Source organism: Chrysoperla carnea, chromosome X, assembly GCF_905475395.1.
Source record: "Chrysoperla carnea chromosome X, inChrCarn1.1, whole genome shotgun sequence".
Lineage (NCBI taxonomy): Eukaryota > Metazoa > Arthropoda > Insecta > Neuroptera > Chrysopidae > Chrysoperla > Chrysoperla carnea.
Genome location: NC_058342.1, coordinates 27,669,282 through 27,741,370, shown reverse-complemented (window position 1 = coordinate 27,741,370; position 72,089 = coordinate 27,669,282). Strand labels below are relative to the sequence as shown.

Genomic DNA, 72,089 nt, shown 5'->3' with positions numbered 1-72,089 from the left:
TTAGTCCCAAGTTTGTAATGCTTAAAAATATTGATGCTGCGCAGAAAATTTTGCTATAGGTGTTCATAGAATCACCTAATTAGTTCATTTCCGGTTGCCCGTCCGTCTGTGGACACGATAACTCAAAAACGAAAAAAGATATCGAGCTGAAATTCTTACAGCGTCCTCAGGACGTAGAAAGTGAAGTCGAGTTCGTAAATGAGCATCATAGGTCAATTGGGTCTTGAGCTATGGGTCCGTAGGACCCATCTTGTAAACCGTTAGAGGTAGAACAAAAGTTTAAATGTTCCTTATGATAAAATAAACAACTTTTGTTTGAAACTTTTTTTCGTAAACATCACTGTTTACCCAAATTAGGCGTAAATTGTATAGTATGTATTATATAAATTGTATATGTATGTGCAATGTGATATAGTAATCAACAATTTTTAAGCTATGCATGGTATTTCAATAATTAACTCAATCAATTGTTTGTTTTCACTTGTTTTACTTTAAAATCTTGATTTTTAATTATTAACAAGATGTTTTCCTAAGTAATAGTACCAACATGTAACAGAAAATGATACAAACTTACAGTAGCATATAATGCGTTAACTTAAAATTTCATTCTTATATGCTACTTGCCGATTTTTGAGGAATTTCGCAGTGCGACACCATGGCTTCAAAGATGCTAGAGAAATAATATACAAGTGATGCAAAATATCAACAGTTGACTTTCTTTTTATTGTTTATAGGCATTTTGTTTAGGCAAAATTATATCTTAAAAACCATATCGTACATTTTAAGACACGGTAAATTTTAAGAGCGTGAGGCTATTTTGTGGCATAAGCCAGCATGATAAGCTTTAAAATGATGGGTAAATCATGGAAATTGAAAAAGGAAGAAAAAAGTTCTCGCGAAGATCGCATCCGATTTTAATGGAAAATTTTAAAAACGGTTCCTTTTTAAGTCGAATGAAATAAAATGTAATTTTTTCCAGAATTTTGTTAGAGGAATTTCAAAGACTATGTTGGGATTACGTGGCCTTTTTGGATTTTTTCCACACATTAAATTGTTTATATTTCGGAAATAAACAATTTAATGTGTGGAACAATTTAACGTGAACTTTTCGAAATAATCACAAGAGGTCATTTTGACGTGAAATTACTCAAATAACCTCAAATAGCTTCAAAAAATTAAACTTTGTCAAAAAGATAATTAATTAAAAAATACTCGGACCACATTTAAGGATGTATGAGCATGGTAGTGGGGGCACAAATTTAAAAATAGATATTTTCAATTTTGATGATAAATTTATATTATTACTTGACGATATAAGACGAAAAGTAAGAATAAAATTTTTCGATATCTGGCTTAATTTTCAAAATATCGAAAATTGAAAATTTTGTTTAATTATTTAGCTTTCGATATTTCGAAAACCAAGACACATATCGAAAAATTTTATTCTTATTTTTCGTCTACATTCATGAAGTTATAACAAAATTCATCATCAAAGTTGAAAATAAGATAAAAATAATTTCAACCCTTAATCTACCCTGCTCTTACATCCCTTATATGGATGGTGACACTTAGTTTTTTTCTTTTCTAATTCATTGCCAATATGTTTACTTTCTATTAAAAAGTTTTTTTTAATTTGTTTTCATTCATTCCAAATGAAAATTATCAAAAACTTATCAAAATATGTCGTTTTTTGAGATTCCTCCATAAGAGCCAATGTATTTTATATCGATTTTTAATGACTTTTTTCTTAAAAATTTGCACGGTTACCTAAGCAGAAATTTTAACTACATATTCTTTGAGTAAAAGACTACCTACAAACAAATTTTGAGCCTTTAAATCAAACATTGTTGTCATGCTCATACATCCTTAAGTCTTTAATACTGTCAATTCTTATTAAAGGACGTTTTTCGAAAAGGTTTTTGCATAGAAATTGAATACGAAGTTTTTTCCTGACAAATGCGCCCATATATGCTGAACTAATATGGTTTTTCTGTGCATTTGCATTTTAATTAGTACATAAATTATAATATATTTAATATTTTTGGAGTAATTACACGAGTGCTTTTCTGAACATATAACATAGTTTATTAACGTTGTATTTTGTATATTATAATCAACATAAAATAATATTTTAAAAACGCGCGCGTAAAGCTGCATTCATCAACACTACAAGTTTATTTTTAATAATTATTATTTATAAAGTTGAATATTACAACAACAAAACAAAAAAAAACAAAAAACGAAAATTATCAGATTATTTTCAACAGTAATATAAAATTATTACAACCATATTATTTAAAATAGGTCATTATATAACTCGACTAGCTTATTTCATTAGCAAGGAGTGATTAGGGCGATGCAGGTCTATTTTATTTTATTTTATTACAAGCTGTGAACTACCCGCTTTGCTGGGCAACATCCCCACTTGCACCCCTCCCTCCACATTTCCTTGCGTGGGATAACAGTTTTGTAATGTACACGTCATGCTCTTTTATTTGATACCCCACTTAGGTATATTTGTAAATATTCGATAATTCCTTCCCACTTTCTCGCTACACCTTTCTACCCTCCGAAGGTTAAAAGTAGATAAAAACAATAGATCTTTGAAGCTGGTTGTATATCGTGTCAATATTTTAGCTTAATCGATGCACAACTTTTTTAGTTTTTGAAGCATATGCCTTTCAACCCCTATTTCAACCCCTTACTCTACTATAATATGGATGTATTATACATAAAAACCTTCCTCTTGAATTACTCTATCTATTAAAAAAAATCATCAAAATCCGTTGCGTAGTTTCAAAGATTTAAGCGTACAAAGGGACAGAGGGACATAGGGACAGAAAAAGCGACTTTGTTTTATAATATGTAGTGATTAGCTTGTTTTGGTAATTTTAGTTTTATATTTTTAAGTAATACTACTGAAGAGTGTTGCCAAAGCAATCGAAAACCGGTCTAGACAATTGATAATAATTATCTAGATCGGATAATAATAATTATCTCCCAATGACAATTATTCCTCAAAAATTTTACTTAACGATATAGTCTTGTGAATGCACCCATTTATGAAACGCATTTCCACTGACTAGCCAGATATCCATGCATATATTTTTATACCATGTATATATGAAATGTACATAGTATATTAAGTTTAGTCCCAAATTTGTAACGCCTAGAAATATTCATGCTACGAAAAAAATTTTGGTTAGGTGTTCATAGAATCACCTAATTAGTCCATTTCCGGTTGTCCGTCTGTGGACACGATAACTCAAAAACGAATAGAGATATCAAGATGAAATTTTTATAGCGTACTCAGGCCTTAAAAATTGAGGTCAAGTTCGTAAATGAGTAATATGGGTCAATTGGGTCTTGGGTCCGTAGGACCCATCTTGTAAACCGTTAGAGATAGAACAAAAGTTTAAATGTAAAAAATGTTCCTTATCAAAAATTAAACAACTTTTGTTTGAAACATTTTTTCGTAAACGTCACTGTTTACCCGTGAGGGTGCCAATTAGGCGGAAAGTTTATAATATGTACTATACTTGATTATCAATTATGTATGTGTCACATGTTTGTATGTGTAATGCGATAAAGAAATCAACACTGACTATGCATGGTATTTCAACAATTTACTCAGTCAATTGTTTGTTTTCACTTGTTTATTTTTTATTTAAGGTAGCTTTTAACATCTACCTCATTAGTGACCGCAGATATTTATACATTATTAACATGTTCAGCTAAAAATGAGTTATTATTCATATAATTAAGTTACTGTTTTTAATATATTTGAAGAGGGTTGGGAAATATTTGGAATTATTAAGGATTTCTTTGGCTTCCGAGGTAGTTCATTTTTTTTTCTTTCATGTTGGTATCCTTAACATTATGAAAGTACGTGATTCACCGACATTATTTACTTGAAATGTGTGCATCGGAGACTTGAAAACTGTGCAAATATTTCAGGTGTGTAAAACAATCAACTCGAGTGTTATGGATGTAAGTGTACAAACCGCCTATATCTCCGGAACAAAATATTTTAGAGGGGCGGGGTTCATTTATGTCAAAGACGTTGGCGTGGCGAATTAATTTTGACATGATACTGCGCTGTATGATGTTTTGTAAATCATATCTGTAAATTTTGGCATTTGGCAAATCCTGCCACGTCCATGTTTCAGATCCAATACTGGTAAACATCGTGTTTTCTTTGATTATCAGTATATTTTTGTAGATATCTGAAAAATAATATTGAGATAACGTTTGTTTGAATTTTTCCACTTCAATATATCGACATGATTACTTTGTGATATATAAAACGTTTATATATAGTTGATTTCTTTGCTGAAAATCTGAAAGTTGTGAAAAAATTCAAAAAATCTCATCTTTTCATATTATGACATCCATATATATTTGACCTTACGACTACAATTACAACACAATAGGACTTTGGAATAAAATTTAATGAATTCAGTACAATGACTCAATTGTTCAAACAGATTTAATAAATAACCTCATTTTTAAGTAATAAATTTTAAACGAAAAATGTCTCTAAATATTTGAATCGGGTTAAAAATATTTTAAAAGTAGTGGAGGAAAGTGATGCCGTGAGACGAAAAAAGCATGTCTCTTGTATTGCATTGCCTTTGGGAAGTTTTCTATCGTCTTATTTCTACAGTTGAGAATTTTCTCGGATAATGAAAAAAACCGTTTTTTTATTCTTAGGTTAAAATAATAATAAGTTAGTCAAAATATCGAAAATTGCTTCAGATATCGAAAAATTTTATTAATTTTTGTCTTATATTGTCAAGTTATAATATATTTCACCATCAAAATTGAAAATATATATTTTTTCAAATTTGTGTCCCACTACCGTACTGATACATCCTTAATTAATCGAACACGACGGGTTTTTTTTTTGTTTTAAATAATATATTAAGGTTTTAGCTTTAATTAAAACAGTTTTTTTTTTAATTTCCACAGACTAGTTTTGGGGAAATCTATGAAAAAATATCATCCATCTACCGTTTTCCCATAAGATTAATGTTAAATATGCCTACTTTTGAAGTCATTTATTTATTTAAACAGTTGGACAACCCCCCCCCCCCAATTGTCAGAAAAAAAATCGAGCCTTTGATTCAAAATTGCCCTGGCGCGCGTACATCCTTAACTCTTTACGACTTTTAATTAATAGATATTTTGTATTATGAAATCATAATTGGAGTTCTGTACGAAATTCTCTATATATTATAAATGCGAAAGTAAGCATGTTTGTTTGTTTGTTTGTTTGTGTGTTACGCTTTCACGCTTAAACTAGCGAATAGTTTTTAATGAAACTGTACAGCAATAAAGCTCATACTTCAGAATAACACATGAGATATAATTTATTAAGATATATTTATAAAAAAAATTAAAAATTAATTTAATTTGACATTACCATACAGATTTCTGTAAAAATAGTCAATATAAAATATTTCACGGCCATTTTCATGATATACTTAAGGAATAATTACGACTATTATACATTGAAAAAAATAGAAAACAATACATATATTTTACCTGTGTAAAACAATCCTTACCATTAGTTTGAGTGTTATAGAAAGGGGATAAGCGAGAGCAATATTTATCGATCTTTACTTTTAAACCCAGCAAAGGGGTTGGGTATCACTCTAATCTTAATATAAACTTCTTAAAGAATTCGTTCTAATTTGGTTCTTTCACTCGTCTCTCGCGGCCTCACTACTTTAAACTACTGTAGACGTGAGAGAGGAGAAAGACTCTATATAAAAGTACATATTATTATAACTCGTACCCGTCGCACATAAAATAAATTTTATTAAAACAAACAAAATAATATTAAATAATAGCGAAACTATTTTAATATTTTCTATTCGTTCGTACAAAAATGTTAAAACAACAAATGAAAACAAACAATTGACTGAGTTAATTGTTGAAATACCATGCATAGACAGTATTGATTACTATCACATTACACATACTACATGTCACACATATATAACTGATAATCCAATATTAACACATACTATAAAATTTGCGCTCTCACGGGTAAACAATGATGTTTACGAAAAAATTTTCGAACAAAAGTTTTTTATAAGGAATATTTTTTACATTTAAACTTTTGTTCTATCTCTACAGTTTACAAGATGGATCCTACGGATCCAAGACCATATTGACCTATGTTTTACGAACTCCAACTTACTTTTTACGTCCTGAGTACGCTATAAAAATTTCAGCTTGATATCTTTTTTCGTTCTTGAGTTATCCTGTTGACAGACAGACAGACGGACAGACAACCGGAAAGGGACTAATTAGGTGATTTTATGAACACCTATACGAAAATTTTGTTCATACCATCAATATTCTTAAGCGTTACAAATTTGGGGCTAAACTTAGTATACCTTGATATATTTCATATACATGGTATAAAAAGCAGCAAGGATAAAAAAAACCATAGAACAAAAACATTGTAAAATATTATAAAATATAATACTTGGTAATTCACTGACGTTTAAAATCATTTTTTGTTTGTTTTTTAATGTTTTTGCAGTGTTGCTCTGATTATATTCAATTTAAATCTTTGAGATGATTGTAAGTAATTTGAGTAACAGGCAGTTGTTCTTTTATTTAAAAAAAAATTTTAATAAAATATACTTTTTAAGGGACAAGCTTTTATTGTACTAAAAAGTAGAAAATAATTTTGTCTATGAGTACCTCACACCCGACTATTTGTAAAAGCTTGAGGCCCTTAATTTAAAATATCAAAAATGAATCGAAACGGCTCATCTACTCCACATGCCTAATTATGTTTCGCTTCATTCTTGATATTAAGCACCCCAAGCTTTTACAAATAGTCGGGTATGAGTGACTCATTGATAAAATTATTTTCTACTTTTTATTACAATAAAAGCTTGTCCCTTAAAAAGTTTTTATTTAAGACTAAAAAAAATGTATATATATCAAATATGCTGGAAACGACGGAAAAATCAGGACACCGCAACCTTACCTCGCATTGTCATCCAAACTAAATGTGTATGCAAAATTGCAGCTCAATCGGAAGCCGGGAAGTGGATCAAATTTGACTTGCAAGATTTGATTACAAGCAGACAACGGGGCAGGTGAAACTAAATAAAAGCTTGAAAAAAAGAAATAATCAGCTCAGTAGACGATTTAGATAAGGCGTCCTTACTTGCTGTGACTACTGGCTGGGAGACTACGGGTTCGAATACAGACTGCGGGAAACTGAATAACATATTCAAAAATTTCTATATTTTTTGCAAAACTAATTTGAAATACGTAACCTTCAGGGGAGAAAAATTCAGGGGAGTATTAAGGAAGATGTTGATTCAAGAAGGAATCTCGCAGTCTTGGAAATTGTCAGTTTATCATGTTACAACAAATTAATGAATTAAGAAAACATCTTCGGAAGAAAATTCTCCAAACTTGCCCATGCAGCTGAAAAATAAATATTTTTGCAGACCTGTTTAATCCGCCACTGGTACTAGATCATCATTCCCAACTTCGCGAAAGTATAATAGCCTGTAAATCAACGTTCATGCAGCTCCAAGTCTATTTCATAAAATATACGTTAGATTTTTTATTTTTTTACATTTTTGTTAACAATTCTGTTTTTTTTTTTTCTGTGAAACTGAATGACGTAACGTTTAACATTTTTAATTTCTCTAATTGATATTTACATATTTCTAGAGGTGCAAGCTAAAATACACGTATTAACAACAAGTTGATTGACTTAAAAAGGAAGAAAGGATGCAACCACTAGAGATGGATTTTTATACCATGTATATGAAATATACCAAGGTATATTAAATTTAGTCCCAAGTTTGTAACGCTTGAAAATATTAATGCTATAAACAAAATTTTGGTATAGGTGTTCATAAAATCCCCTAATTAGCCCATTCCCGGTTGTCAGTCTGTCTATAGTCTGTCGTTTGTCTGTCTGTCGTCTGTCGTCTGTCGTCTGTCGTCTCTCATCACGATTACTCAAAAACGGAAAGAGATATCAAGCTGAATTTTTATAGCGTGCTCAGGACGTAAGAAGTGAGATCAAGTTTGTAGATGAGCAACATAAGTCAAGGTCTTGGTTCCGTAGGACTCATCTTGTAAACCGTTAGAGATAGAACAAGAGTTTAAATGTAAAAAATGTTTCTTATAAAAAATTAACAACTTTTGTTTGAAACATTTTTTCGGAAACATGACTGTTTACCCGTGAAAGCGCATATTATGCGCAAATTGTAGTATTATATGGGTAAATCATTTATATGTGTGTGACATGTATGTATGTGTAATGTGACAGAGTAATCAACACTGTCTATACCTGGTATTTCAACAATTAACTCAGTCAATTGTTTGTTTTCCCTTGTTTATATTGCTATGACTAAAAATTCCATGAAATGAAATTCTCCTATCCTTGGTCAATCTTATATATTATTACTCTAGCAAGTTTTTTTCTGTCCTAGCCTTATCTTTCTTATTCTTTAATCAAATTCCATGATGCACCCCTCAATATACTTACTGTGAGGATTTTTATTTATCGTGTTTCAAGCACATGTCAACTTAAAAAAGACATCCTGTGTGATAAATGAAATGAATTGTACAAAATCTTCATATTTTACAAAAGCCACTTTTGTAATCTCGTTTATACGTTCGCATTCCCCAAAATACCAACAACAACAAGAGCAGTAACAGTTAAGAATGTCATTTGTTTCACCTGAATCATATTCAATAACAACAAAACTTGAACAATTAATTAAAAGTTGGAAAATTCTCGGCTTTGTAAATGCGGTTATCTTGCCATGTTGTTTTATACAACAACAAAAAAACTGTGTATTCAGTGTATTCAGGTTGCCTTTGTATTTCAAGAAAAAGAGTTGTATGTTTTTGTACGCGCTATCAAACAAATTGTTACAGACACAAAAGTAAGGCCCATGATTTTAGCACAGTTAAAAAGGTAAGTACCTGGACGAGTGAGCTTTGCTCGGTATTTTTTGAGTTACAAAGACACAAATTTTATCACTTATATAAGAACCATTTAAAATGTCTCCACACAAATATCATTTTGAATGTCCCGCTTATTTACTTAATTTCGTTAACTACGGTAGACACCAAAAGATGTCAGGAAGAGTAGCATTTTGCAGTTTGTTTCGGTTTTTCCTGAAAACGAGGATACAACAAAATTTTCTGAAAACAAAACCTAGCTAAATCGATTTTTCGCCTCAAAAACTCCCTGCATATGAATTTTCATGAAAATCGTTGGAGCCGTTTCCGAGATTGCTGATATATTTTTTTTTAAACTATGGATTAAGGTAGTTTTGATCATGCTGATCAAATGCTCTTCTTGACTCAATCGTCTAAAACTCTTCCTTTCCAAGCTACGGCCCCATGTAACGGCCCTTCAAAAGTTATGCTACGGCATTACTTTTGAAGGGCCGTAGCTCGGAATTGAATGGTTTCTGAGGGTTCAGTCTATAAGAACTTTTGATCAGCATGATCAAAACTACCTTAATCCTCACGTAGGCAAAACCTGTAAAGGGTCGTATATCGGAAGGGAAGGGTTTCAGAGGGTTGAGTCCATGAGAATTTTGATCACCGTGATCAAAAGTACTTTTATTCATAGGTTTTCTAAAAATTTTAATCGAAACCAAAAAGCAACGTATTGTATGTGGAGTCCGTTCTTAATGACCATTGAAAATAAAGTACTTTGTAACTATACAAATAGAAATTGGCTTAAAAAGAAGGGCTAAATGCATAGCGTTGTAAAAAACTAAAAGCGAGCAATGGAAAACATAAACAGTAAACATTAAGTACTACATGCAGGTCAGTTAAAGGTATTACAAACATGATAGTACCATAAACTTTTCTACTTAGAATATCCGTTGATTCTGTATCGTTGCAATGAAAAATATGTTTATTTTCTTTCATATTCTTATTCGCCAATATTAACAGTTTATCCAATGAATATACATTAGTTCTAGAGCCGAAACTTATCATGCACCTTTTTATACAAAACAGAACATTTTTAATCAATTTATTTCAGGTAAAATTTAAGGGAGAATGATCAGGGGTCATCAATGGTTTCTACCAAAAACTATCCAAATATATTCACAACAAATGGCAGCTGTTGGATCATAGAGCTAGTTCTGCACTTTAATAGCTTACTATACAAGGTGTTGTTTAATTGTCTACAGAACTTTCGCTTCCTGAACAGGCTGAGAAAAAAAAAGAAAATGTTTTTTACCAAATTTGTATCTGAAGCCTTGTTTACGAGATAATTAACCTACTCTTATATTAATCAATTAATAAAAAATACATCAAAATAAAATTCATCCAATAAAACACTACTTAAACGAATGTGTTTCAAGTGGTTAAAGAGATGTGTTTCATCATAGTGTGAAGGAGTGACTTAATTGCGAAATTACTACAAAACAAAATCTTATGTATCGTATCAACTTACAACACAATATACATAGTTTGGTTTATCCATGAGTTTACAGTTCATTTCGATCAACCCATACTTAAGATATGTGATATGCGCACGATTGGTTGCAAAACAAACAAACAAATAAAAACCATTAACCTGGTAAATTATAATTTTACCAATAAAAATCTAATTCAGTGCTCTTTTGCGTATCCGAACATAAATTATTAATTTTGGATAATTAATTTCTAAACGTTTTGATTTATAATGAGTCTGTATAAATTGTGTTATATAATACTTATTTTAATTCCATGAATTTCATAGAATTAAAACTGAATTATATTATGTTGTAAACATAACAATAATTGACATTTATTCAATAGTTCAGGGCACGATTATACTTAACCCTTAACTGGTATCGTGGCGTCCATTTGGACCCCAGCGCATATATTTGCTGGTATTATCCTCAAATTGTTTAGCTGCGGTTACGAGCATCTGTATAGTCTCATTACGTCACGTGCTGCTTAGACATTACTAGAAGCGGAGATACAGCTGGATTGGGGTCCAAATTGACCCCCGATACCAAGTATGTATTTTATTTTATTTGAGTGTACAAACTTTCGTTTTCTTTTTCCCAGTAGTTTGAAGCAGAAATACTTCAACTAGCTGAGGATGCCTTACGAGACCTTTTGGAAGATGGCCATGACGCTGAGGTCGATGATCAACCAGGTAAAAATGATTTTTATGAAGATGATGTTACAATTGACAGAGTCCCCCGATCGATGATCGATGAGCATTCTCAGTGCGCGCTTGTTTACCGCGTCGAATTTAAAATTAGAAATTAAACATACTGATGATATTCTGATTTTCGATTGAATTTCGAGTGGGTATTTATACACTCGGAATTTATCGAGTGGGTAGAACTACCCACTATACCTGCCGGGCCTGTGAACGTTGAGGGTTGCACAAAGTTATTCATATCAAAAACAAAATGAATAGTTATAATTAAAACTGTTGTCCAAGAAAAGTCACATGATCGGCTTTGATACAAGGAAAGTTTAAGGTAGTACGAGCAGCAACGCAATTATAGATTTATATTTGTTAAATTTTGAAACAAAAATCATCAGGAATCAGGAAGAAATAAAAGTAATTAGAATACTAGTGAATTTTTGTGATGTTTATAATATGAGATAGCTACAGAACTATATGTATGTATGACCCAAATTCATTGACTTGATAATTTTAAAATGAATTGTGACGAGTTGTTTATTTAACAATTATTACAAAAGGTGTATGTTTTTGTTTTTTACGCTGACGCTATAAACTAAGTACCCTTTTGTTACCCTTTTTTCAGTTTTAATACCTACCATATTATTATGTGCAAACGACTTCGAGGTTATGTTTGTTTAATATATAAAATGTGTTTACACCATAGAGATAATAATATAGAACGTAGAGGTAGAGAGAGACCAGATCTGCGCGTATAGACAATAGGCACGTAAAGCTGTCTTCGATAAGACAGGGATAGAGATAAGACCAGTATAAACAAACATAGAGTAATTATGCATAAGCTCCACCAATTTCCGTTATTAAATAGTCAAAAATGATGCTTTTTCAATTTATTTCTAAATTCGATTTTAACGCTTAGATGTCAACGCCACGAGTAAAAAAAATTTAAACCATACTTTTACCACTCAGCCGATTTCTTCATTGAATAAAAAGACTAAAGATGCCTACTTCATTGATTATTGTCAAATTAATCATTTTCCAAGTTAAAATGTGGAAATTATTTTGTAAAATTGAAAAAGCTTCATTATTGACTACTTTTACAAGCTTTTATTTAGTTTCACCTGTTCCGTTGTTTGTGTGTTATCAAATCTTGCAAGTCAAATTTGATCCACCTCCCAATTTCCGATTGAGCTTAAGCTTTGCCTGCATATTTAATTTGGATGACAATGCATGGTTTTCCCATTGCTTCCACCATATTTGATATATATACATTTTTTTTAGTCTTAAATTAAAAATTTACCTTTGAAGGTACAAGCTTTAACTGTACTAAAAGTAGAAAATAAATTTATCTATTTCATACCCTACTATTTGTAAGAGCTTGAGTCGCTTAATATCAAGAATGATTCGAAAAAAATTATGCATGTGGAGTAGATGAAACGTTCCTATTCATTTTTGATATCTTAAATTGAGTGCATCAAGCTTTTACAAATAGTCGGGTATGAGTGACTCATAGATAAAATTATTTTCTACTTTTTAGTACAATAAAAGCTGCCCCTTAAAAATTATTTTTTACTAAACATTTTTTTAGCCAAAAATTGGTGAAGCTTCATTTCTGCATAGCTACCCCGACATCTTACTTCTGGTTAACTCTGAAAGCTTATAAGCCTAAGCAAAATTTCTCAGAGGTGTCGGTATGAACTCTTCTTAATATTAAACAATGATAATATCTTCTATAAAACTTTGTTTATATAAATGTTTTGTACTTTTTGAAATGATGCCAATCGTGTAAGATAAAATTTGATTTTTAACTTCCGTATAAATAAAATTAGGTTATATCTGTGTCTGGTGTGTGGTTTCCATTCAGCTTATCTCATTAATGGCTTGTGTTTTGAATTTTATATACTTAAATTAATTTTATCTGGACTATTCAAGGTATGTCATAAATAAAATGATATTTCAAGTTTGTTATTCGGGAATAAAAATAAACTTTTCAAATATGAATTGAGATAAAAGAATAATTAATTGGGTGTAAAAAAACCATTCGAAACTGAAAAATATAATTTTATTACAATGGCTAATAACTGTTAAGCTTACTTTAATGTGGCCTATCACATCCAAATTTTATCCAATTTTGATAAACTCAGTATGTAATAATACTAAATTTGGCTCATACTTTTTAAATTTTTGATCAAAATTAACCTAGCTCTAAGAAGTTTCCAAACTGGGGAGTCCTGGTCCCGGAATAAAGTACATTAGTGATTGCTAACGAAAAACTGATATCACACCTGAAAAGAATGACCCAAAATTAGTGGGTTTCAAAAAAAATTCCAATAAGATCGGATCAAATTTGCTTGTGTTATCAAATAAATCAAATTTTTTAACTTTATGACGTCATCAAAATCAAAAAAATTTAATTTTGCTCTATCACATTCAAATTTTCTCCGATTTTGATAAACTTAGTATGGAATCCAACTAAATTTGGGTCATACTTTTCATATTTTTGATCAAAATTAACCTAGCTCTAATAAGTTTCCAAAATGGGGAGTCCTGGTCCCGGAATAAAGTACATTCATGATTGCTAACGAAAAACTGATATCACACATGAAAAGAATGACCCAAAATTAGTGGGTTTCAAAAAAAATTCCAATAAGATCGGATCAAATTTGCCTGAATTATCAAAAAAATCAAATTTTTTAACTTTACGACGTCATCAAAATCAAAAAAATTTAATTTTGCTCTATCACATTCAAATTTTCTCCGATTTTGATAAACTTAGTATGGAATCCAACTAAATTTGGTTCATACTTTTCATATTTTTGATCAAAATAAACCTAGCTCTAATAAGTTTCCAAACTGGGGAGTCCTGGTCCCGGAATAAAGTACATTAGTGATTGCTAACGAAAAACTGACATCACAATTGAAAAGAATGACCCAAAATTAGTGGGTTTCCAAAAAAATTCCAGTAAGATCGGATCAAATTTGCCTGTGTTATCAAAAAAATCAAATTTTTTAACTTTATGACGTCATCAAAATCAAAAAAATTTAATTTTGCTCTATCACATTCAAATTTTATCCGATTTTGATAAACTTAATATGGAATCCAGCTAAATTTGGGTCATACTTTTCATATTTTTGATCAAAATTATCCTATCTCTAATGAGTTTCCAAACTGGGGACTCCTGGTCCCGGAATAAAGTACATAAATGATTGCTAACGAAAAACTGACATCACACCTGAAAAGAATGACCCAAAATTAGTGGGTTTCAAAAAAAATTCCAATAAGATCGGATCAAATTTGCTTGTGTTATCAAATAAATCAAATTTTTTAACTTTATGACGTCATCAAAATCAAAAAAATTTAATTTTGCTCTATCACATTCAAATTTTCTCCGATTTTGATAAACTTAGTATGGAATCCAACTAAATTTGGGTCATACTTTTCATATTTTTGATCAAAATTAACCTAGCTCTAATAAGTTTCCAAAATGGGGAGTCCTGGTCCCGGAATAAAGTACATTCATGATTGCTAACGAAAAACTGATATCACACATGAAAAGAATGACCCAAAATTAGTGGGTTTCAAAAAAAATTCCAATAAGATCGGATCAAATTTGCCTGAATTATCAAAAAAATCAAATTTTTTAACTTTACGACGTCATCAAAATCAAAAAAATTTAATTTTGCTCTATCACATTCAAATTTTCTCCGATTTTGATAAACTTAGTATGGAATCCAACTAAATTTGGTTCATACTTTTCATATTTTTGATCAAAATAAACCTAGCTCTAATAAGTTTCCAAACTGGGGAGTCCTGGTCCCGGAATAAAGTACATTAGTGATTGCTAACGAAAAACTGACATCACAATTGAAAAGAATGACCCAAAATTAGTGGGTTTCCAAAAAAATTCCAGTAAGATCGGATCAAATTTGCCTGTGTTATCAAAAAAATCAAATTTTTTAACTTTATGACGTCATCAAAATCAAAAAAATTTAATTTTGCTCTATCACATTCAAATTTTATCCGATTTTGATAAACTTAATGTGGAATCCAGCTAAATTTGGGTCATACTTTTCATATTTTTGATCAAAATTATCCTATCTCTAATGAGTTTCCAAACTGGGGACTCCTGGTCCCGGAATAAAGTACATAAATGATTGCTAACGAAAAACTGACATCACACCTGAAAAGAATGACCCAAAATTAGTGGGTTTCAAAAAAAATTCCAATAAGATCGGATAAAATTTGCTTGTGTTATCAAAAAAATCAAATTTTTTAACTTTATGACGTCATCAAAATCAAAAAAATTTAATTTTGCTCTATCACATTCAAATTTTATCCAATTTTGACAAACTCTGAGAATGTTATACAAATTTCAGCTGAATATCTCGCTTCGTTTTTAAGTTATCGTGATGACAAATAGACAGACAGCCGAAACTGGACTAATTAGATGATTCTATGCACACCTATACCAAAATTTTGTTCGTAGCAACAATATTTTTAAGAGTTATAAACTTGGGACTAAGCTTAATATACTATGTATATTTCATATATACATGGTATAAAAAAAAGCTATACATATTTATTTTATATGTGATGGCTAAATCATTGAAATAGAGAGATAAATAATGTCCAGACGAATAAACAATTTATCATTTCAAGAGTATTTCCCGAAAAATAATGGATTTTTATCTTGACACGACCAATGTCAATCTTTCTATGCTACAAAACGTACGTAAAGGGTTAACAAATAAAGAGGCAGGTATGATGTGGGTTTAAACTATTCACATTTATCTTTCATATATAAAATACGATGTGTTTATTGGGAAAAACTATCGTTTCAACAAAAAAATACATTCTTTACAAATCTTTTAAGGGAACTTTTTCATTTAAAATATTCAAAAAATTAAACTTTTTACATAAAAATGTTTCTTTGTTTCATAGAAATACTTTCATAAAGCTTTATGAAGAAATTTCAAAATACATGTAGCGCTTTCTATACAAAAAAGCGCTGTGTTATAAACTTTAAACCATGGGCGTCACCAAGGGGAGGGGCATTTGTGTATACTGATTAGGAATATAATAATACATTAACCTAAAAAATTTTAAGTTGACCGTCTCTAACTCGAGTTAAATACCATTAAAGTTCGGATAATTAACATGGAGAGCATAGGAAAGGTTGCGTTTTGTTTGTGTTTTTAACAAGTTTTTTAATTCTAGAAAAAAACTAGATCTAAGACATTTTCAAAAAACTATCTGAACATTCATGAATTTGTGCATGTGAGTTTAAAAAACAAAACCTAAACTATTGACCACTTCATTCTTGAGATATAGTCACTCAAAGTTATTAAAAAATTTTTTATAACAGAACGAATTATATTTACAGTATAAGTAGTGTAAGAGAGATGTCTTTTATATACAGAATTACAGATGATTATTATCATGCTATTATCATACAGAATACGTGATAAATGGACAGTCGAGTTAAAAGCATGTTAAAATTAATACTAATTTGAGTGTGCTAAGCATACCTATATGTACATACCACTGCTGTATGATATAGTACACTATTTTTACAATATTGTACAAAGACAAATACTTTAAACTTTCTAATTAATCGTACTTCTTTTACTACGTCTTTTAATAGTCGTCATTTCTAAACGTTTTTCAGTGATCATACTATATATTATATAATCAAAAATATTGCATTTTCAAAGAGTATTAAATATCAAATAGATAGCTTTTTATTATACGATACACTTGTATGCATTATTCATACGGCTGACCATGTTCTGTGAAATAAATACTTGATAAGCTTTGCAAGAAAAATATTTATAAAAGAAACAGTTGTTTTAACTAACGAAGAAATTAAAAAGAGTTTTTCAATATTTTTAACTTGCTTCTTTTCTAGGCGATTCCAAACCTTTGTCATTAAAATGTTGAGATAATACTATAGATAAAAAATTATTTTCCGAACCAGGTTAGTGGTCGAGCGATCTGAGGCGTTAGTCTTTGACCATTTGGCTACTGTCTGTTTCTAGTCTTAAAAATTTTTATAAAAAATTATCTTTAAGGGGCAAGCTTTTATTGTTTTAAAAAGTAGAAAATAATTTTACCTATGAGCCACTCATACCCGACTATTTGTAAAAGCTTGATTCGCTTAATATCAAGAATGATTCGAAAAAAATTACGCATGTGGAGTAGATGAAGCGCTCCTATTCATTTTTGATATCTTAAATCAAGCTTTTACAAATAGTCGGGTATGAGTGACTCATAGATAGAATTATTTTCTACTTTTGAGTACAATAAAAGCTTCTCCCTTAAAAAGTATTTTTTATTTTGAGTATTGCAGACCCCTAAAAGCGGGAAAAGAGTTGCATAAAGGAGTTTATAAGTAAAAATATCTTAAATTTCCGGTTTCTGTAGCATTTCGACCTTTTGAAAATCTTTTAAAATTTATCTGATTTACTTTGCGATATAAACCTCTTTCAGTCCAATTCAGCGGGGGAGGGGGGGTGGTTTAAATTAAATAAACCAACCAGATTCCTCCAAATATTTCATTATATAATATCCCTTTCCATTTTCTATAACTCGGTTAAAATATAACTTAATATATATTAACAAAACCAGAAAACTACTTGAATACAAAACTCTGAAATGAAAATTTATATGATACTAGAGTGATACCCACCCGCTACGCTGGGTTTAAAAGTAACCTATTGATAAATATTGCTCTCGCTTATCCCCTTTCTATAACACTCGAAATAATGGTAAGGATGTTTTACACAGGTAAAATATATGTATGGTTTTTTATTTATTTAAATGTATAATAGTCGTAATTATTAATTGAGTATATCAGAAAGATAGCTGTGAAATATTTTATATTGACTATTTTTACAGAAATGTGTAATTTATGGTAATGTCAAATTAAATTAATTTTTTAATTTTTTTTATTTTTTAATATATCCTTATAAATTATATCTCATGTGTTATTCTGAAATGTGAGCTATATTGCTGTACAGTTTCATTTAAAACCATTCACTAATTTTAGCGTGAAAGCGTAACAAAACAAACAAACAAACAAACAAACATGCTTACTTTCGCATTTATAATATATAGATAGATTAATGCATGAAATGAAACAAGCCTCTCGCATAATTTAAATTATATTCGCCACAATTAAAATTAATTATGATTAGTTTAACACACCGTAATTATTACAGTACATATACCGTAATACATATTACATAATATACAAATAACATAATATTATTGTACTTCGTAAAGTAATTCTATACATAATAATTCAATAAAATTTATTGTAAAACAAGCAAGCTTCACCTGCGGCTTCGTACACGTGTATTTCCAATGCATAAACATCGTTACATGCCCGCAAGTCTTTTCGATTAATAATAAATACGGTTTTTTTCACTGTGTTTATTATTGTAACTTTGTAATCAAACTAAGATCTTATACTTGTTATTTATTTTTTATAATTTTTTTGTCATTCTTAAGCACCCCATACACATTTAACTCGGCTGACAACATAGTTAACAACCAAGTTGAATTTGTTTGTCACACACGTACCAACCAAGTTGACAATTTTAATATCAACATTAGTTTTTACAAATATTTCGTAATTATAAAAACCTATAGTATCGTACAAAAGTTTTATTTTATTGAACGTGGTACATTCATAAAAAGCAAAAACACGCTTTGTAAACAAAGAATGAGTTATTTTTGGCTTTACAATACATTGTGTGCAAGCATAAATTTAATAACTTATAAATTTGATAACATAGATATCGCTCTTCAATCATCAATACTGTAACTATAGTCGTCTCTCTTCATCAAATGATGGATCTTCGAATTTTAATAATTAAATTAAAATTTTGTTGTTATATCATCGACAACCTTATATAAACTACAAGATTTTTTAAATATTTAGATAGTTTTTTATCACACTCTCTAGATTTTTTGATATAGAAATATCCAATTGAAAAGGTAAACCAAATGATTTATCATTTTTTCAGCAAACTTTGAACGATAAAACAATAACAAAAAGCCCGGTGACCTAGGAATTTGTAAACTTTGTTAATCAAAAAATGTATTTATATAGTTTTATGTAAACCCCTAATATTATCCAATCCTTACATATCTCCTTAATGCCTCATCCAACACTCACAATATTAATTACTTTAATTACTTTATATGTGGAATTTTAATTGTTAAACTTCTATTTTCAAATGTTAAATGTTAGTTCAAAGAATTTTTATTATTATCTTAGATGAACCCTTATGATTTTCAATTCTGACGAATTTTATAATATTTTACAATTATTTTTATACATTTCCATGGAATTTTTTCGAATATTTAGTTTTATAATAATGTGAAAATTGAATAATATTTTATAAAATTCAAAAGCAAAAGTTTCAGATAAGTAGCTGGCAGAATTTTCTGATATAGTTTTCGGATATCAAGGACTTCGACATTCCAGAAAATAACGTACAATGAACCAAATAAAGTCCAAATTTTTTAACCGATAACAAAATTTTTCTAACATAGCAATTTCTTGCGCTATGTGCTTCTTTTGTGCAATTTATATTTCAACAGGTTTACAATATCGTTGTAAATGTAGAGATGAATTTATACAGATAAATATGATGAGATGTATCATCACATAACACTAATATTACGTTATTTCATATTATAATTTTGAGTACAAAAGCCGGTGTTTGAGGTAGAAAATGGAAAACTGAAACCACGTTAACCAATTTCAAGTGCTAGTCCATGTCATTATTCAAAACCGATGCATAAAGTGTATATTTGAATGCTTTTTGGTAGAATGTATTTACCATATGGATATTAAATATTGTATCATATATTTAATACCGGGTGTTTATTTATTTTAACGCAAAGTATTTAACAGTTGTATTCTCCCAATCCTCACATACGGCGCTCAGACCTTATCTTACAATACCTCTGACTTTTAAAAACTTATAACCTGTCAGCGAAGCATGTGCCAAATAAAACTAAGGGACGAAATAAGATCGTTAACTATACGCAGCAAAACCAAACTAAAAGCCGTTACGGTTTGTGTAAACAAACTAAAGTGGAAATGGGCTGGGCATATAGCAAGACAGGTAGACGATCACTGCACGCCATGCAATTGCAAAAGAAGGAAGGGACGCCAGATTAAGTGATGGAGGGATAGTCTTGTGAGCTACTCAGGAAGAATGTGTAAAAGACTCGCCACTGATCGTAACAAGTGGAGAGATTTGGGGGAGACCTTTGCCCTGCAGTGGTCTCAATAGTTAATAGGATAAATGATTACTAATTATTAGTTTATTTATTTACTTAATGATATCGTGACCATCTGCAGGTTTTTGTTCTGCTTTAATAACTTTTTTTTATCGTGTAGTTCACAATCTTGTGAAAACTTGGTTACATTGGCGTACTTTGTCATCGGTCAAGAGCGCCACCTGTGAATCGGAAATGTAATTATTGTCAATATTAGACAGCCAGAAGAAGAAGAAAAGAGGACGGAGTCTCAAGTTTCGTAATATTCCAATGTGATGACGTAACTTTTTTTTACCGATTCACTCTCTGAATTATTTTTTTTAATGGTGCACGTAAAGAAGTTACAATTAGAAGCTATCTAATTACAAGACCTTAATAAAGAAATTAAAAAAATTAAAAACTGTTCCGACAGACTTCATAAAAAGCGTACATACGCGTAAAAGTAATTTCAGGTACAATTTTTTTTATACCATGTATATGAAGTATATACAAGGGATATTAAGTTTTGGTACCAAGGTTGAAACGCATGAAAATATCGACCTAACCAACAAAATTTTGGTAAAGGTGTTCATAAAATCACCTAATGAGTCCGCTTTCGGTTGTCTGTCCGTATGTTTGTCAACATGATAACTCAAAAACCAAAAGACATATCAAGTTGAAATTTTTATAGCGTGCCTAGGACGTAAAGAGTATGGTTGAGTTCCTTGATGAGCAACATAGGTCAATTGAGTCTTGGGTACGTAGAGCTCATCTTGTAAACCGTTAGAGATAGAAGAAAAGTTTAAATGTAAAAAAAGTTTCTTATACAAAAATAAACAACCTTTGGTTGACACATTTTTTGGTAAACATCACTGTTTACCCGCGAGGGCGCAAATTAGATGCAAATTATTTAGTATGTAATATATGGGATTATTAGTTACATGTGTGTGACTATCTAAGAGTGAATATCTTTCTTTATTTACATAATCTAAAAAACAAAGGCTTGCGTCATCAAAACTATCTACACATGGTATTTCAACAATTAACTCAGTTAGTCGAAAAATAAGCATAAAATTTTTCGGTATTCTGGCTTTCGTTTTGGAAATATTTAAGATTGAATCATCTTTTAATCATCTCTAAATTCATCAATTTAATACAAAATTCATCGTCAAATTTTGAAAAATTCATAAAAAAATTGCAACCCTCTTTCGTACACAAACATTATTCGAGGTATGGGCTCTTCAAAAGAATCTTTTGTTCTAATTTAAGTGAGACACAAATAAGACTACTTTCATTTTAGAAGAAAAATTAAAGTTTCGGACCAAAAATTTAAACCCTAACAGTTGTGAACAATAAGTGAGTGCAGAAGAAAGCTATTACGCGGTAATATTTGTTTTTTAAGTTAAAATAACCACGCGAAGCGGGTAGTTAACTGCTAGCTTAAAATCAAAATAATTTTAAATTAGTTCCCAATGAAATCGAATACTACCTCGTTGGTTTTCAGTATTTATATAATTATTTATTATGATAACAACTTATATCAAATTATAATTAAATAAAATGATATTCCCATTTAAATGTTTACATGTATCTATTTCATTTGCTTGTATTTTTATAAATAATAAAATTCGATAAATTTCTTTGATTTCGCAGAATGCGTAATTTTATAAATTAATAGGAAAATGAACATATACACTTAATAAAGCATTTATGATGTTTGAATTGTTAAAATTATTAATCTCTTTAAAAAAAACTTAATAAGGTTTCTAAAAAGATACATTTGATATTTTTATGAAAAAAAGTATCTTTATAAGTCCAAAATTGTAATTGTTCAAGTATTTAAATTTTATATTATTAAAAAAATAGAATTTATTATTAAAAAAATGTCGAAATAAATCTTTCACTTTATCAAGTTTTTATTATTTTAAATGTATAATAGTTGTAATTATTCGTTGAGTATATCAGAAAAGATGGCCGTGAAATATTTCATATTCACTTTTTTTACAGAAATCTGTAATTTATGGTAATGTCAAATTAAATTAATTTTTAAATTTTTATTTTTTTATTAATATATCTTAATAAATTATATCTCATGTGTTATTCTGATATATCAGCTATAATGCTGTACAGTTTCATTAAAAACCATTCGCTAGTTTTAGCGTGAAAGCGTAACAAACAAACAAATAAACAAACAAGCAAACAAACATGCTTACTTTGGCATTTATAATATATAGAGATAGAGATAAATAATATATTTAAATATTTTGCATAAGTAAAAGGTCTATATTGTATAAAGTTTGATAGTTTTCCATTATTTGTTGACATTTCTTTCATAAGCAGTCAAAAATTTGATAATAAATATTATGATAAAACAGAATAATAAATGCGAAAGTGTAAAGGTGTTGGTATATGGTTACACCAGATGACATGACATATGCAAAAAAAATATAGTTTAAGTTGTAATCGGAAAAAATAGATCAAAAACTTTATAGACCCGGGGTATTGTTGTAATTATGAGTTGGTTGTCTTGAACTTGTTGACTATAGAGGAGTTGGTTGGATTCTAAAATTTTTATCCCTTACATTCAAAAATGGGTCACTATTATAAAAACTTTTTGGATCTATTTTTTCCTTAATCGAGTTTAGGTACATGGTGGTAAGTTAGTTTAAACTCCCTGTATATGATAACAAATTCATACTAAACAATTTAATATTAAATGCATATTTATGACATAAAAACATAAGATTATTCACTCGGTAATTTTCCCACTATCCTTATTCAAAAGTAAGAGAATTGTCGTTAATCAAAATTGTTATTATGTATATATATACAAGTTTTTCTTTAACTTCAACGTTTCACCAGAAGTTTATCAACTAATCTGTATGTAAATGGCAAATATTTCGTGGGTTATATCTTATTCTTCGTAGCTTTGCATTGATTTTACTTGCATCTTCTTATATTACAAAACATATTTCAATGTTACTACCGTTTTACTTTCCAATCGAAGTACTCTCAGCATGGGTTCGCCTGGAATCCATATTTTATATATTGAGCCACTAGGGGGCGGGGTGCAGGTAGGGGTAGTTGAATAATCTAAATAATTAAATTAATTCAATTCTATGTTAACGGGACACCAACCGATATGAAGTTGTATCAACTTCATTGCCAGATCATATATGGCGAATGGTGCCACGAATGTGATACAAATACCATAAGGGGTTGAGTGGTGAAGTTGACACAAACGCATGAGTTGTTTGTATGAAAGTAATACTGTCTAACAAATTTAAAATAAAAATATTGTTGTTCTGAATAATATTAATATTATAACAAAATACTTATGTGATTGTCACAACTACACGAGCAGGTGAAAGAAATGAAAGGTTTATACCTGCTAATAGGTTTATTTAAAAATGTGGATTCCTTTTGATTTTAGTGTCCTAAGTCCACAGCTTAACGAATTGCGCTATCGATGCTTGATACATATAAAACAAAAAATATAGTAGATCTTATAAAAATGATCAGTGTTTCAAATTTCAAATTCTCTGTTTACTGGTAATAACAACTTTCATGAAGTTGCCTCAATCACATATGGACTAAACAGGTATTTCTGTGGAGACATTTTAAATGTTTCTTATATTAGTGATAAAATTTGTGCCTTTTTAACTCAAAAAATACCAAGTAAAGCTCAGTCATCCAGGTACTTTATTTTATCTTATATTAAAATTGTTCGTATTGTTGAAATTTCTTGAAATCGAGAGGATTTACTTTTCTAAAGAAAGCCACCTCCTTTAAACCAATCAAAAGTTATTTAATATCAATACAGTGAAAAATATGAGCAGTCCATTAAAGTAGGGCAGGTTTGTGAAACCCGGTATATACTGGTTGTTTAATTTACATCTTGGCATAGTACATCTCTTACGAGTATGAGAGAGTACGTATGTATACATTAAGCAATGCATATAAGAAAGAGGTGTTATAGGCATGTTTTCTTGCTATAGTAAACTCGATAAGCGCCAAGTTGTAAACAGTTCACACAGCAGCAGTTGAATCGTACAACTTAAAGAGAACCGAATCTACAACACTTTCAAGAAACATGTATCACATATAACACCTCTTTCTTAGACGCATTGCTTAACGCATGTACTCTATCATACTCGTGGGAGATGCCTATGCCAAGATGTAAATTAAACACATGGTATATATATATTGTTTTATATGTCTTATTTATATATGGTAATGTTTTTTCCTACAACAGAAGAAGAAAAGCTGTCACATGCATTTCCCAATGGTTTTCTCATTTCTAATGTCTTAGAATGCAAACATTCCTATATATTTTAGTTTGATCAATTCCCACACATACACACAAATATAATATGTGAGTGGTTTCTTTTGTTATGAAACATTATTCCGCCAATATACCAGAATATTTAAAAATTTTATCTTCTGAATGTAGTATCCATATAGCAAGTAAACACATGTGGACAACGCTCATTCATTTGTTATGCTATTATAGGGTTTTGTATTCAATTCGAAAAATTGGTTTATACGTTACATTAGTATTTTATTTATACCAATAAAGTATTATTTAAGGTGATTGTAAACCTACAGTATTGTAAAAAAGTTTTGGTTTATTGCACGGTACATACATAGGTATAAACCAAATACATGCTTTGTAGTCAAGTAATGTCTTATTTTTAACTTTATAATACCACGCAACTACAAAAATATATATTATATTGTGTACAAGTGATGCATATAAATTTGATAATATAGATATCGCTCTTCAATCATAAATATTCTAACTATTGTCGTCTCTGTTCATCAAATGATGGATCTTCGAATTTTAATAATTAAATTAAAATTTTGTTGTTATATCATCGACAACCGTATATAAACTACAAGATTGTTTAAATATTTAGATAGTTTTGTATCACACTATCTAGATTTTTTGATATAGAAATATCCAATTGAAAAGGATAACCTATATAATTCATCATTCTTTCAGCCAACTTTGAACGATAAAAAAATAATAAAAAGCCTGATGACCTAGGAATTTTTTATGGTTTTTGGAAATCAAAAAATGTATTTATAAAGTTTTATTGAAATCTCTAGTATTATCCAATCCTTGCATATCTCCTTAAAAAAAATACAATTCACCTTATGTATTTTGTATTTTAAAAAACTAATTCAAATTTACTTCTAAAATAGTGTAAAGAGTGATGGCGTTCTGAATGACATCATGACTCGCCATACAATCATTTTTTTTATATGCAAGTTTACAGGTGTGACGCAGTCCCTTCAAAGTACATCTGATTGGTGTTTGCTGTCATGTGACCGAATGTATAATTTAAATCCTATATTTAAAATAAAACCATTATTTAAAGAAAAAGATGAGATGAATCTCATTTCAAAATAAATCTGCCCAGCTTCATTCAGAGTTATTTTCATCAGTTCAATTCTCATGTAGGTACTGATTTAGTTGATATATTTCTGACCTCATCTAAATTTATGGATGAATTTCTCAAGAAAATTATTAAAATACATTTTAGAAGGACACACTGTTGTTTTTTCGAGTATTACTTATTTTCTATATGGTGAAAGCCCACACATTTCCTTTATAAATACAAAGAATTTGTGTCAGATGATGTTCGTTAACTTTCCTGCTTTGAGCGTTATGAAAAATGACTAGTTTATGATTTATAATTTAAAATGCTTATTTCTTTTACTCGACTGGTATTCGTAGGGCATCATTTTGTCCAATCAACCAAAGTACATTGTTTCCAACAAAAGCCTTATTGATGTCTACTGGAAATTTGTTTCAAGTTAATAGAAATTGTTTTCTAGAAATTTTTACATTTGACAGATTTAACTGAACAAAGTGTAACATTTTTACCGTAACACAACCTTATTATACCATGTATAAATAAAATATATCAAAGTATACTAAGTTTAGTCCCAAGTTTGTAACACTTAAAAATATTGATTTTAGCAAAAAAATTTTGGTATAGGTATTCCTAAACTCACTTAATTAGTCCATTTCCAGCTGTCCGTCATATCAAGATGAAATATAGCGTATCGAGCTCGTAGATGAGCAACATAGTTCAAGGTCTTGGAGCCGTCGGACTCATCTTGTAAACCGTTAGAGATATAACAAAACTTAAAATGTAAAAAATGTTTCTTATAAGAAAATAAACAACTTTTGTTTGAAACATTTTTTCATAAACATCAGTTTTTACCCGTGAGGGCGCAAATTAGCTTAGAAACATTATATAGCATGTATATACAAGTACCTATTGTTCATATTTTAAATTTATACGTTACATATGTTTTGTACGTGTTTGTTTGTTTATATTTCTTTACTTACATTGCAAAAAAACAAACGATTCCGTAATCAATATTGTCTATACATGGTATTTCTACAAGTAACTCAGTCAATTGTTTGTTTTCACTTGTTTCAATTACTTATCGCTGGCCATAAGTTTCGTAGACTAATTGAAAAAGGGTAACCCACGTTTAATGTTTTTCGAAGTGTAGAATTCGAGTTTATGTTCTTCCATATTTGAATATTCTTAAGCAGCCAAGTCTTATAGACAGTACTTGAGATAATTTGCATTTTTCTTGGAAAAATCAAAAACCGTGAATTCCGAAACTAAGAAAATGTAAAATGGAGATATGCATAAATTATTAAAGTAGCGAATCATGTAATTTCGATCACCATTGTGAATAATTCGATACAACTTTAATTGAGAACTATTTGAAACAAATCTTGATTTAAGGTATAAGCCCCATTCAGTACTGGGTGGGACAAAGACGTGTGCGATTTTGAAAACACTGTAAAGCAAAAACTTTTTTACCATTTTTTAGCATTTAAATGAATTCACCTAAATGGTAATTTTCCTAATTGCTTTTTTATGTATTTTAAGATGGTAAAAAACTAATATGGAAAAATTAAGGAATTTTTGTTTTACATAATTTTTATAATCGCACACTTCTATGGCCCATCCTGTATATGAGAATCCTTAAAACTTTATTTAGGTAATAATAAGTTAATTAACATAGAAATGTTATAACATGTTCATTCCCAATTGAGTAATAATCAAACATCTATTAACAAGTTATTGATCGGTTGAATGATTTTCTGTATATTAAAATATCAGGGCTCGTCAAAACTTTCCCATTTCCAATTTTATTTTGCTGATTTCTCTCAATGACGAACTTGACCTTTCAAATTCTAAAACCCTTCTTGAAACCAAATTTTATTCAAATCGGACTTAAATTGCGATCGTTGGAGAGTTTACAGACACGTAAAAAATAGGAAATAGGGGTTTTCATTTAAGTTTTTAAAGTTACACCTCCTACCCCTAACAGAGAGTAAGGGGAATTTTTGGTATTGTTGCATAGAGTTTCGATAAAATATTAGATACGTGTTTTTTTTATTTTTAACCTTTTTGAAATAATAGGGTGGTACGGATGGTCTGTGACACCCGGTATAGTGGTTTAGTTTTATGACTTGAAATACTAGGTTAGTATGTCCAAGTAATAATCAACTTCGAGGAATTTATTTATGAATTCTAAATTTTCCAGAATTTTACAAGCCCTGTAAATATAAATCTACACTAATATATCAAAACAAACAATAATAAAGTTTAACTTGCTTCTTCTCTTCTAACAGAATTCTAAGAGTAGATTTAAGCTATAGAATTATTATGCAGATTGATATTATTTTGGTATAAAACTCACAGCCAATGTCAAAGAAATCATCAATCTTTATTTGAAATGTTACTCACTGTGCAACATCTGATCGAATAGCAAAATGAATAAAGTAGGTGTTATATATCTAAATATCGAAATCAAACTGTATCTATAAGTTTGTTTACACCCAACGTTCGTTATACGATTTGAACGCCTTTCCCGATAATAAAAGATGAAAAAAATTGTTTGCGGCAAAATAGAAAAAAAATAATTTTTAAGCAAATACTCCAAGCAATAATTTCCTCATGAGCAATTGGGATTTTGAACTAAATTTTCTTTTATATAAATGGAAAGATCATATACAGGATGTTCTGTTATTGACTACAGAACGTGAACCTACAGAATAAGCTCATAAAGACGAAGGAGAAAGATATTTACCAATTTTAGATCTAAGGCCTACTTTGCGAGATAATTAACAAAATAAATTTACATAACATTAATAAAAAGTAAATAATCGAATCACAGTTCAATAAGATATATTTTGTTAATTATCTCGCAAAGTAGGCCTCAGATCAAAAACTGATAAATAACTTTTTCCTTCGTCTTTATGAGCTTATTCTGTAGGCCAAAGTTCTGCAGTCAATAACAGGACACCCTGTATATGTTATATAACAAATCTGTTTATATTTTTTATTATTTCATGATCATTTTAAAGTTACAGACAGTTTTAAAACAGCTTTTTAAAAAAGAAACGAAAATGTCCGACAAAAAAAATATTCGTAAAACATCGTTGTGACGTAATAATGCTACTTGAACAGTATACACTGTATACAATTATTATCATTACGACGTTACACGTCCTTTTTCCAAAAAATGCAACACTGTGCTGTACTGTAAAAAGTTTAAGTGGGAATCTGACCCTTAAAAGTAAGCATGCTTCTTCTACGTATAAAACTTTTTGGGACCACTCAGTATTTATAGAAAAGAACCCTCTTTTAAAAAACACACATATTTATACAAAAGATTAAAATCTAATTGGTAAATGTTCTTATTTAAAAGGTGTAAGCTAAGTCGCCTATTCAGAATTTTCGGCATTATATAACATATTATTTGTGTACAAAAAACCTGATGGAATAATATAAATCGTTTTTAACAGAAAAAAAAAACGAAAACTATAGCTTTCCACTCTTTTGTCTTCTTCAGTGTTCTTATCAGATCGACTAAATTACGTAACGCCATCCCATTTAAATGAATTGAATAGTAGAATGGTACTTTCAAACAAACGATTATAAATCTATAGATATATATTTACGCAGAGTTTTATGTGTGCAACTTATTCTAGTGATGGAAGAAACAAAATTAATTCGCAAATTGATTCATTTGTTTCAATTCACCAAAACGATTCTTTGTACAGTAGAGTCTCAATAATCAGAAACGTTTAGTCATCGGAGCACAAGAATGCGAATTCTCATAACGTAAAAGGTATGAATTACTTGGAAAACATGATGCCAAACTTGTTTGAATATAGCATGGAAGAATTTTAAAAAAGAGGTTAGATTTATTTTTTAAATATATAAAGTTTGTCTAGGTTTCCCTAAAATCTGTATTCAACACTGATATTTATTTATACTCGAACACAATGACGCCATAGCACTCTGTTTCCTCCCCGACGATCTGGTTTGAGTACAAAAATATTTTAATTAACTTAGATAAATTATAAAAAAATATGATTCCGGAAGAAATTTGTAAATAAACTACATTCCACTTATCATAATAAGCATAGAAAAATGGAAATATACACAAGAAAATTTATTAAAAAAAAAGAAGCTATTGTATTGTATATGAAAAAAAAATCAGTCCAATTTAAACAAATGAATTTCAAGAAGTGAAATTATGTACACAGTAAAACCTATTTGAATCACGTTTTATTTTTTTGCGTTATAAAAACACAATATATCTTTAGTCTTTTTGGGCTCTATATCAATGCTCATTAAAAAGGTAAAGAGATGAACTCAAAAATAAGCTACGCAAATATACTCTTAGACTCAAAAATACTCTTAGACTCAACCCAACCAACTCGTAATTACAACAAAATTCCGGGTCTATAAAATTTTCTAGAGTCTATTTTTTTTCGAGTATTTCTCAAAAATTTATGGCGGCCTTTAAGATAAGATTGTTCAATATTTAACAAATTGTTTTTTTAAAAGGTTCTGCTGTTTCAAGTATTGTAATGGATAATTAAGGTACTACTTCCCCACAAGGTAGATAGCTGAATATCGTAAATTTGCTGACAGAAAAAGTAATGCAAATATGGTGGAAGCTTTGATAACTGCAAAATTTTACCCCTGAATCACTTGAATGTGAATAAACATAAGCTTGAGGCACTCAAACTATATGGATCGTATTAAATACAATAACACGAAAATTCCAACTATCCATTTCATTTTGGGTAAAACAATCTTAAATAAAAAAAGAAAAAAAAAGAAATGGATCTTGCCAGGGTTCGAACCTGGAATCTTCTGATCCGTAGTCAGACGCGTTATCCGTTGCGCCACAAGACCTATATGTAATTGATATATCGAAAATGTAGTACCAAAACAGATGTCTCGTATTCTTACCTAGACTTACATAACATAGAAATGACCAAAGTTCGATTCATTGAAACTTTATAAAAATATAGTACCTATATAAAAGGTTTTACTGTAAGCTATTTGATATGATGAAATAAAATGAAAATGTTTATGTATAATTTTTCTTAAGTGTAAAAGTGAACTCGCTGTAACATTAAAACACTTGTATTTAAGGTTGTTGTCTTACTATGGGCATACCGACAGAAAATTCTAAATTTGTGTATACTTATTAGGAATATAATACATTAACCAAAAAAATTTGAAGTCGATTGACCGTCTCTAACTCGAGTTAAATAAAATTAAAGTTCGGATAATTAACATGGAGAGCATAGGAAAGGTTGCGTTTTGTTGTGTTTTTAACAAGTTTTTTAATTCTAGAAAAAAACTAGATTTAAGATTTTTTCAAAAAACTAACATTCATGAATTTGCATGCGAGTTTAAAAAAAAACCAAAACTATTGGCCGCTTCATTCTTGAGATATAGTCACTCAAAGTTATTTAAATTTTTTGTATAACAGAAACAATTATATTTAGAGTATAAGTAGTGTAAGAGAGATGTCTTTTATATACAGAATTACAGATGTTTATTATCATGTTATTATCATACAGAATACGTGATAAATGGACAGTTGAGTCAAAAGCGTGTTAAAATTAATACTTATTTGAGTGAGCTAAGCATATCTATACGTACATACCACTGCTGTATGATGTAGTACACTATTTTTACAATATTGTACAAAGACAACCACCTTCAGTGTAAAAGTGAACTCACTGTAACATTGAAACACTTGTATTTAAACACCGGATGTTTATGTATTTTCTTAAGATAAAAAATACAAGTAATATATATTATAATAATATTAATTTTTTGTATTTGCTTTTGAGGATTCCGTAAAAGAGAAATTTTTCGTTGTCAAAAATCGCAGGTCTTGTGGCGCAATGGATAACACTCCTGAAAATAATTTAAAAACTCATCTTTAATTTCAAAAAACTTTTCATGTTAATCCCAGATCGTCGCAATGGATAACGGATCAGAAGATTCCTGATTTAAATCCGGGCAAGATCGAGGTTCTAGAAAACTGTAAGTTCGAATCCTGGAGAGATCGAAATTTTTTTTTTATAAATTCATTTAAATTTCTATAATTTGTGCTTTGTAAAATTCCGAAAAAAAAAAAACAAATTTCAACCAATTTTTCAAAGGAATAAGATAAGTAAATATACAAAAATTACTTCTGAACCATTCTACAAAATAATGATTCATACTCGACTGGTATTGTTTTTTTATATTTTTAATTTAAATCATAGTCATATTTACATTTCTTTTAAATATCCTTCCTTTTTTTTATGATTGTTTGATGCCTTCCGAAATATAATTAAAAAAAATAATATTTAGCATTTGGCCATTAAAATTACTTCTATATGGTTATCTGTTTATTGAATATTAGTAAACCCGAATTTTTTCTATATTTTGCCCTAATATTATTATTATGATATTTTGACTTCCATGTAGGCATCATTAGTATGAATTAGCCAATCTTAAATTCTCTTATAGATAGCGCATGTTACTCTTTGCTAATTTGTGAAACTTTTTTTTATATTTTTTAAAGTAATCCATTTAAAATATTTTAGTTTAATTCTGATTTGGAAGGTGTTCTTTTCGTATAGCCACCTCTCTATATTATAAATGCGAAAGTAAGCATGTTTGTTTGTTTGTTTGTTACGCTTTCACTCTAAAACTAGCGAATTGTTTTTAATGAATCTTTACAGCAATATAGTTCATACTTTGGAATAACACGTGAGATATAATTTATAAAGATATATTAATAAAAAAATAAAAATTAATTTAATTTGACATTACCATAAATTACAGATTTCTGTAAAAGTAATCGTTTCATATTACCTTAAATTACAGATTTCTGTAAAAATAGTCAATATAAAATATTTCACGGCCATCTTTTTTTATATACTCATTGAATAATTAGTTTTTTTACATTGAAAAAAATAGAAAACCACACATATATTTTACCTGTGTAAAACGATCCTTACCATTATTTCGAGTGTTATAGAAAAGGGATAAGCGAGAGCAAACTGTATCAATCTTTACTTTTAAACCCAGCGAAGCGGAGGGGTATCACTCTAGTTAGTCCAGAGTGAGTATAAGATCCAGAAATGAGATAATACTCGTGTTTTATTCAGATCACATTTGTCACCATACTTCGTGTAACAAAATTACTACTGCAATGTTGTCAAGTACTTAAAAAATGAATTACATAGATTTTTTTCGCCATAAAAACATTTAGAAAAACAAAGATGTAAATCTTAAACGTTTGATCACACATTTTTTTCTGTAACATATATATTTAGTTAAGGGTTGAGTGAGAGGGTTGTTTCTCCTGTAGTACAGCGGCCAAAAGTGGTTCGCTCCATATTTGATGTCGTGCCGGACCAAAACTATTTTGAAACTTGTAAATGTGAACCTTATTCAAGTAAAACTTTAACAATTTGAACCTTGAGCAATTAGAATTTTAAGAGTGAATACATCAGTCTACGAAGTTCTTATGAAACTACTTAAACCCTTACGTACTCTTTTCCACCAAAGTCGTTCCTTAGAATTTTAACCCACTGATTCCGAATTTGGAATTTCAAATATTTAAAATCTTTCAAAAGCGGCAGCATCAATTTTTTATAAACAAATGAAACGATTTCACATCTCCGGTTTTGATATCATAATTTTGTATCAAAATATGGTTAGATATAACAATTATGAACTTTTCATATTTAAATTATGAACTTTACGTATTATGCCTACTTTTTCGGTTATAACGTCTTTCTAATAGAGCTTGCGGATTGTATGACTCAGTTTATTGACGAATCTTTAAGAAAAAAGAATAAAACGTTTAAAATTTTTGTCGATTTTCTTCTCCAAAAAACCTTTTTATATCCTTAATCGCAATTTACCGTGCATCAAATTTGTAGTAAGGAAAACCTTATTTTTCTAAGTTTTTCGATATTTCTAAAATAACGTAAGCTATGACCAATTGATGCTGTGACTTTTGAAAGAGTAGCATTACAAAATGTAGAATCAGCGTATCAAAATACAAAGAAAAGCTATGGTAGAAAAGAATATCTTATATGAAGCAAACCGCCCTTGGTCGCTGTACTACTACCTTTGGCAAAGCAATATCTGTTGTTTAAAGGTACAATCACAACACTTACTAAACACACAAAAAAATAAAAAAAATTTTCTTTATCACGATTAGAGTAAAAAAAACGATACGATAAAATCAATGAAACTAACTATCATGTTATCTTGATAGTAAACAAATCATGTTAGAGCTGTGTAAATACATACAAATGGCCTTAAACCTCTTATAAAATAGTTTAAATGCTGCCTGACCAAAATTTTTACTCGTCATTTTGGCAAGGATGAAAATTTTTAAAACATCAAAAACACAGTCAAAACATTTAGGTATGTTACAGTTAACACAGTCAGGTTGGCCGAGCGGTCTAAGGCGCCAGATTTAAGCTCTGGTTCCCAAACGGGAGCGTGGGTTCGAACCCCACACCTGACAAAAGTTTTACCTAATTTCTTCTAAATTATACTTTTTTTAATAAGACAAAACAGCTAGGTATGTTGCAGTTTACACAGTCAGGTTGGCCGAGCGGTCTAAGGCGCCAGATTTAAGCTCTGGTTCTCAAACGGGAGCGTGGGTTCGAACCCCACACCTGACAAAAGTTTTACCTAATTTCTTCTAAATTATACTTTTTTTCATGACACAATACATGTAGGTATGTTACAATTTACACAGTCAGGTTGGCCGAGCGGTCTAAGGCGCCAGATTTAAGCTCTGGTTCCCAAACGGGAGCGTGGGTTCGAACCCCACACCTGACAAAATTTTTACCTAATTTCTTCTTAATTATACTTTTTTTAATGACACAAAACATCTAGGTATGTTACAGTTAACACAGTCAGGTTGGCCGAGCGGTCTAAGGCGCCAGATTTAAGCTCTGGTTCCCAAACGGGAGCGTGGGTTCGAACCCCACACCTGACATAACTTTTACTCTATTTCTTCTAAATTATACTTTTTTTAATGAGACAAAACATCTAGATATGTTTCAGTTAACACAGTCAGGTTGGCCGAGCGGTCTAAGGCGCCAGATTTAAGCTCTGGTTCCCAAACGGGAGCGTGGGTTCGAACCCCACACCTGACATAACTTTTACTCTATTTCTTCTAAATTATACTTTTTTTAATGAGACAAAACATCTAGATATGTTTCAGTTAACACAGTCAGGTTGGCCGAGCGGTCTAAGGCGCCAGATTTAAGCTCTGGTTCCCAAACGGGAGCGTGGGTTCGAACCCCACACCTGACATAACTTTTACTCTATTTCTTCTAAATTATACTTTTTTTAATGAGACAAAACATCTAGATATGTTTCAGTTAACACAGTCAGGTTGGCCGAGCGGTCTAAGGCGCCAGATTTAAGCTCTGGTTCCCAAACGGGAGCGTGGGTTCGAACCCCACACCTGACATAACTTTTACTCTATTTCTTCTAAATTATACTTTTTTTAATGAGACAAAACATCTAGATATGTTTCAGTTAACACAGTCAGGTTGGCCGAGCGGTCTAAGGCGCCAGATTTAAGCTCTGGTTCCCAAACGGGAGCGTGGGTTCGAACCCCACACCTGACAAAAGTTTTACTCTATTTCTTCTAAATTATACTTTTTTTAATGAGACAAAACATCTAGATATGTTTCAGTTAACACAGTCAGGTTGGCCGAGCGGTCTAAGGCGCCAGATTTAAGCTCTGGTTCCCAAACGGGAGCGTGGGTTCGAACCCCACACCTGACAAAAGTTTTACTTTATTTCTTCTAAATTATACTTTTTTAATGAGACAAAACATCTATGTTACAGATAGCACAGCGTTTGTTTTAACGTCAGATCTTTCTCTATTAAGATATTGCGTCCTCAAGTACTATATACTTTTAAATTCTAGTACTATAGGGTCGAAAAAAATCCATAATTTTGAGGTTTGCTTCGTCTCCTCAACAGAGTCAAACCCCCCTAACAGTGCTGGGACCTCAGCTTGAGTTCCACTTATTTCATTTGTAAAAAAATCATGATTTTTACAGAAAGTTGATACCATGCTCGTGCTCCCTTAAACAACATAAGAATATTTCAATAGAGAAGAGAAAAAAAAATGCTATCCTATTGACTAAAATTTTTGTACACCAGTATTGAAAAATATTTTACGTTACCAAAAACGAAGAAAAATCTTTTTTATACATTTCAACAAAATACTACACATCAGATTACAGGAAACCTTTATTTCCTATAGTACCCATTTTTCTTTTACTACATGCTCTTCAATATACCTTATTCATTTGTAGCAGATAGTCGAGAGACGAACTACGGTAACTAGTAAAGCACATATAGGCGCATTCATCGGGGAAAAAATCCGGATTCAATTTCCTTGCATATTTCCGTCCGAAAGCTATGTCTTAATAACGATCAAGAGTTTGCCAGGTGAGCATTTGGTTCAGTTTTTTTAAAATCAGTTTTATTTTTAGCAGCTGGTAAAGAAAAACTATTTTAGATTTTAACCTTAAAACGATTTCGTGAGTTTTTGTGAAAGTTTACCTTTTCTGCAATATTGACAAATTAATATTTGCAAAAAATCCAAATTATATTTTTTAAGCTTACCAAAATCCTAAAATAATTATTGAACTTAACAAAATACTGAAAATTAATTACAAGTTACATTATTTCTGTCTAACATTGCATAGGAAAATAATCTATTTGATAATTAAAAATCGGGCTTACATGTAAAGAAAGCTGCAATTGTTTTTAAGGATTTCGATAAAGGACACTCGAAGATTATTTTACAGCTTTGAAAACACCCTTTTTAGAGTTTCTTCAAACATTAAACTGTTAATATCTCGAAAAAACCAAAAAATGCCCTTAAACGTAAAATGGACCGAAAATTTTAATGTAGCCTTAATTGACTCAAAAAATATACATATATCGGTCTGTTAAATGAAAATAGACAAAAAAATAAAAGGAGTTAGACGTTGTGAAGCTCACCTTATTCTTATTTTGGGACGTATTTCAGAAAGGTATATACAAAGAAATCGAATCGGGCATTTTTTCCCGACAAATGGGTCCGTATGTGCTTGTCTAAAGGAGATTCACCACATATTTACATATACACAAAACATTATATATCCTATAGCATACCAAAAAATGCATTGAGGATAGTAGGCATACGAGTTAGTTACTAGGTATCCAAAAATTTGTATAATATTACGCCTATTCGTAACTTTGTCACACAACTATTAGTAGTGATGTGTTAGACCAAAATAAAGGTTTATTATTATTAAGTTTCATTAAATCGCTTCATTATATTTTGCGTGAAAGCGTAACAAACAAGCAAAGAAAGAAAGAAGCAAACAAACAAACAAACATTCTTACTTTCACATTCATAAAATATACATATATATAGGGATACAATATTTCTTGATGACCATAGTTGTTAGAAACACAGTTTAAAAAAAAAAAAATATTTCTTGAATATTAATAATTATTAAGAGAAAAATGTAGATTATTTGAAATATTTTTCGATTTATTCCCATAATTCTCGCTTAAGTAAGCCTTATTATCCGGAAGTGTACGTTCAGATATTAATCTAAACAGGTTTATTACTTATGTTTTCAAAAAACCCCGGTATTGGAAAAATTCTGGAGGTTGCCAAAATTGGTAACCGAAAATTTTAAAGCTCCGGAGTATGGTTGTAATTTCGAGTTGGTTGGATTCAGTTCGTCGACTATAGAGAAGTTGGTTTTGTTCTGAAGTTTTTAGCCCTTGTGTTCAAAAATGGGACACTATTACAGAAATGTTTTCGGTCTATTTTTTCCTAAATCCATCAAAATTATGTTATCTTGTCAACTTGAACTTAGCAAGAGTGAACAAATTTTTTTAAATACGGTATAATTTTCAAAACAATTTGTAGAGAAAGTAACGCTGTTGATGATGTAAAATGTAGCCAATAGATTGAAGATTTGCCAGTGTCTACCCGATAAAACTTTCACCTTAACAGGTGAGTTCTGCTTGGTGAAAACTTAGTAATGAGTGCATTACAATACTTCTGGATGCTAATGCCAGGAACTGAAAAGCTGCCTGTCTTTTTAATAGGAAAATCTAAAACTTCAAGACGTTTCAAAGGTGTTAAAATTTTGCCTGTGATTGCCAAAATAATAAAAAAGCATGGGTGATATCTTTTAATTCCTAATAAAGATTAAAGAGCCTTATTTTATTCAATAATCAAACCTCTATAACTGAATTACCCTGTCTTCTAGCCTATATTAATGGAACGATACTGTAAACGCTACAGATATTAATTTATACCTGAATATCTGAGACACTGGATAAGTGGAATACGTCGATAAGTGAGACAAATTTGTAGGTCCTTTGGATGTCTCACTTAACCAGGTTCCACTGTATTTGAAAAAACAGGTTAGTTTTACAATAAAAATTGAAAGATTTAATAAAAACCAAACATATGTAATAGAAACAAAAAATCCAATTTAACTTGAATTTTTTTGTTTTTATATTTCAGTAATGATAATATAAACAAAAAGTATTATAGGTATATATTGCATCGAATAATAATTGGTAAGCAATTTATTTTAACATAGGGTTTATATTTCTGATTATACTTTTTGTTTATCAATAGGTGCAAAAAAAAACAGGATATCACATTTCAAAAATTTATATAAACAAATGAAAATAATAACCTATACCTACCATAGCTATCAACTTAATTAATAAAACAATTGATAAAAGCAAAAATAACATTGAAATTTAACACAGAAAGTGTCAAAAATGCGAAAATTGGAAGATGGATTGAGATCCGGTTTTTTCATTAAGTTCTAGAAGTACTTCAGTCGATATTTAAAAAAAAAACGGGGTGGGAGGGGATAGTTGGAAAATATTCAGACGTTACAGGCTATTTGGGGGTACTCTAGAATATCTATCCCAAGTTTTCGACCTTCGAAAAACTCTGCCTAACTTTGATCGGCTGAATCTCGGTTATTATTGAGCCTAGAAATTCGTTTTACACACCAAATTTTAGCATATTTAATATTCTGACTAACTAATGTAATGTAAGTAACGAGGTTAGATTAGGTTAGGTTATATTGGCTGTCCGCGAAGGACACACTTAGGCTATAGAGCCCATTGCGATACCATATATGTGTTTTACCACCTTTCCGCTGATAATTTCATTTATCAGCTCCTCAATTTCAGAGGCTGAGTGCACCTCCTTCATTTATATACCATGCACTATGCCAACCCACCACAACTATTAATTAAATTTTGTTGCGACGGCGGGAACCGAACCCGCTACCCTAAGCATACCGCGGACGGAATTGGTTACGCCTTAACCAACTGAGTATGTCAATTTAGGGCAAACGCGCATTGCCAATATCTATTCAAGTGTCAAATAAAATTTCAATGAGTATTTTTGAAACTCATTGTCATTGGTATTCGTCTATTTTCAAATATTTATCATTCAACAAACTGTATTATAATATATAACTACATATAGGATATAGGATTGGATGAAAAGAACGTAAAATTACGGCAAGTTTTTAGGGAAAATTAAACTGATATAGATGTATTTTGGAGAAAAATTTCAAAGTATACCAATGCATTTCAGCACCACCTCTTAAAACTATTCTCGATTAGAAGCACGCATTGCACATTTGGTAATACCAAAGCCATCCTAACTAGCGGAACCCACAAGAGCTGCGTGGAACCCGAAGACAACCCCTAATATTGCTGGAATTATTTTCTTTATTTTACAAGCTTTTATTTAGCATCACCTGTGCCGTTGTTTGTCTGTAATCAAATCTTGCAAGTCAAATATTTGTAAAAGCTTGGGGTGCTTAATATTAAGAATGAATCGAAAAATAATTAGGCATGTGGAGTAGATGAGCCGTTCCGATTCATTTTTTATTTTCTTAATCGAGCGCCACAAGCTTTTACCAATTGAAGGGTAAGAGTGACTCATAGTTAAAATTATTTTCTACTTTTTAGTACAATAAAAGCTTATCCCTTAAAAAGTATTTTTTATTTAATAAAAACACATCTCCACTCAATATATTATTATATTTACACTTTCACAATTCAGAAACATTTAACAAGACTACATATATTAAAATCCATCAAGCCGCTTGTGCCAAAGAAATGGGCATACATACACTCGATCAACATCATTCGTCTTCAGGAGTAGTTGGATAAAAACATATAATTTTGATGGATCATGCTGTATATCTCTATCTATAGCCCTCTTGATTTACATAAACATCTTACTGATAACGAAAACACAATAACCAAAAAAATGTGCTTGAAGAAAATACAAGAAAATACCTTCGTTCTTTTTTCGTTCAAATAAATATAACAACTCTATTATTACTATTCATGAGTAACCAAAAAAAAAAAAAATAAAAAAATAAAAATAAAAATAAACCAAGACAAACTTTATTGTTATAATGATATGAATGGGAAAGCAATATTTCTACGCAATCGTATCATAATTGTCCCAAAAAAAGTTTGTTTATAAGAATAAATAAATAAGTTGTTATTATACCAGAGACAAAAAGTGGTACCCTAGAGGTCAATTTTTGTTTTTTGACTTTTATTTTCATGAAGCTTGACACTTCTACATTTATGGTATACTAACTGAATACAGAGAATTACAAAATTATTCCCTTTTTGTATCCAATTATTCCATCTGGCAGTCCTGGAGCAAGCCCTTAAATCAACAGCCAAACCAATGTTTATGAAAAATAATGTGATTGGCAAATTCCATCTATGGGGTATGGGTATGGAAGTTAGCGGACCATGCTCTAGCATCGCCAAATAGACCTTTGCACTCTATCTCCGCTACGCTTTTCAGTGGCTATTATAAACCAACTGATGTACTGAAACCCAGGATTTGCCTAGCGCGGAGTTTCTTAATTTCTTCTGGTTCGACTATGGCCAAACCAAACCATTTCCTTCGCTTCTGTATGAGCGCCGGGCAGTAACAGAGAAAGTGGATCGATGTTTCTTCTGAATTTTTTTTTGTTGGAACTTGTTCAGGTTATCATGCCCTGTGAGTAACTCTACGATGACTCTAATATCAGCTCTGTTAAGTATTTTTTTTCTAAACCATCCCTGAACTATAGTTCATAGCGAACAAAACAAAAAAAAATGTTTGAAAATCGGTCCAGCCGTTTTTGAGTTTTAGCGAGACTAACGCACAGCAATTTATTTTTATATATACAGATCAATAAAATTGAACAAAAACCCAACTCAACCCACACCCACACCAACACCCACATCCACATCCACACCCACACCCACACCCACACCCACACCCACACCCACACCCACTCCCACACTCAACCCAACCCAACCTAACCCAGCCTCACCCAACCTAACCTAACCTAACCCAACCTAAGTGTTTTCAATAAAATTGAAAAAAAACCCAACTCAACTCACTCCCACTCCCACTCACACTCCCACACCCACACCCACACCCACACCCACACCCACACCCACACCCACACCCACACCCACACTCAACCCCACCCAACCTAACCCAGCCTAGCCCAGCCTAACCCAACCTAAGTGTTTTCAATAAAATTGAAAAAAAACCCACTCCCAATCCCACTCCCACTCCCACTTCAACCCCCACTCCCACTTCAACCCCCACTCCCACTCCCACTCCCACTCCCACTCCCACTCCCACTCCCACTCCCACTCCCACTCCCACTCCCACACCCACATCCACCCGCCCACATCCACCCGCCCACACCCACATTCACACCCACTCCCACTCCCACTCCCACACTCAACCCAACCCAGCCTAACCCAGCCTAACCCAGCCTAACCCAGCCTAACCCAACCTAACCCAACCTAACCCAACCTAACCCAACCTAACCCAACCTAACCCAACCTAACCCAACCTAACCCAACCTAACCCAACCTAACCCAACCCAACCCAACCCAACCAAAAATTACAAAAATTGTGTTTTTTTGAATTTTTTATGATTTTTTCGATTTTTACAAATTGCAAAAAGTGTAAAAAAAGTTTTTGTTTCCGATTTCGATAAAACTAAGTTTATAAGGTAATTTTGACCCGAAAATTACAAAAATCGTGTTTATTTGACCATTAAATGAGTAATTTTCGAGATATATGAATCTGACTGTAGAGCCAACATTTGCATTCCGTTCAGTCTCTGAAATTATTCCGCATTGAATCTAATTATTCCGAAATTGTCCTTTTCATTTCAATTACGATTCATTACTGTTTCGGACACACAGTAATAAGTTGGACAAAGACCCAAGATATTTGTTATTCATTTTATTACATTAGTTTTTTAAGAAACTGTCCGAAACAAAAGGTAATCAATTTTTTTTTCTAAACCATCCCTGAACTATAGCGAACAAAACAAAAAAAAAATTTTGAAAATCGGTCCAGCCATTTTTGAGTTTTAGCGAGACTAACGCACAGCAATTTATTTTTATATATACAGATATTGTAGGCACTGACTTTATAAATAACATTTGAAAGAGTATTGAAAACTCAAAAATGAGGTATACAGACTTTCTAAGAACTCGACCTCACTTTTTACGCCCTAAGCACGCTTTAAAAATTTCAGATTGTTACCCATTTTCGCTTTTGAGTTATCGTGCTTACGGACAGAGTAACGAATAGACGGGTAGGTGATTTTATGAACACCTATACCAGAATTTTGTTAATAGCATCAATATTTTTAATCGTTAGATAACTTGGGACTAAACTTAATATACTATGATATTTTTTATACATGGTATAATGACTTAAATTCGTTATGGTTATCTTTTTTTTTCACTACGAGATTGCGGACACGACCACAGAATATGATAAATAATTTAAATGTGGGTCTATTTTTAAGAATTTCGATTTTAGAATGTCAAAATAAGTTGAAATGTCTGAGTTTATAAATCCAAAATTTGGAAGAAAAACTGTGGGTCAACAACCCGCCAACTAGTAGTGAAAATAAAAACTTAAATATATGTGAATAGGATTTTGTCCTAAATTTGAAAAATTGGTTTATATGTTACATTTGATCTGATTTACACCAAAAAAAGTATCATTAAAATTTAAGACTCAATTTGCATTTGGCATTTTCAAAAACCAATTCAAATTTACTTCGAAAGCAGTCTAAAGTGTCGTGATGTCTTGAATGACATCACGACTTGCCAAACAATTATTTTTGTGTATGAAAGTTATACGTGTGAATACTTTGCAAGAAATGAAATTCAAAATTTTCAGCTATAGTCAAAATTGGTTAATCGAAACTTTCACAAGACGTTCTTATAAAATTATACAATTTTTAATTTGCTAAACCAGTAAAATTCTAACTATATGAGGTTCAGTTTATTTGGTATTTTGCCAAGCATTTATTAAACTTTTCAGCCAAATATACGTAGCCAAATTATTTAGGTAATGCTATTTTAATGTTGTGTTATTAACCTACGTTGAATTTTACAATAGATATTCGTATAGTCAGAAAATTCCTTTCTAATTCTGGTTCCAAACGTTCCTATATAGTCTAGGATTTAAGCATCAAAGTATACTAGCCGTCTACTAGTTGGTAAGTAGATCACCCTGATAAGACAAATTTTTCTGTCAACCTTTGTTATTTAACACTCCGGCATCAACCGAATTTTTTTGTACCTCAACCAATCGAGCCAGTTTTTTTTTTTTTAAATGATCAGGATGGTCCATATATCGGAATCTACATCTAACTTTTTGTCGCTAGAAAGTTTTGGTTTATGCTATAGGCCAAATAGGCCAATCATTTTAATCTATTTATGAAATAATTTTAGAAAATTTTAAAACCTTGAAAATATGGGCCAGTTATTGGGATCACTGATCACGATTCCGAAGCTAGAATGGGGATATACGCCCCCCTTCTTGGGCTTTTTCGCCCTTCGTTGACCTAACACTGCTTTTTTCTGTAATTATTCAATTTGGACCAGCGGGCTGAATTACCCCAGGAAGGGGGGAGTATATCGAAATTCTGACTTCAGAATAGTGATCAGCGATCCCGAAAACCCAAAAATGTACGTTTCTGGCCCATTTTGTTGCATATTTTCAAGGTTTTGAAATTTTCAAAAATCACTTATTATAATAATGAACTTTTTTGGCCCCTAGCAATGGCCAAACTTTCTAGAGAAAAGAAGTTAGATGTAGATTTTGATATATGGACCTTCCAGAACATTTTTAAACAAAAACTGTCTCGATAGATTGAGGTACATAAAAATTCTTCATTTTACCCTTTTTTGATCTAAAATGATTCGTCTACTCTAACTGTAGGTTATGAACGCCCTTAAATCAACAATTTCTATTTTCTTACCATCGAGACAAAAAAATTTGTTCCTAGAAAATTTGTGGTATTAGTCCTCCAGCCGTGTTAAAATTATATTTCATGGTAAAAAAATCAAGGTCTTAAATTAGATGACTTTGAACTGTCATTGACCCCATCAGCCGTAATAATTAAAGGTTAAAACATTCTTTGTTTTAACAACAACTACGTTATATATAATATCCAGTTTTAATCAATTATCCTAATTAGTTGTTAAAAAGAAAGCAGACGGTTCAACATGTAAAAAGATAGGAGTATGATATTTTCTAAGGACTGTTAAAATATATATTTCAAAAGTATACGGATATCCGTATGTTCTTCCTTAAACTTTCTAGAGTATCTATTTAGAGTATACAATGTCTGTTTTATATTTGTATTCATATTGTATAGCGATACCAAAATAATTTACAGAATGTTCGAAAATATATCGAAAGTACAGGATACGTCATAAATTATATTAATCATTTCTATAAATTTGAATAATACTTTTACCGATACAGAATTTCCGCAACAATGCAACGGTCCAAGAAGATTTATCAAATTGACGTAATTTCATTTCCTACCGCTTTATGACCAGGATTGGAAGATTGAGTAGAAGTTTGTAGAGAATTGTCGAAGGAAATGGAGCTATTGCTATTTTTCTACTGATGCTGGAATTTTGAAAAAATTTGCAAACAATACAGTAATTTAAATTCAAAGTGTCAAAACTACGCTTTGATAGCTAATACCTCGCTAGAAAAATATCGTACGACAACGCTAAATATAGGTTTTTCTCGAGAGAAATAAGTTTGCTTATTGGCAACATCCCTTTTCATGTTAAGTAGTTTTTGCAGGGTTCAAAATATTTTGAAATTTTTTCCCCATTCTTACGATTAGCTAATTCATACTGATGATGACTACTTGATAGTCGAAATACGTATTTATAATCTACAAAAAACTGATTGATGATGAAAACGGAAACTGGGGCAAAAATCGAATGGGGCAAATTTTATTTTTCAGAATATTTCAAACCCTGTGAATTGTTCTTGTTTAAAAGGTCTACTCAATCTTTAAACGAAAAAAACCCACGTTCCCTGGATACAAAATCAATAAATTCATAAACACCTGGTTTATAAAGCTCCTCGCTTTTGCTGTAGGCTAATTTTCACGTTGGTAATATAGAATGAAATACAATGCGAAACATTATTCTCATAACTAATTCCAGAATACAAACTCACTAAATATTCAATATAAATTGTTTATAAAATAATCTCTATATATTATAAAAGCGAAAGTAAGCATGTTTGTTTGTTTGTTTTTTACGCTTTCACGCTTAAACTAGCGAATGGTTTTTAATGAAACTGTACAGCCATATAGCTCATACTTCAGAATAACACATGAGATATAATTTATAAAGATATATTAATAAAAAAATTAATTTAATTTGACATTACCATAAACTACAGATTTCTGTTAAAGTAGTCATTTGACATTACCATAAATTACATATTTCTGTAAAAATAGTCAATATAAAATATTTCTCGGCCATCTTCTCTGATATACTCCATGAAAAATTACTATTAAACATTTAAAAAAATAGAAAACCATAGATATATTTTACCCGTGTAAAACAATACTTACCATTATTTCGAGTGCTATAGAAAGGGGATAAGCGAGAGCAATCTTAATCACTCTTTATTTTTAAACCCAGCGAAGCAGGTGGGTATCACTCTAGTTTTAAATATTCTGCATTATAATAGTATGTGTAGATATCATTTTTAAATTAATATTTGTAATATAAATAGAATTTTGAAATTGATATTTTGAAATTATTCCTCACTAATCTTATAGTACACTAAATAAAGGTATTTTACTTAAAAAAATTTTAATGGCTAAAATTTTTAGGGGATGGTTTATAGGCATGTCCTGAGTTTAATACAGATTTCGTATTCATGGTGGTGGAAGAAGTTACAACCCCCTATCAATACAGGGGAGAGTTGTTTTTCGTTAGTTACCTCTGTTGCTATCGCACGTACCGTCAAGTTCAATGTATCATTTTTTTGGAATTTTGATTATCTATTGAATGGTAATAAAATCAAGAGATCGTAGGTCAATAAGGTCAATGACAATGGCCGGTCAAAGGCCAAACGTGAGAGGTAGTTTTCGTTTATTGATAAATACTGAATTTCCAGGGGCGTAGGAGCCGTATGGGCAGGGTGGGCAGCTGCCCACCCAGGAATTTCCCTGGGTGGGCCATGCCCCTTTGTTGAAGAGATTAAAAATTTTATTGCTCTATTAAAATTTCGTGTAGGATAATTTTAAGGGCAAAACAAAAGTTTTTCACTAACAATTGACCTTTCTGCCCACCCAGCAAAAAAAAAATTTCGAACCTGCCCACCCAGCAAAAATTTCGTTCCTACGCCCCTGTGAATTTCGAAAACTTACCGATGAAAATGCTTACGCAGACATTAAACTTGACCTAGGTTTTCAAGCTGACTCTACCCCATAACTGATAATCGATAGACGAACACATTAATTATTGATTAAAAAAGTAACATTTTTTGTTCGAAACATTTTTCCACAAACCACACAGTTTAGGCAAAAACGGACTGAAAAGTTTTACTCTAAATGGATTTACGTATCAATTTTGTTGTTTCGTATTATTGATTTTGCGAAATCTAGGCACTCTCCGAAAAAAAAGACCGTTTTAGTTAAAATTCACAAAAAACTAAACTATTCGCTTTACAAACAAATGCTTGCGTATTTATAATATTTATATATCTTAAATCGAATTCGATGTCAGTGTCAGATGTGTCCTTTTGAACCTAATATTTTTCATTTGAAGCATTTTCCTCGATTAAGTGTTTTTATCGAGTTTCAAGCATATTCCAACCTAAAAGAGCCAACCTGTATATGGTATGAGTTGGAAGGGCGGCAAATATTACTTTTTCCTAAAGCGGCTAAATAGTTAGATTGGTCCTTACAGGAATATGTCTGATCACTTGAAATATGAAATTACCTACCTTCTTTTAAAAAATTCCAATTGGTAGAGTTCGTTTAAGCCAAAGTGGCACCGAACAAGAGAGAGCCTATATGTATATGTACGTGTACTCATATCTACACTCTGTCTTGTTCGGTGCCACTTTGGTTTGAACGAACTCTATCCTTAAATACTTTTTCTGAATATACATGATATTTTCAAGACGGCTGCCGAAATATAACACGGCATATTTAATCACTAAAATTTGAAAATTGTAATTATTATTTTATTTAAAATATATTGTTTTAGATACCTACAGTTTATTATAATTATTTGTTTAATACAATCTAAAGGACAAAAAAAAAATTCATTTTTTTATTGAAATATAATATTTATTTAAAATTCATTATTACACAATTCAAACAAAATTTTTGTAAAAAATATATAGTACAGTGCAGATAAGGAAAAAAATTTTTGTGCATTATGAAAGGAAATTCGAATCAGAGATAAAAGTTTTGGACTATTCTAATTAATATATACGCCTCATACGATCAATTTTATTCAGCTAGTATTGCACAATACATTGATTGGGCAAACACACTGTACAAAATCTTGGTCAAGGCGTCCTATATTTTGTAAACTGTTTAGAAATGCACTATATCGATCATAAAAATTGGTTCCTATAAAAAATATTTCAAAATTTTTTATCAAAACCATAATTATAGAATCGATTCTAAGCGCTAAATTAAAATATAACTATAAGCGCTAAATTTAAATATAATTATAAAAGCGCTTTATCTACTACATATTAAGCATAGTTACCCCCTTAAAAATTACTTTTCTAAAAAAATTCACTGATCAACAAAATTTGAATTTTTTATTTTCGCTACATTGATACGATAGACCATGTCTTAAAGGTGCTGTTTTCGAATTTGGTTTCAGAATTTCTCTAATACATATGGTTTTCGAAATAATTTTAAGACTTCTTTTCCTCCCCCCTTCCTTTAAAATACTTTTTGAATCCTTCCGGTATCCTTTTTGCTCTTCGAGAAATCGTATGATAAGTATTAATAGTTAAAAAACACATTATATTACTATTAATAAAAATTTCGCGAATTTATCGAAAACGTGAGGTGCTGAAAAAATTTTGAGCTCAGATTCGTATCAAAATTTGTTTTGAACAGTGAATTATTTAGTATAAAGTAAACTTATGATTAAAAATACATTTTTTGATTATATATGGTTAGTTTCACACAAAATAAAAAATAAAAAAATTAAAATATTTGGAACAACTTTGTTCCAATGACGGTATTGACCGTAAAACTTAATGTATGGTTAGTTTCACACAAAATAAAAATAAACAAATTTGGAACAAAGTGGTTCCAATGACGGTATTGACCGTAAAACTTAATGTATGGCTAGTTTCACACAAAATAAAAAAAAAAATTTGGAACAAAGCGGTTCCAATTACGGAATTGACCGTAAAACTTTATATATGGCTAGTTTCACACGTAATAAAAAACAAAATTAAAATATTTGGAACGACTTTGTTCCAATGACGGTATTGACCGTAAAACTTAATATATGGTTAGTTTCACACAAAATAAATATAAAAAAAATTAAAATATTTGGAACAAGTTGGTTCCAATGACGGTATTGACCGTAAAACTTAATATATGGTTAGTTTCACACAAAATAAAAATAAAAAAATTAAAATATTTGGAACAAATTGGTTCCAATGACGGTATTGACCGTAAAACTTTATATATGGTTAGTTTCACACGAAATAAAAAAAATGCAAAATATTTGAAACACTATCATCTAATTTTAATAAAATAGAAAAAATTAAACATGAAATAAAAATTGAAAAATTCGAAATTCTGAGTTAATGATTTTTATATAATTTCGATCAGAAGTGGTGGAATTGTCGTCATTTCAAGACGTGTAGGTTCTGTTGTCTGATCTTGGGAAAAATTCATATAAATCGATTGATTATTAAACGGCTGCTCTGTTGCCACTGAATCATTTGTGTTTGGTGTGGAAATGTTTGAAGTTATATTAAAATCCATAACTTTTGGAACACTTACCATTTTTTCAGGCTTAACTATCGAAAAAATATTTTCGTTCGGTGTGGATACACTTGAAGTTAAATTAAATTTCACATTCTCGGCCATTGTCAATTGTCCATTTTCAACAGTTGATTCCATCTCTTTGTCTGGTTTTGCTGTAGAAGTCGAATTAACCGTGAAGTTATTCAAGCTTACTTCTTTTGATACATTTAACACATTATTAACCAATTTTGTTTCATTTTGATTCACAATTAAATTCAAAGGTTTAAGCATCATCGTATTGTTTGAAAGATTGTTCAAATTTATTGTTTGAATTTCAATTTTTGATTCCGGTTGAACTGTGGATGTTACGATTAATTTTGCTGATTCAATAGCAATATTTTTCACTTGATTCGATTCTAATTTTGTTTTATTGTTCTGATTTGCTTGTATTTCTGGAGTTATTGAAGTTACAATTTCTGATTCTGGTTTATCTGTAGAAGTAACGATTAACGTTGTTGGATCTAAACTTCGACTAGCGTTTTCTTGAGATTGTTGTAGTTCTTGAATTCTAGAAGTTGTTGGCTCTGTTTCACTTGAAGTTAAATGCAGGTTCATTTTTGAGACAGCATTCGCAGTTGTCGTTTGAATTTCAATTTTTGATTCCGGTTTAACCGTGGAAGTTACGATTAATTTTGTTTTATTTTTCTGGTTTGCTTGTATTTCTGGAGTTATTGAAGGTTCAATGTTTGATTCTGGTTTAACTGTAGAAGTAACGATTAACGTTGTTGAATCTAACCTGTGACTCGTATTTTCTTGAGTTCTAGAAAGTGTTGATCTTGTTTCACAAGTTAAATGCGGATTCATTTTGGAGAAAGAATTCGAAGTTGTTGTTTGAATTTCAATTTTTGATTTTGGTTTGACTGTAGAACTACAATTAAATTTTATTGTAGTGAAGTTCACTTTTTTTTTACTTTGTCGTGCATCAGCAGAGCGTACACGCCGAATTGTACTATTAGTTAATCTTGCCTTTGTGTTCGTCGCTAACTCTTCTTCCATACTAAAATCTTCCAAATCATCAAACTCTGCATCGGGCACATCTTCTGTAGTGGTAGTTTCCCCAACTCTTGTCATACTAAAAATCGGAGCAAACGCAACAAATGATGTTGAATCCACTGTCAATGGTTTTTTATTGGTGTATTTTTGAAATTCTTGTAAACGTGCCACAATATCTGCCCGTTCAGCTATATTTGGTACAGGAATATCATTCGAAAAACCCGGTGGAATTAAATATTTAAAAGGAAATCGCTTATGAAATTCAATAATTTCCTTCGAAAACATCGTGTTAAAAGGATTTGTATTTATATCTCTCATCGCTAGCCATAAAGCATACAAATTATTGATATTATCGACACGATAACGCGGTTCTTTTAAATCTATAGTATCCGAATATGTTAGATCCAATATTGGTAATAATGGATTTCGCGTTGTCGGTGCATGGAGTTTGGGAATTATGGCATTTAATTTTTGACGTAACTTAAACATATCTTCAAGAGTAAATTTACCATTCGGTTTGGGTTCTGTATAAAAAGGTCTATAAAAACTTTCGGATGTCATCATAGTTTCTGTTTCCTTTTTGATGGGGATTTCAATAGTTTGATCAGAGCTTGGAAGTGAAAGCGGTGCTGTTGTTACGCTTTGTAAATAATTTTTTGCAACATTTGATACTGTCATGTTTCGAAGAGGTGCATTTTTTTTGGTTGTTAATGTGCTTCGGGCTGATAATGATGTATTTTGGCATTTAATTCGATCCTTTACTATGGGCTTCGTTATATATGTAAATCGACCGTTTGAAAGTAAACTAATTTTTGTAGGTGATGTTAATGTGCTTCGATTTGAAGATAGTGTCGTATTTGGGTAAGTTCTTCGAGCTGTTATTTGAATCTTGTTTTGAATTGATGAATTCTTATTTTCACTAACACTTAGATTACTTCCAATTACTGATGTAATTTTCTCACCAATGTTTTCAATTGAATATAATGTTACTGTGGACAATGGTACGCTGAGTGTTGCCTCACGTAAAATTGTAGTTGACGATGGCGTTGTTGTTAAATAATTATTTTCGTAATTATTTCGAAATAATATAGGTGCGCGTGAAATTAAAACTGGAATGTACTCGGTATCATCTGTTGTTTTCACTCGGTAGCTTTCACTAGTGTTTCGAATTGAAGATGGCGTACTTTGTATGAAACTTGAAGTTATTAAACTTTGATTTTGTGTTTTTAAGTTATCACTTTTCCCAATGCTTCTAATTGATGTAGATATTATATTTTGATTAAATTCTTCATTCGTGCTTCGATTTGATAGTAGCGGTGATATTATTGGTTTGGCGTAATTCTTTGAGTAATTATTTTCAGTGGCGCTTTTATTGGAGAACGGTGTTATATTTTGAATTTTTTTTATAGAAATTTTTTCAGTAGTGCTTCGAATTAGTAACGATGTTGTATTATGATAATTTTTTAAAAAAACGGCTTCAGTACTGCTACTTTGAATTGATAATGACGTTGTAGTTGGAAGATTTTTAAAATCACTGTTCTCAATGCGACTTTGATTTGATAATGATGATATATCATTTTTATTGAAAATTTTGTCTTCGGTACTATTTTGAAGTGAGAATGGCGTTGTATTTTGATCATTTTTAATATTAGTGGACTCGGTAGTGCTTTCAATTGATAATGCCGTCGTACTTTGAAGATTTTTTGAATAAATACTGTCACTAGTGTTTCCATTTGATAATAGCGTTGGTGAAGATGTTGTATTTTGATAATTTTTTAATAGAACGGTTTCATTACTACTTTGATTTGATGATGATGTTGTATTTTGAAGATTTTTTGAATAACTACTGTCATGAGTGTTTCCATTTGATAATATCGTTGGTGAAGATGTTGTATTTTGATAATTTTTTAACAAAACGGTTTTATTACTACTTTGATTTGATGATGATGTTGTATTTTGAAGATTTTTTGAATAATTACTGTCGCTAGTGTTTCCATTTGATAAAAGTGTTGGTGAAGATGTTGTATTTTGATAATTTTTTAATAGAACGGTTTCATTACTACTTTGATTTGATGATGATGTTGTATTTTGAAGATTTTTTGAATAATTACTGTCGCTAGTGTTTCCATTTGATAAAAGTGTTGGTGAAGATGTTGTATTTTGATAATTTTTTAATAGAACGGTTTCATTACTACTTTGATTTGATGATGATGTTATATTTTGAAGATTTTTTGAATAACTACTGTCACTAGTGTTTCCATTTGATAATAGCGTTGGTGAAGATGTTGTATTTTGATAATTTTTTAATAGAACGGCTTCATTACTGTTTTCATTTGATGATGATGTTGTATTTTGAAGATTTTTTGAATAATTACTGTCACTAGTGTTTCCATTTGATAATAGCGTTGGTATAGATGTAGTATTTTGGTAATTTTTTAATAGAACGGTTTCATTACTGCTTGGATTTGATATTGATGTTGTATTTTGAAGATTTTTGAAATCACTATTCTCACTTCGACTTTGACTTGATAATGATGACATATTTCGATCATTTTTATTAAAAGTTATGTCTTCAGTGGTTTGACGAGATAATGGTGTTGTATTTTGATAATTTTTAATATGATTGGACTCAGTGGTATTTCCAATTGATAATAGCGATCTTTTTTGACGATTTTTAAAATCACTATTCTCACTTCGACTTTGATTTGATAATGATGATATATTTTGATCACTTTTATTAAAAATTATGTGTTCGTTACTATTTTGAAGAGAGAACGGTGTTGTATTTTGATCATTTTTAATATTAGTGGATTCCGAAGAGCTTTGAATTGATAATACCGTTGTACTTCGAAGATTTTTTGAATAACTGCTGTCACTAGTGTTTCCATTTGATAATAGCGTTGGTATAGATGTTGTATTTTGATAATTTTTTAATAGAAAGGTTTCATTACTACTTTGATTTGATAATATTGTTGTATTTTGAAGATTTCTAAAATCACTATTCTCACTTCGACTTTGACTTGATAATGATGACATATTTCGATCATTTTTATCAAAAGTTATGTCTTCAGTACTGGTTTGGCGAGATAATGGTGTTGTATTTTGATAATTTTTAATATGATTGGACTCAGTAGTATTCGGAACTGATAATGGCGATCTTTTCTGAAGAGATTTGAGATTTTTTAAATGACTATTTTCACTACGACTTTTATTTGATAATGATGTTGTATTTTGATAATTTTTCATATGTTTGGGCTTAGTAGTATTTCGAATAGATAATGGCGTTTTACTTGGAAGATTTCTAAAATGACTATTTTCACTACGACTACGACTATTATTTGATAATGATGATACATTTTGATCATTTTTACTAAATATTATGTCATAAGCACTGCTCTGAAGTGTTAAAGATGTTGTATTTTGATCACTTTTTATATTAGTGGGCTCCTTTGTTCTTCGAATTGAGAATGCCGTTTTACTTTGTAGATTTTTTGAGTCACTACGGTCACTTATGTTTCGATTTGATAATGGCGTTAGTAATGTTGTAGTATTTCGAAACTTAGTGCTTCGGATTGATGTTGGAACACTTGCACTGACGTTTTGATTCCGTATTTTGCTCGTTCCATTTAACGATTTCATTCCAGTGCTTCGATATGATGATGTTTTATTTTGATTTTTAAATTGATTTAGTACTTGTGATCTGATTTGAATCGAAGATGGCGTAGTTTTTCGCTTTGGGAATGATTTGCTTTGAATTGTTGAAACTGGCAATGGAGCTTTCGTAATTTGTTTGTGCTTTTTTTCATAAAACCTCGTTGTATTACGAACGATTAATTCGGTAGTTACATCTTGTGTTTCATTAGTTTTGTTTTGATTACGTATTGTTGCAATTGTCGTCATACCTTGTGGTGTATTTTGAATTGGCGTGGACTCTTTTTGGCTTCGCGATTTAATTCGATGTGCATCGCGAGTACTTCGTAACTCAAATTGCGGTAAAAACACAGTTAAAAAAATGAAAATGAACTGCAATTAAAAAAAAAAAAAAAAAACAAAGTTAAGTATCCGAAATTTTATTTAAAAATATTTAGCTAACTTACAATGGTCTTGTAACGGCACTCACACATGATGTCTTAAATATGTTCTTGTCATGTGATAGATGGAACTTTATTTCACTAATAACTGATAAATTGTGATAATCGATCATCGCATATCGGTTAATTTATGTAGATTATTGTACAAAAGAGTGGGGTAAATGTTGTTATATTTAATGGTACTATCAATCATTAGCGTAATCAAAAAATTTTCAATGAGGATTAACTATTTTTTTAACTTTTCCAAAAATATATTTTCTGCCTCTTTCAAATCTTTTGATCTTTTCAAGTGACTAATTTAAGAAATTTAATACACAACTAACTTGATTGTAATGAATTTATTGTGAAACTAAATGAAATTATAATGATTATGAAGTCGATTGGACTCAAAGTGCACTTGTATCTGCTCAAAAAGTGCTGTGGATAATAACCTGATCACTTTGCAAGTCGGGAACATGAATTTTCTAAAAATTTATTGATCTAATATTGATTAGACAGGCAAAAAAATTGTCTAATTTGGCAAATTTTATGAATACCTATATCAAAATTTTGTTTGTAACATCAATATTTCTAAGCGTTACAATCTTGCGATTAGACTTAATATACTCTGATATATTTCCTATATTGGGTACAAAAACTAAATAAAATCATTTTTGCAACAAGTTTTTAGGAAAAGGGCTCATGCGATAAAATGGAGAAAAAGGAACAGTAGAAAAAGAAATTTATAGGTAGCCCCCACACGAAAAAACAAAAAAGTCCACGGATCTAAATCCGGATTTATACTGGCGAGCCCCCAAAATTTAGCTCTTGATCTACGCCTGTTTTTAGGTAAATTAATAGTAAAATAGGTCTAATTATAAAATTAAAATAAATTTTTGCGTTTTATCTGCTATATTTTTCCCATTCTCCATAGAGCAATTTGCGCCCCCTCTTTGCCATCGACTGGCAACGCCCTTGCCTCACTTATCAAAGTTTCATAGCGTTTTAGCCAATAACTTTGTCTTAAGTCCTTCTTTTCTAATAAATAATTAAGTTTTTGCATATATATACTCGGCGTAAGTGGAAGAGAGACATATGAGTGTAATTTAGCAAGTCTTTCTTCCACTCATGCAAAGTATATGCAAGCACTTAATTACAATAAAATAATAGGTAAAAACTTTAAGAAACTTTGTTAAGGGATGTTTGAAGAATATTAAAGAACTTTGGCAAATTTTTGGTTAATCATATTGTTCTTCAGGATAGAAAGTGGTCATTTTCGTATTTTTCAAACTTTAAATAATTAATATCTCTGAAACTATTCGTTTGAGAGAAAACTTTAAATTTTATTAAAGAAAATTGTAAAAAAATTTTCCGGCCTGGCAACCTACATTTACATTAGGACAATTTGATGAGAATCGTATAAAAAAATTATGATGGAATAGTTGTTTGTGCTCATGCGCCGAGTCCTATCTTACAAATATTTTCGGCATAAATATTTATAGACCTACATTTTTTTCGATTTTTTAGATCGAAAAAAAATATCATTTTATCCATTTACGTTGCCCGTTTAGTCCCATTTATAGCCTAGCTTTTTGTCACTTAGTATAGTACTTTTTCTTTCCTAAATCATTCAAACATTTTTTCCATACTTCTGTTTTGGTTCCATATGGTATCCTAATTTTTGTAACTCCTAACCAAAGCAGTTTGAGTCTTATCAGTTTGACTGTTACGTGTGTCTGACTGTGGCATCGTAGCGCCTAAACGGATAAACCAATTTTGATTTTTTTGATTTCGTTTGAAAGGTTATTTAATGGAATGTTCTTATAAGAATAGCTATAGCTATGTTTCAAATGCCAGTAAAATAGACGATGATCCTCAAAATAGATTCAGTTTGGAGAAGGCTTAAGGAAAAAAGGTAAGTGAATGGAGTGACGAGTTTAAGTTTCCGTTTTCGAAAAGTTTATCTTAGATTTCAAAAATTTTTTGAATTTTACTTATTTACTATAGTTATACCAACGCGCTTCGCAGGGTTTAAGAGTAAAGATTGATAAAAATTGTCTCTTATCTCCTTTCTATAACACTACAAATAATGGTAAGGATTGTTTTACACAGGTAAAATATATGTATGGTTTTCAATTTTTTTAAATGTATAATAGTCGTAATTATTTATTTATGTAATTTATGGTAATGTCAAATTAAATTAATTTTTTAATTTTTTATTAATATACCTTTATAAATTATATCTCATGTGTTATTCTGATATATCAGCTATATTGCTGTACAGTTTCATTAAAATCAATTCGCTAGTTTTAGCGCGAAAGCGTAAGAAACAAACAAGCAAACAAACAAGCAAACAAACAAACAAACATGCTTACTTTGGCATTTATAATATATAGAGATAGAGATTTTTCTATTTATATCGCATGGACTAAAAACGTTTTTTTATTTCCGTATAGTCGCCATTTAACAAGTTTTTTATTACATCTGTTAAAACTAATAATACATGAATTCCACGGAAATGTACACGATATTCGTATTCACATATTTACATACAATCGTTTGTATCTATTACAAACATAATAAATATTTAATTTTCATCATAAATTTTCATTTTTCCTGTTTAAAAACCATGAAAATATATTAAAAGTAGTTTTTCACCAACAAACATTTATTGTTGAAAACAATATAATTTACATTACGTCTTTATAACAAATAAACTATTTTTAGTTATACAGTCAAACCTGGGTACGTGAGACCTGGATAAGTGAGATAATTCTATAAGTGAGATTAATAGCCAGGACCCGTCATTTTAAGCTCCCAAAACCTCTATTAGCGAGAAAAAGAAACCTCTGTAAGAGAGATTCGTTTTCCGTCATGGACATCCGTAAGTGAGACTGCTACTTATCTATACCTCTATAAGCGACAGTCGAGCTTTATTTATTTATATTGCTTAGGAGGAACTAAAGCTGCATATTTACTACATTCGTACTTGCTGTGACTTGTTATTGCTGCGTACCTCTATAAGAGAGAAACGCAACTCATATACCTGCATTAGCGAGAAACTCAGGTTAGTGAGAAACCTCTAAAAGCGAGATTGAGATTGTGCTCCCTTGAACTCTCGCTTATCCAGGTTTGACTGTATTAATATGTTATTATACCCTATATAATTCAGGATGGTCAGTCTGCGGCTCTTCGAAGGATTATTTGTGGCTCTCGATAAATGTACCCGAGCTCCCTTTTCATTTTTGTGTTATTATATTTAAAAAAATTTTAATAAAATATATTTGTTAAGGGACAAGCTTTTATTGTACTAAAAAATAGAAAAAAATTTTATCTATGAGTCACTCATACCCTACTGTTTTTAAAATCTTGAGGTTCTCAATTAAAAAAATCAAGAATGAATTGGACCGCCTTATCTACTCCACAAGCCTAATTATTTTTGGATTCATCCTTGATATTAAGCGCCTCAAGCTTTTACGAGTATGAGTGCCTCATAGTTAAAGTAATTTTATAATTTTTAGTCTAATAAAAGCTTGTCCCGTAAAAAGTATTTTTTATTAAAATTTTTAATTTAAGACTAACAAAACTGTATGTTTATCAAATGTGGTAAAAGCGATGAGAAAATCAGGACGCCACACAACCAAGCATTGTCATCCAAACTAAATGTGCATGCAAAATTTCAGCTCAATCGGAAAACGGGAAGTGGATCAAATTTCACTTGCAAGACTAACTAAATAAATGCTAGTAAAAAAAAACTGTTAATGTTTCGAATATTGCTCATTTAGGAACTCAACCTCACTTTTTACGTCCTGAGCACGATTGAAAAATTCCAGCTTGATATCCCTTTTTTTTGTTTTTCAGTTCCCACAGACAACCAGACATGGACTAATTCAGGTGATTTTATGAACACCTACATCAAAAAATTGTTCGTAGCATCAATATTTTAAAGCGTTACAAACTTAGGACTAAACTTAGTACACCTTGATATAAAATCCATATACAAGTGGTATAAAAATTAGTACGTAAGTAGAGTAAGTACTAAGACTGTGTCTTAAAGGGGTCGAAAATTCTCAACCCCTGTTTTATACCACAAAATCATATTTTCGACCAGTTATGTTTGAAAATATTTAAGTTTTTGGAAAAAGGAAACATGCTTTTTTTTCAATAAAAAGCATCTAACGAATCAAAAGAACAATAATCTATAAATATAATTTCATGTATAAAATCAAAATTGTCCTTATCTGATCATGAAGAAAGACCACCCATCATAAAATTATCGAAAAAGAATGCAATTTCATACCATATAAAATTTGAAACGCTTATTTTCAACAAAATTACTTGGAAATGATACTTGAAACCAGAGCTTGTTATTTAATAGAATTAAATGGATTATTAAAATTATTATTAAACAAGTGAAAACAAACAATTGACTGAGTTAATTGTTGAAATACCATGTATAGACAGTGTTGATTACTCTGTCACATTACACATTTATATTCGTCACACACATATAACTGATATACCCATATAATAATACAATTTGCGCATACTATGTCTCTCTCTCACGGGTAAACAGTGATGTTTACGAAAAAATGCTTAAAACAAAAGTTGTTTAATTTTTGTTTTGTTTTAAGGAAATTTTTTTACATTTAAACTTTTCTTTCTCTAACGGTTTACAAGACCCAATTGACCTATGTTTCTCATTTACGAACCCGATCTCACTTTTTACGTACTTAGCACGCTATAAAATTTTCAACTTGATATCTCTTTTTGTTTTTGAGTAATCGTGATGATAGACGGACAGACAGATGACAGATGACAGACAGACAGACAACCAGAAATGGACTAATTAGGTGATTTTATAAACATCTATACCAAAATTTTGTTCATAGTATCAATATTTTTAAGCGTTACAAACTTGGGACTAAACTTAATATACCTTGGTATATTTCATATACATGGTATAAAAATTTTATTCATGGGAAATTATAAATATATTATTTCATAAATATTATGATAAAAACTTTCCTATAGCAGTGTTTTTTAAACTTTTTGATACACGCCACTATTTAAACTATTTATTTTCCATAATCAACCAGAAAGAGCCTAATGGAGAAATTTTATTCTCCAAAAGTAAGGAAGCTCTCTACCTATTTAAAGTACAGTTAAAAACGTTAAATAACGGCGAAAAGGGAAACCCCGACCGAATTCATAAATGAACACGTAAATACATGTATATAACATCATCGGATATAACGACATAGCGGATATAGCGATCGTTATTCGTTTGAGTTTTAAGTCGACATATCGTCTATAACAACCAACGTATACGTACATGAATTTTTTCGTAAACTATTCAAGTCAACAAGTTCAAATTGGTGAAATATGGTGGTCTCGGCGACTTGACTCAGTCTTTCTTGAGAAACCACAGAGTTCGAATCTAAAAAAAATACCAAAGCGAGAATAAATGGAAAGCATATTAATCAAATTAAATTTTTGAAAATGATTCTAGCTTTGAAAGTGATATACAACTAAATATTCTAGAGTGTTCTGGTACTAGAAATTTTGAAATTCAACGATAAATAAACCAAAATCTAAGATAGAAATCTATAATATTTACGTTAAAAAATGGATAGTTAAATATTATTTACACCATTAAACATGCGATGTGTTTAAATCCGAGCAACTCCGGGTTGACTGCTAGTATTAAATAAAACAAAATTTAAGTGGACTAAGCAAAGCAAAAGTTTATTTCTTCAAATCCTATAACAGGTAAATATATATAAATATTTTATGTTTAGCGTATATATAAACATTTAATGCTTAGTTGGACTAAGCAAAGGATGTTTTATTTCTTGAAATCAGGTAAATATATAAAAATTTAATGTTTAGTGTAAAATAAAACAAAATTAATATTATTAATTAGTAATTAAATTCCACATAACCAGCATGAAAACAAACTGCGGATGTTATATTTAAATATTCCAACTTAATTTTTCAATTCTGCAAAACAATTGATTCTATATTATTAAGTTCTTAAATTGACCTAGAAAGTTTGTTTAAACCGACAACTTTAATCATGATCAACTTTAAACTGACCGCCGATAGCCGCTAGCGCCATCTCTCGACGACCAGTAGAACTATCAAGCCAGAACCAGGCATGAACTTTCTGACCCTTCTTCCCAAATTTAAATCTTATAATTTCAATCAAGTTTAGTGTTTTTTCAAGGGTTTTATTGTTAAAAGTAAGTTATTTATGCTAAAATATTCTGTCTGGATATAAATTTTACTAAATCAAACGATTTTCTAACAAGAAAAAGGACAATAGAAGCTAATAGAATAGAATAGAATAAAACTCTTCTCTCGAACATTCTTTTAACCAGAAGCCTGTAGAACAACATCATGGTATAAAAGGAGGCTGTCTCGGCGACTTGACTCAGTCTTTCTTGAGAAACCATAGAGTTCGAATCTAAAAAGAAACCAAAGCAAGAAAAAATGAAAGCAATCAAATTAAATTTTTGAAAATGATTCTAGCTTTGAAAGTGATATTCTAGAGTGTTCTAGTACTAGAAATTTCGTAATTCAACTATATAAAAACCAAAATCCAGTGACTTTCCTAAGATAGAACTTGATTGTGATTGTCTAAGATAGAAATCTATAATATTTACGTTAAAAATGGATAGTTAAATATTATTTATACCATTAAACATGCGATGTGTTTAAACCCGAGCAATGCCGGGTTGGCTGCTAGTATTAAATAAAACATTTAAGTGGACTAAGCAAAGCAGAAGTTTATTTCTTAAAATCTTATAACAGGTAAATATATATAAATATTTAATGTTTAGCGTATATATAAACATTTAATGCTTAGTTGGACTAAGCAAAGGATGTTTTATTTCTTGAAATCAGGTAAATATATAATTAATGTTTAGTGTAAAATAAAACAAAATTAATATTATTAATTAGTAATTAAATTCCACATAACCAGCATGAAAACAAACTGCGGATGTTATATTTAAATATTCCAACTTAATTTTTCAATTCTGCGAAACAATTGATTTTATATTTTGATTTCTATATAAACACTATATTTGAGTATATCATAATACCTGTGCCTGTTGTTTTAATGCATGGTTTACCTATATATTTAAATACTAGCTGTGCACTACCCGCTTCGCGGGGCAACTTCTATTTTAAATTCAGAGATTATTGTGTTAAAACATTCACTTCATATGCCGTCACTTGTACTCCTTTTGTTCACAATTTCGTCGAATTTATTATTTTGGTACGGAACGATAATTTTAGGTCAAAATCCCTAAATGGCCCATCATGGTTGCATAAAAATACATGAGAAGTATCTAGTAAATTTTATGAAATTCGATAAGCCCCCGGTTAAAGAGATCACAACTTTTAAAGGACGTAACTGACTTCCATGTAGCATACAGTATGCATTCCAACTAAATATGGGTCATACTTTTCAATAGGTTTCAAGAATGTGGAGTCCTTGTCCCGGAATTAAGCACATAAGTGATAGCTAGCGTAAAACTGACATCGCAGCTGAAAAGAATGATCCAAAATTAGTGGGTTTCAAAAAAAATCCAATAAGATCGGATCAAATTTGACGGTGTTATCAAAAAAATCGAATTTTTTAACTTTATGACGTCATCGGAATCCAAAAAATTTTATTTTGCTCTATCATATCCAAATTTTATTCAACTTTGATAAACCAAGAGTGTAATTGATCATAATTTTCAAATTTATGATCAAAATCATCCTAGCTCTAATAAGTTTCAAGATTGTGGACTCCTGGTCCCGGAATTAAGCAAATTAGTGATAGCTAGCGAAAAATCGACATCACAGCAATATAATAATTATGGTTCAAAAGTCTCATTAAAGGGGAGGGAGTTCCAGGTTAATAGGTCTTAGGATAGTACAAGTGCCAAAAATCTTATTTAGAACTTAATAACCTATAACTTTCAGCTGAGAAATTGATCGTTTTAGAATTTAATTTCCCAATGCCTTATTTGCTTGAACTAAAAGTTTTTTTTTCTTTTGTACATTTTCAGAATCTTAAATTAATTCATAGGACAAGTGTTGATATTTTTATTTAAGTTCACAGGATGATACATTTCTAAAATAAAATATACGTCTACATATATGTATTTTTAGTCCGCCCAACTTACTTTAATTAAGAAAATTTTTTCATTTTTCATTATTCATGACATAAAACTTCTATTCTAAAAGTCTCCGACGCAACACTTGCATTTAATATGCTTTTTTAAGATCACTAAATCATACAAATAAAAAGTTATGTAATATTCGTAACACACTACCATACAACTTAAGGCAGGATATCTCACCAAAAATATTTCAAATAAAATCATACTAGCTCGACCCGCGAAGAACAATTAAATAAATTTCGTATAGAAGTGTTGAAAAAAATCAAAAGTTCTTAAATTAATATTAGGTGAACATGTATTAGAAATAGTAGGGGAAACCGGAGATGGTTTATCAATTTTCAGTTCGTTCAAATTATTTGTCTAACGTGTTTTTTCGTAAGCGGTACATTTTTAGACCGTAAAGTTTTCGTCTTACTTAGACATAATAAGCTTGAAATGAGGGATGAATCATAGAATTTGATAAAGATTTTTTTAATATTTTTAATTCATTGTTTACACCGTTATAACATAGTAAAAAATACAAATACTGTTTAAAAATGCTGTAATTAAGTGTTAAAAAAATATTTAAAATAGATAATAATTTTGAGATGTTTAACGCAGTCCTTTTGGCGCTCTCTGTTGATGACGTATTAACATGTGACCTTTCAATTGGCTACAGTTCAATGTATAATTTACACTTTAAAAAATGAATTTACAACACAGAATTTACATTATTAATAAGTTTTCTTATAAAAAGCCGTAGAATAATATAACTCAATGTAATATCATACAAAATATAAGTAATTAATACCATACAATATGTCAACAAATCTAACAAGCCACATACATATGACGTCACGTCCGTTTTAAAATTTGAATTTCCGTCTTAGAAATTTGAATTTCTCTCACTGAATTTGTACTTTTTATTAATTAATTTTAAGTAAATAAAAGATATTATTTACTAAAATAATGGTTCAGTTAAAATGTCCATCCAATAACGTTACGGGAAAGAAAAAAAAATTTGAACCAAATTTAAATTTCGTGAATATTCCCTGAGAAAAGCGCCCAGTATGAATCAACCACTGCTACATACTATGCTACTCTCCCCTATGTAACATCACTAAATTGATGAAATTGTCGTAAAAAAAAAAATTTATGTACAAAAGTTGTTACATCCTGTATATTTAATTGAGTAAAGTCGATTGTTACTCCAAACTTGTTCCACGTCATGGTGAAAACCGAATTACAGTACTCTAAATAATTACACATATTTTAGGTATATTTTCATAACTTATTTATTTTTCATTTATGTATACGCTTTTCATATGTTTTCACGTTGTTATTGTTTTTTCTAGATGTACATAATAAATTTTTCGTATTCATGTTATAAAAACAACCTAATTTTTATTTTATTTCCCATATTTATTCCCTAAAAACAAAAAAAAAAACAAAAAAAAACTGTTAAATAATATATCATAAATAAAAATATAGTGCTCTTGTTATTATTTTAAAAACTATTCATAACAAGTGAAAACAAACAATTGACTGAGTTAATTGTTGAAATACCATGCATAGACAGTGTTGATTACTCTATCACGTTACACATACATTACTGATATTCCCATATAATATATACTATACAATTTACGCCTTATTTGCGCCCTCACGGGTAAACAGTGATGTTTACGAGAAACTGTTTCGAACCAAAGTTGTTTATTTGTTTATAAGGATTATTTTTTACATTTAAACTTTTGTTCTATCTCTAACGGTTTACAAGGTGAAGACCCAATTGGCCTATGTTGCTCATTTACGAACTTGACCTCACTTTTTACGTCCTAAGTACGCTGAAAAATTTCAGCTTGATATCTTTTTTCGTTTTTGATTTATCATGTTGACAGACAGACGGATAGGCAACCGAAAATGGACTAATTAGGAGGTTTTATGAACACCTATACCAAAATTTTGTTCATACCATCAATATTTTTAAGCGTTACAAACTTGGGAATAAACTTAGTATACCTTGCTTATTACACATGTGCATGGTATAAAAATGTTATTCGAAATGGATTAAATGTGTAAATGGAATGAGGCAAGTTTTGATCTAGATAAAAGTTATTTGTTGATAGTCTTGTTACTGTAATATTGACCTATATTAAAAATAGCCTGCGAGCTAGTAACACCTGAATGTCGTCAGCCGTTTTAAGCCCATATCGTACCATAATCCTAAATTTTTAAATCGCTTTTTTGGGTGTGATGGTTAGGGTGATCAAAGATAAGTTTAAATTTTAAGAGTATATATTGAAAAAAAGAAATTTCAAACAAATAATTTTGAAATTTTACAATGCTTTTTAAAGACTCTGTATGCGCTTTGTTCGGGAGTGCGCAACTTTAGCGACCTCTGTTATGTTGTCTATAACTTTCATTTTTGTTCATGCCTTTTGCTTGCAAAATTGTGCACTAAATTTCCAGTAGATTATTTAATATGCGACTTACACAAAAATCGGCAATCCAAACCAAGATGGCATCCTTCCCCTATGGGGTAGCATACCATCTTTTCCAATTTAAACTTATTTTTGACCATCCTAACCGTAACCAAAAAGTCGAGCTTCCCCACAAAAATGTTTCGAGCAAAAGTTGTTTATTTATTTACATTTAAACTTTTGTTCTATCTCAAATGGTTTAAAAAATGGGTACTACGGACTTAATTAACCAACGTTACTCATTTACGAACAAAAACTCACTTTTTACGTCTAGAACACGCTTAAAAAATTTTAGCTCGATATCTCTTTTAATAATCGTGTAAATGGACGATCGGGCGGACAAACGCAAATGGACTACTAAGATGATTTTATGAACATATAAACCAAAATTTTGTTTGTAACATCAATATTTTTAAGCGTTACAAACTTGGAACTAAAATTAGTATACTTTGATATATATTTCATAATTACAAGGTATTAAAAGTTCAATAATTTGTGTGCGTTGTTCAGAATTCGAGGTAATATAGCTTGATCATTTTCCCAATTTTAATTATATCACTCAGCTCACTGCCCAACATAATTAAAGTTGGCATTCACACATTTGTCATAAAATAATTTCTTTGAAAAATAAAAACTATGACCTCATACATAAGTTTGTTAATTAATGTTTAAAGTTGAGTATCATTTCAAATGGAAAACCCTTAAATAAAGGTAAAAACTATATTAATATTATGTAATAATAATAATATTTTAATTTCAAAAGATTGTTCAAAGGTTTATATAGTTTCTCATACAAATTTTAGTTTTAAGCCCTTTTATAAACTAACTTTGTATATATTTATATTTAAAATGCTTGTTTTCTATTCTTCGTAAACAATAAAAACATGTGTATATCCAAACTTAAATTAAACAAGTGAAAACAAACAAATGACCGAATTAATTGTTGAAATACCATGCATAGTCAGTGTTGATTTCTTTATCACATGTGACACACACATAACTGATATTCAAGTATGGTACGTACTATAAAATTTTCGCCTAATTGGCGCCCTCACGGGTAAACAGTGATGTTTACGAAAAAATGTTTCAATCAAAAGTTGTTTATTTTTTGATAAGGAACATTTTTTACATTTAAACTTTTGTTCTATCTAACGGTTTACAAGATGCGTCCTGCGGACTCAAGACCCAATTAACCTATGATGCTCATTTACGAACTCGACCTCACTTTTTACGTCCTGAGTACGCTGTAAAAATTTCAGCTCGATATGCATATTTATCATAGTTAGAATTTTAACCACCAGGTGTCATGAGCAAAATGGTTAGTTGTTAATAGCACTAGATGGAGGTTTTGTATAGCTCTCTTCAACAGAGATGTATTAATTTTATTCACAAAGTATAACCGTTAATTTTAAACAGACATTCGAAAATACTCACATAGTTATCAAACGTTATGCTATATAATCTTATTTAGATAATAGTTGGCAAGTCTTACGATTACTTGAAACAAACAAGTATGAGTTTATATTATAAATATGCGCTGTGTAGCCTACATATACAGGTTGGAGTACTATCATATCAACACAGGAGGCATCCATAGATAACATCACACAAATTTTATGATTTTTCAACCCCTCTCCTCGTCTTTGTCTTAGGAGGTCACATTTGTGAATCCCCCTTCCACCAGTGGTGTCACTTCACATATTTCTCTCCCACAAAACTAACTCGCGGAAGTAATATTTTTAAGTTTTTAGTTTAGTTTACGTATAAATTTCGCGTTTTAATATTTCGTTGATCCCCTCCCCTGCCCTTCGGTTGTGACGTAATTAATGAATGGGCCCCAGTAATTTTCAATGGAAACTAAATTTAAAAATTAAGTATATGAGATTTGGGGTCATAGACAGAAATGGGACTTAAGCCGAAAAATATTTGGATTTTCAAACTTTCGCAAGATTAATACTTTGTTTAAAAAATGAGGCCACCTATTGTTTCAATCATTCTTTCCCGTCCATTTTCTTAAAAAATTCAGAGAGGATCTAAACACCCTGTATTGTTTGTTGGGCGAGATGTTTTTCAGATGCCGCTCATGAAAAGTTCGTCTTGTGTCCTCTAAAAAGTTTTCTAAACCCACGCTTGGTTAACGTTATTTTATATTAGCAGGACATTCTGTATATGCTGAGACTTAAGTTTAACTTAAAGCTTTACACAAACGCATGTATACACACATAGTATGATGTTTTTATTATACAGCTAAACTTTCATATGATTCAATCAAAGTCGCCATAAAGCACAAGCAATAGAGAAAATAATTCAGTTTGGCTTTAGCAATTTTAACAACTCACTGAAAATTTGGTTAGCGATATTAAAAAGGATGTAAAATAAAGTGTCAAAGTTGCTGTCATGTGAACCTTTTGGAAAATCGAAAAATTGAAAATGAAAATAATAGTTTTCCTCCAACAACTTAAAGCTGCCAATCCATTAATTGAAGAAAAGTTAAATTTAAAAGTTATACCTGATGTAACTCTGTAGATTTTTATTTCATATCATGTATATATGAAATAAACTGACCCTATGTTCTAAGTGTGTCCCACCCCAGAACAGCCACTCTAACCTAACCTTACCTATATATGAAATATATTTAGGTATATTAAGTTTAATTCCAAGTTTGTAACACTACAAAATATTGATGCTATAAACAAAATTCTAGTGTTCATAAAATGACCTAATTATTCCATTTTCGATTGTCTGTCCCCCTGTCCGTCTGCCTGTCCACCCGGAGCAAAATTGTTATTTTAAATTTTGTTTGCAATTTGCCAATTTTAAAACAGGCTCACGTGGACATAAACTTTGGCATGTTATTTTAAAACAAATTTTGAGTGATTTTTAAAATTGTGTGCTTAAAATATATAATTATTGTACTAATATAGCTTATACAAGAATTAGCACATTTATATTATACACTAACATATTACGAAGAGAAAGTTTTGGTTTATTATATATTGGTTTATCATGCTATAGGAATAAACTGTTGCAAACGGACTAAACACTTCCAATTATATCAGAAAAGGATTTCACTGTTTTTATAAACTACCCGCTTAGACGACAAACTGTTATAAGATTTCAAGAACACATAGCATAGTTAAAACATGGTAGAATCGAAAAATCATGTGTAGCCGCTCACGTTATCGAAAATGATCATAAAATCCTCAAATCTTATTTAAAATTTATAAAAGGAGTACCTAACCTAAGTGGAAGAAACACTTCCACTTAGATCTTTGATATACCCATCATTGGCGCAATCTTGGAGCTTTCCTTAGGGGTTAGTTTTCCACTTTTGGAGCCCACTCTTGTCTTCCAAACTACACCCATGATTTGCAAAAATTCTCAAAAACAAATCTTTAGAAACAATATAGGGAAATAATTCTAACAGAGGTAGTTTTCTCCTAGTTATTCATGGGTGAGGAATTACGCATGGCCGTGCAACATGACATATTTTTATACCATATATATATGAGATATATCAAAGTATACTAAATTTAGTCCCAAGTTTGTAACGCTTAAAAATATTGATGCTACGAACAAAATTTTGATACAGGTGTTCATAAAATAACCTAGTTACGCCATTCCCCGCTGTCCGTCTGGCTGGCTGTTTACACGATAACTAAAGAAAGGAAAAAATAAATCGAGCTGAAGTTTATCGTGAGCTCAGGACGTAAAAAGTGAGATCGAGTTCGTAAATGAGCAAGATAGGTCAATTGGCTCTTGGGTCCGCAGGATTCATCTTGTATACCGTTGGTGGTAGAACAAAAGTTTAAATGTAAAAAAAGTTCCTTATACAAAAATATACAACTTTTGTTTGGAACATTTTTTTGTAAACATCACTGTCTATCCGTGAGGCCTGAAATTAGGTATTATATAATATGTATCTGTGCAACAAGTATACATTTATTGTATGCGTTTGTTTATAACACATATAGAGATACTCTTATATTTTGTGTATAAGAGTGGCTATCTTTCTTTATTTACATTGAGTAAAAAAACAAACGATTGCCCATAAAACACTGTTAACACATGGTATTAAAACAATTAACTCAGTCGATCGTTTGCTTTCACTTGTTTTACAAAAATATTAAATTCTCATTTTCTGTAGTCTTTGTTTTAAAAGTTGAAATTGAAATTGAAATAAATCAGATGTTTGTTCAGTTTTGTTTGTTTGTAAGTAATAGTAAACCCTGGTGGAATGTATCTCTGGAGTCTTTTTAGTTTTCTTTTGTTCTGTTTTCACATAAAAAGTAAAAACTAGTACTTGGTTAAATTTTAAAGATTCATTCATGTGTACAACTTTTTAATAGTGTTATGATATTATTTAGTTTATTTAAATAAAGTATAGATTAAATATGTATGTAACTATAATTACCCATCTTGATATTATTTATTTAACGAAGTGGTACAATCAGCATTTTTGTAAAGCCGAACGTTCACAGTTAGTCGTGCCATTTTAGCATTTCCGAGACTTTTTTTTTGTACTTCAACCTATCAGGATCAGGAAGGTCCATATATGTAAAAATATACATATAACTTGGTGCCGCCAGAATGTTTGGCCGTTGTTACGGGTCAATTATTCCAAATGATAGAATCCATTTATGAAGTTGATTTTTGAAAATATTCAACGTAATGGGCCAAAAATGTGCACACAATGATTTCCAGGATCGCTTATCACTATTCCAAAGTCAGAATTCCGATATACTCCCCCCTCCAGGTATAATACGCCCTTCTGGTCCAAAATAACGATATTCTGTAAATATTCAACAAAATCAACCAAAAAAGTGTAATCGGGGGTTTTTGGGGTAACTAATCACGATTCCGAAGCTAGAATATGGATACATACTTCCTCTACTCCTGGGGTTATTCGCCCCCTCCATTGGTCTAACAAACTGTTTTGGGCCAACAAAAATTTCAGCTTGATCTTTGTTTTCGTTTTTGAGTTTACGTGTCCACAGACAGGCGAATAGACATTCAGGCGGACAACCGGAAATAGATTTTATAAACATCTATACTAAAATTTTGTTCGCAGCATTAATAGTTTTAAGTGTTATAAACTTGGGAATACACTTAGTAAGCCTTGATATTATAGTATACCCCCTAAATATGCCATATATACATAGTATAAAAAACTGTATTTGGCAATTCATCTTTATATATATAAATTACGTGTCACGTTGTTTGTCCGCTTTGGACTCCTAAACTTGAACCGATTTTAAATTTGATCTGTACACCGTGTGCAATTTGATCCAACCTGGAAGGAAGGATAGCTTACACCTCAATTTATAGTCCTCATATTATTTTATTGCAAATTATTTGTCTATTATTTGACAGTCACCATTCTCTTCACCATCTCTTAGCTCCAAACGATGGCGATATCTGTTGACTGGAATGAGTAAGTATTCAATAGATGTCACTTTGTTAAAAATACAAACGTTTCATATAAGATAGCCTCAATTTTTAATTTTTTAAATATATATATATGTAATTTTCATTAATAACAATGTGTACGACAGAGATATAAAACATTTCAGTATTATACCTTTACAAAAATCAAAATATATATCGTATGCGTAGGTAATTACAGATATCGTAAAGTTAACTACTCTTATTAAACGTTACGTTAAAATAAACATGATATTTAATATATTTGCATATTAAACACCATTAACTATTAAAATAAATTAATTAATATAACTATTATGTATATATAGTAAGTATAGTATATACGTACAGTAAAAACTAATTATAACAAAATTGAAGGGACGAAATGGTCGGATTGGAATGATCCATTATTTCCTGGAGAAGGATAATTTACGTGCAAGATCGAACAAATGAGGCCTTGGTAACAAAATAAATACTCGTCCCATCGAAACCGAATTTTTAGCCAAAACTATTATTTGGACAAACCCAATCACTGTAGTAATCTAAAATATAGTTTTTTATATGCTATATATACAAATTTTTATTTCTAATTTTTGTGTATTTTATGTAAGTTAAAGCCCCAAATGGAATATAGACATGACGGCGTTATATATAATTTAATTCACTTACATAGAGTAGAAGTGACGGAGTTGATTACGTTGACCGGATATCGAGTCCCAACTTTTGTGTAATTTTATTTTGTTCGTTTTTTTCTATTTGTCCAAATATTGAGAGTAAACCTTTTTTTAGAAGAAATTCTGACAGAGATAGAAGAAATTTTGGAATAAATGATTCCATCAAAAAGTCGATTTTGTTGATAATTTTGATAAAAAATATAAATAGAACAGATGAAAACTTTCATTTCAAAGGAAAGTATTGGAAAAAGGAGTTCCACTTGCTGTAATTTTCTTCATCAAGTTTTGAACTTATAATATTAGTTTTCAAAATTAATCATAGGAAAATTATCATTGTCGCAAAATAAAATCTCTTTGAAAACAGTTCCAAATAGCATCTGTATGTTAAAAATGCAGACTTTAACAGATAAAATCTAAAAATTTGCTTCCGTAGGTTATGTTAGGTTAGGTTAGAGTGGCTGTCCTGGAATGGGACACACTTAGACCACGGGATCGGTTGGGATACGGAAAAAGGGTTGGTCCTTCCCCGGGTACTACTCCATGAACCATTAGACTGTTTAAGATCAGCAGGAGTGCTTTGACGTCAATGAACTTTAGATCAGAGAGGTCGTCAAAGAGAGGTTGGCTCAAATAAGTCCATCTGCTCATGGAAAGAGCTGGACAGTGACAAAGACATCGTCTCCTCCTCCTTCACATTGTGACAGCTCCTGCAATAGTCGTGATACACTGTCAGGCCCAGGTGTTCAGTATGCCTGCCGCCCAGCCAGACCATATCTGTCTTGTCGTAACTCAAGGATGTTCCTCTCTCCATCTAAGATATTTTCTTAAGGCCCTTTTAAAGATATCTTCTTTAAGGAGCAGCTTGAGTAAGAAGCAGTTATGTAAGTTACTTAATTAAAAGTGAAGCTAATAAACGAGTGTTAAATAAATACATACAATAAGTATTCAAAAAATTGTACTCGATGCTATCGAAAATTGTAAAAATTTTGG

At 30.5% G+C, this 72,089-nt stretch overlaps 1 protein-coding gene and 10 non-coding genes across 11 annotated transcripts; 9 read left to right on the top strand and 2 right to left on the bottom strand.

The window, feature by feature from the left end:
- Positions 1–30,627: 30,627 nt before the first annotated feature.
- On the bottom strand, positions 30,628–30,700 carry Trnar-acg. Its single transcript has one exon. It is a non-coding gene; the product is annotated as a tRNA-Arg (tRNA).
- Positions 30,701–34,256: 3,556 nt separating this feature from the next.
- On the top strand, positions 34,257–34,340 carry Trnal-uaa. Its single transcript has one exon. It is a non-coding gene; the product is annotated as a tRNA-Leu (tRNA).
- Positions 34,341–34,416: 76 nt separating this feature from the next.
- On the top strand, positions 34,417–34,500 carry Trnal-uaa. Its single transcript has one exon. It is a non-coding gene; the product is annotated as a tRNA-Leu (tRNA).
- Positions 34,501–34,576: 76 nt separating this feature from the next.
- On the top strand, positions 34,577–34,660 carry Trnal-uaa. Its single transcript has one exon. It is a non-coding gene; the product is annotated as a tRNA-Leu (tRNA).
- Positions 34,661–34,736: 76 nt separating this feature from the next.
- On the top strand, positions 34,737–34,820 carry Trnal-uaa. The gene has a single exon. It is a non-coding gene; the product is annotated as a tRNA-Leu (tRNA).
- A 76-nt stretch (positions 34,821–34,896) lies between these two features.
- On the top strand, positions 34,897–34,980 carry Trnal-uaa. Its single transcript has one exon. It is a non-coding gene; the product is annotated as a tRNA-Leu (tRNA).
- Positions 34,981–35,056: 76 nt separating this feature from the next.
- Positions 35,057–35,140, top strand: Trnal-uaa. The gene has a single exon. It is a non-coding gene; the product is annotated as a tRNA-Leu (tRNA).
- A 76-nt stretch (positions 35,141–35,216) lies between these two features.
- Trnal-uaa lies at positions 35,217–35,300 on the top strand. The gene has a single exon. It is a non-coding gene; the product is annotated as a tRNA-Leu (tRNA).
- A 76-nt stretch (positions 35,301–35,376) lies between these two features.
- Positions 35,377–35,460, top strand: Trnal-uaa. Its single transcript has one exon. It is a non-coding gene; the product is annotated as a tRNA-Leu (tRNA).
- A 76-nt stretch (positions 35,461–35,536) lies between these two features.
- Positions 35,537–35,620, top strand: Trnal-uaa. Its single transcript has one exon. It is a non-coding gene; the product is annotated as a tRNA-Leu (tRNA).
- Positions 35,621–49,083: 13,463 nt separating this feature from the next.
- Positions 49,084–54,416, bottom strand: LOC123303038. The gene is made up of 3 exons (XM_044886135.1): positions 54,390–54,416; positions 50,211–54,315; positions 49,084–50,159 (listed from the first exon to the last, which is right to left on the bottom strand). Exons 1-3 carry the CDS (start codon positions 54,414–54,416, stop codon positions 49,084–49,086), a joined length of 5,208 nt encoding a protein of 1,735 aa, XP_044742070.1.
- Positions 54,417–72,089: the final 17,673 nt, after the last annotated feature.

Coding starts and splice junctions, on each gene's coding strand:
- LOC123303038 (XM_044886135.1), bottom strand. CDS start 54,416: ATGTGTGAGTGCCGTTACAAGACCATT. Junction 54,316..54,389: donor AGTGCCGTTACAAGACCATT/GTAAGTTAGCTA, acceptor TTTTAATTGCAG/TTCATTTTCATTTTTTTAAC. Junction 50,160..50,210: donor CTCTGCTGATGCACGACAAA/GTAAAAAAAAAG, acceptor GTAGTTCTACAG/TCAAACCAAAATCAAAAATT.